Source organism: Rhinopithecus roxellana, chromosome 6 (genome assembly GCF_007565055.1).
Source record: "Rhinopithecus roxellana isolate Shanxi Qingling chromosome 6, ASM756505v1, whole genome shotgun sequence".
Classification (NCBI taxonomy): Eukaryota; Metazoa; Chordata; class Mammalia; order Primates; family Cercopithecidae; genus Rhinopithecus; species Rhinopithecus roxellana.
Genome location: NC_044554.1, coordinates 98,580,374 through 98,641,321, shown reverse-complemented (window position 1 = coordinate 98,641,321; position 60,948 = coordinate 98,580,374). Strand labels below are relative to the sequence as shown.

The 60,948-nt window shown below is 48.2% G+C and overlaps 2 protein-coding genes across 2 annotated transcripts; one reads left to right on the top strand and one right to left on the bottom strand.

Moving 5' to 3' along the window:
* The first annotated feature begins 3,746 nt into the window (after window positions 1-3,746).
* On the top strand, window positions 3,747-35,980 carry YWHAG (tyrosine 3-monooxygenase/tryptophan 5-monooxygenase activation protein gamma). The gene is made up of 2 exons (XM_010387432.2): window positions 3,747-4,147; window positions 32,523-35,980. Exons 1-2 carry the CDS (start codon window positions 4,061-4,063, stop codon window positions 33,177-33,179), a joined length of 744 nt encoding a protein of 247 aa, XP_010385734.1. The 5' UTR covers window positions 3,747-4,060; the 3' UTR covers window positions 33,180-35,980.
* Window positions 35,981-57,403: 21,423 nt separating this feature from the next.
* Window positions 57,404-59,156, bottom strand: HSPB1 (heat shock protein family B (small) member 1). Its single transcript, XM_010387433.2, has 3 exons — window positions 58,595-59,156; window positions 57,830-57,893; window positions 57,404-57,718 (listed from the first exon to the last, which is right to left on the bottom strand). Exons 1-3 carry the CDS (start codon window positions 58,956-58,958, stop codon window positions 57,529-57,531), a joined length of 618 nt encoding a protein of 205 aa, XP_010385735.1. The 5' UTR covers window positions 58,959-59,156; the 3' UTR covers window positions 57,404-57,528.
* Window positions 59,157-60,948: the final 1,792 nt, after the last annotated feature.

Below are 60,948 nucleotides of genomic sequence, written 5' to 3'. Positions count from 1 at the left end.
CCCCGACGGAAACTCTTTCATTCCAGATTCTCATCCACACTTCATGTTTCCTATTTTATTTTTCACTTCTTATTGATTTTTTTGTTGTTATTTAGTTTTTATTTCATAGTCACAATCTTACCTCTGCAATTCAACCAGACGTGGAAGGGAATAAGAAAAACATGGGACCCAGGCTGGGCACGGTGGCTCAAGCCTGTAATCCCAGCACTTTGGGAGGCCGAGACGGGCGGATCAGGAGATCAAGACCATCCTGGCTAACACGATGAAACCCCGTCTCTACTAAAAAATACAAAAAAAAAAAAAACTAGCCGGGTGAGGTGGCAGGCCCCTGTAGTCCCAGCTACTCGGGAGGCCAAGGCAGGAGAATGGCGTAAACCCGGGAGGCAGAGCTTGCAGGAGCCGAGATCCGGCCACTGCACTCCAGCCTGGGCAACAGAGCGAGACTCCATTTCAAAACAAACAAACAAACAAACAAATAAACAAACAAACAAACATGGGACCCAAATGGAACTGTAGCAAGACCACAAAGACGATAGGATACTGGGAGCAAATGGGGTGGATAGGTGCTCTCCTGAGCTACTGAAGAAATGGTCTGGTGGTTAAGATAAAACACAAGCCGGGCGCGGTGGCGCCAAGCCTGTAAATCCCAGCCTTTGGGAGCCGAGACGGGCGGATCACGAGGATCAGGAGATCGGAGACCATCCTGGCTAAACACGGTGAAACCCCGTCTCTAAACTAAAAAATTACAAAAAACTAAGCCGGGCGAGGTGGCGGATTGCCTGTAGTCCAGCTACTCGGGAGGCTGAGGCAGAGAATGGCGTAAAACCGGGAGGCGGAAGCTTGCAGTGAGCTGAGATCCGCCACTGCAACTCCAGCCCGGGAGACAGAGCGAGAACTCCTTCTCAAAAAAAAAAAAAAAAAAAAAAAAAAGATAAAACACAAGTCAAATTTATTAGAGTTGTTCATAGTCAGCAATGGTGATTTTTTTTTTTTTTTTTTTTTAGGTGGAGTTTCGCTCTTGTCGCCCAGGCTGGAGTGCAATGGTGCAATCTCAGCTCACTGCAACCTCTGCCTCCCAAGTTCCAGTGATTCTCCTGCGTCAGCCTCCGGAGCAGCTGGGACTACAGGCACCTGCCACCACGCCCAGCTAATTTTTGTATTTTTAGTAGAGACGGAATTTCACCATGTTGGCCAGGCTGGTCTCAAACTCCGGACCTCAAGTGATCTGCCTGCCTCGGCCTCCCAAAGTGCTAGGATTACAGGAGTGAGCCACCGCACCCGGCCATAGCAATAGTGATCTTCTTGCTGGTCTTGCCATTCCTGGACCCAAAGCGCTCCATGGCCTCCACAATATTCATACTTGCTTTCACCTCGCCAAAGACCACCATGCTTACCATCTAACCACTCAGTCTTGACAGTGCAGATGAAAAACTGGCAAGTGTTTGTGTTGGGTCCAGCATCTGCCATGGGCAGGATGCCAGAATCTGTATGCTTCAGGATGAGGTTCTCATCATCAAATTTCTCCCCATAGATGGACTTGCCACCAGTGCCATTATGGTGTGTGAAGTCACCACCCTGACACATAATCCCTGGAATAATTCTGTGTAAGTAGGAACCCTTGCCGGGCGCGGTGGCTCACGCCTGTAAACCCAGCACTTTGGGAGGCTGAGGTGGGCGGATCATGAGGTCAGGAGTTCGACACCAGCCTGAGTAATATGGTGAAACACCATCTCTACTAAAAACACAAAAATTAGACGGGCGTGGTGGCGCGTGCCTGTAATCCCAGGTACTCAAGAGGCTGAGGCAGGAGAATCGCTTGAACCCGGGAGGCAGAGATTGCAGTGAGCAGAGATTGCTCCACTACACTCCAGCCTGGGCTACAGAGCGAGACTTCGTCTCAAAAAAAAAAAAAAAAAAAAGAGAGAGTAGCAACCCATAATCAAATCCTTTCTCTCCAGTGCTCAGAAAACGAAAGTTTTCTGCTGTCTTTAGAACCTTGTCTGCTAACAGCTCTGATATGTTAACATGGCTTTACGGTTTAGAGAGGTCACTTCTTGGCTTCTTGGTTTCCAGGCCCCTAACCTTGAAGGAGACGCAGCTCCTGGCGGCAGCAGTGTCTGCAAAGCTCACTTTTTTTTTTTTTTTTTTATGGATTTTCGCTCTTGTTGCCCAGGCTGGAGTGCAATGGCACCATCTCAGCTCACTGCAACCCCTGCCCCCAGGTTCAAGCGTTCTCCTGCCTCAGCCTCCCCAGCAGCTGGGATTACAGGTGCTCAGCTAATTTTTGTATTTTTAGTAGAGATGGGGTTTCACCACATTAGCCAGGCTGGTCTCGAACTCCTGACCTCAGATGATCCACCCGCTTCGGCCTCACAAAGTGTTGGGATTACAGGTGTGAGTCACCAGGACGGGTCAAAGTTTACTTCCTTTTTTTTTTTTTTGAGATGGAGTCTCGCTCTGTCACCCATGCTGGAGTGCAGTGGCGCGATCTCAGCTCACTGCAACCTCAAAGCTCACTTCTTATTGACTTCTAGCATACTGTACATGTCTTGCCTATTTTCTTGGGCAGGGATTTTTTTCTGTTTTGTTCACTACTGTACCTTGTGGCTTAGAATAGGGCTTGGAACACAGTAGTGTCTCATAGATAATTGTTGAATACATAAAGTAAATAAAATGTGCAGTCAAAACTATGGGGCCTGCAGGCATGGTGGCTCATGTCTGTAATCCCAGCACTTTGGGAGGCCGAGGCGTGAGGATCGCTCAAGCCCAGGAGTTCAAGACTAGCATGGGCAACAAAGCTAGACCCTCGTCTCTACAAAAAACAAAACAAAGCAAAAAAACCTATGCTATCTTTAAGCTACGTGGAATAATATGAACAAGAATATATCAGCGTGACCTCAGTAGGTATGTATGCCTAGGAGGGGAGAGAAGGGCTGGACAACCAAGCCCTAGACACAGCCCATTAAGGCGTGGAGTAGGCTCCTGGTAGCTGAACTGAATCTTTAGCACTCCACCCTGGAGAGAAAGAAGGGGTTCTCCAGGGTCAGCCAGCAGACAGCTGCATCCTTTCTGGAAACCAACCAGGGTGGCCAGCCGGTATTTGTCGTTCGTCCTTGTTTTCACCTAGTCAGGCCCAAGAGCCTCAAGGTGGGGTGGGGGGTTAGTGGAAGCTCGTAGGGGGAGGAGGTGACAGTCCCCAGAGTCTGGCCCCTTAATTCAGCCATCCCGCGGGCAGGCACCACACTGAGAGTCTGGATCTACAATGGACGCGCCTCCTGTCCTTCCCCCACTACGACCTGCTACGTGATCTCGGAAACAGGGTCTAGGACTGAGGCCCCTGCCCCCTCCTCTCGTAATTTCCCGGAGAATATGGGGCGGGGCGGTGAATCAGCACTCGCAGGGACTGATGCAGCCCTGATCCCCGCCAGGGGTCCCCAGCGGCCTCGGGATTCGAACCACCCCCAGTCCTCCTGCGCCTGCGCACTACCTCCGCTGGGAGTTGTAGTCTTGCCCGCCCCTTTGTCCTCGGTCTTCTCAACGCCTCAGCCCACGGCAGGTTACACTACAACTCCCAGGGGCCCATGCGTCGGAGGCCTGGCGGGGCGGGGGGCTGAAGGGAGAGGAATAAGGGGGCGTCTGGAGAAGCTGGGGTGAGGGAACTGGGGAGTGAAGTGAATAAAGGGGAGAGTGGGGGCGCAGTGGGAAAGGACGGGGTGCCCGGAAGACGCGCGGTGAGTCGAGTTGGGGAGCCGGGAGTTCTAGCCGCGGCCGGGCGGGGCCTGGGCGGGGCTTGCGGACGGGCGGGCGGGGCCTGCCTGCGTCATGCTGCGTGGGCGGGGCCGCACAGGGTTGTCCGTCCGTGGCACGCACAGCAGCCGCAGCCGCCTCGCTCCCGGTCCCGCGGTCGCAGCTCCAGCCGCCTCTTCCGCGCAGCCGCCGCCTCAGCCGCTTGTTCCGTGGGTCGGTCCTCTCCGGCACTTGGGCTCCAATCGCGCCCTCCAAGCCCTTCAGGCCGCCCCAGTGTCCTCCTCCTTCTCCGGCCAGACCCAGCCCCGCGAAGATGGTGGACCGCGAGCAACTGGTGCAGAAAGCCCGGCTGGCCGAGCAGGCGGAGCGCTACGACGACATGGCCGCGGCCATGAAGAACGTGAGTGTCTCCTCCCCTCCCCCGCCGCTCCCTGCCCCTCCGAAGACGCGGTCCTTGGCGTGGAAGGCCCGGGGCTTCGTCGCCCTGTCGCGATGGCGGGGTGACCGCCCCGTCTCGCTCACTGAGGGGGTCTGGGGAGGGTCCCCAGAGCCGACAGGAACACGGGCTGTGACGCGGCCTCTCCTCGGCGTCCCCAGGGCCCAGCGGCGCGGCCTCTCTGGCCCGGCGCGGGCGCAGGGCGGGGCGGGGTCCCGCGGGGTGGACTTGGGAGCGGGGTCTTAGGTCCCAGCGGCTCTAGGGGTACAGGGGATACGAGCTGGGAGCCGTGCGCATCCTTTGTGCCCCACTTCCCCCCCTCCTCCCAGCCTGGGCGTGGGGGCGGGGGACCGCATGGATGCGGTTCCTCTTTCTCTCCCTGGTGTCTGGGCGGCGCCTTTCCCATTCACTCAGCAGGTCTCCCGGTTTTCCACCTCCCCAGCCCCCCCAAAATCTTCCCCACTGTCTGTCCCGACAGATCACTGAGAATCTTCCCAGAAACATTGTATAGGGTCTCTTGAAAACCTGAGCTCCGTGGCGCAAAATCGAAACCACCTTGCTCACGTTTTTCTTAACAAAAGGCTCTTCTTTCTCCATTCCCCCAAAGCAAGTCCTCCGGCTTTTAGGAAGGGGGAATGTTTGTCTCGCTAGCGTTTTCATTGATCGTTTTCAACATGTCCTCTCTATTTTATTCCCTAATGTTTTTGTATTGAAAAGGGTAGGTATTGCCTGTAAAATAAAAGGTGGTGAATGTAGCTGACTGGTTCGATCCGTGTGACATATGCCGTTTCTTTTTTGAATACAGGCACGCGTCTGTGAAATTCCTATAAGTTGGGGGAAAAAATATTCTGTCTGATCTGATAGTGCAAACAAAGCGGTGGTGAGAGGCAGTATCAAGTCATTCCAGAAGATTCTGCATTTGTCATATTGCAGAGAGCCTAGACTGGGTGGAGGCTGGGAGGAGTTATTTTAAAGGGGAAAAAGTCTTTTTAAAAATTTTTGGTCGTTAGATGCATCTGAGGCTTTTTTTTTTTTTTTTTTTTTTAAAGCGAGTACATCTTCATGCTGATGAAAAGAGAATACTGATCTCCAGTTGTCGCATTTTGTCTGGGTTGCAGATTCCTCCCTGTATTGCACCATTTTGTCAGTGACACCACATTTATCTAATGGGCTGTCAATCAGTTTGATATTAGAGGAGGGGGAAGTATTGAACATTATGAAATGAAAGGTAGAAAATTAATGGTTTCGGGCCCCCACTATCTTAATATTTAATTTCCTGCCTTATGTAACAAAGGTTTTCAAATGCATCTGCATTGTGAAGTGGATGCTGGAGTGTACCTTGCATGTTACATCTTTTAAATGAAGCATTATTGATATTACAGATCAATTCTTGAATAACTTTACTGGTTCTCAAAAGAGGACAATGCTGATACCTTTACATTTAAACCAGGTATTTTAACAAAGAAAGGTTTTTGCCTTATTAAAGAAGAGAACCGGTTCTGAAATTCGGAATACTGCTGTGGCCACAGTCGCTGTCTTACAAGGTTTTAATGCTCAAATGATGTAAGTTGCACTTCTAATGGGTATCAGTATTGGAAATATCTTCAGTTCGTGTTATTTAATTTAGACTCTTCTAATTTTTCCGTATTTCTAGTTCCACAGGAAAGCGAGTGACCTCGCACCTATATCTATAGCAACCAAGTGATGTCACACACAATGACACAGAGGCTGCAATGCACCTAAGGGCTGGTAGGGAGTGTGCAAATGGCATTTATCCAAGGTAATGCAGAAATTAGCCGATAAGCCAGGTGGAATCAAGCACTTCATATTCCACCAGATAAGAATTAGTCCAAAAAATAAGGATTTCATTTACCCTTAAACATGCAAATCCGTGACCTCTAGCTAGGCCTTGTTCACCCTATTGCTAGCTTTCTCACAAAAGTTTATAAGATGCTTTTTTTATATTTTTAAACATTCATCTCACTTATTTAAAATACTGGGCAATGATGGAATAAAAGTAGAAATTTTAAACGATAATATATTTTATGGAATAAAAGTAGAAATTTTAAACAAGAATATAGTTTATGATAATAGTGCAGAGATGAGATGTATACTTGTGTTTATTTCAGATAGTTAATTTGGCAGGTTTTAATAAAAACCTTAAAAAAATGATGACTTTCTACTGAGTCATTTTCAGTTACTGTTAGGGAATGAGAACCAGTTCCAAAACCTTTTAAATCGAGATTTGGGAAGTTTGTTTTTTACTAGGTTTGTGCTTCTGCACCTTCACAGTATAGAGGAAAGAACAGTTTGTAAAATAAAAACCTTTTTTCAACTCTGTTTCCTGTGACTTTAAGGAAATAGGCTCTGTCCCTCATTTTCCTCATCTGTAAAATGGGACAGTACTTGAAAAAGTTGTGCGGATTCAATAAGAAATGTAGTAGGTGTTCCCAAATGGCAACTACCTAAGAAATTTTCTTCCTGTTTATAAAAGTCATCATGGAGAATTTGGAAACTGCAGAGAAAGAACCCAGTCTTACCACTCAAGTGAGCTCTCTTTTAAGGCCGAAATCATCCTGTTGATGGATTAAAATTTATTTGAGTTTAATGAAATTATCCTGGTGCTAACACTATTGGAATCTGTGCAGAATGATAGTTCTATGTGGGCAACCAGGACAGAAATACTGTATTATCCAGTATTTTGAAAAGAAGGAAAGAGAAATGTTAGGTCTTTTAAGACACATGTTTAGTCTTGTATTGAAGGAGGGTGAATACCTAATGTATCCTATGTATTAGACAATACTGTCTTGTCCTTTGACTTTTAATAGTCTCTTGAGAAGTTAATATTTTAAGTAGGCTACTGGTACTTGCCTCGGGGGGAGAAAAGGTTCAGGGCTACTAATTTTGTTGAAGTTACTGGGTTAAGCAGTTTACTTCAATGAGGGGTGGTGGGGGCAAAGGTGGCAAAAGGCTATCGTAATTTTTCTAAATCTTCCTAGTGGGATCAGTAGACTTTCAAATTCTTACTATCTTAAATATTCCATTCCCTAGCCACCCCCCTGCCCAGCTTTTCCAGATCAATAGCCATTATCACTAATGGTACCTCTGTAGACTCTTCAGAGGTGGAGTTCTGCCAACCATTATTCTGAGTCATGTGGCTTGAATTGTTCTCTTCTTGAGGGTGGAAAGAATACAGATCATACAGCTTGCTATTCATGTGTTAGCCTTCATAGTAACTGAAGCAGATATTAAGTGCTTTTTCTGATTATTTTGGAAATCTCCTACGTGTCTTTTGAATTCTACTGAGATTCAACATGGTGCTAAATGTTCATCCTCATTGCAGTCCTGGATTAACTGCAGACCTTGGGTAGGAGTTCATCTCTTGTATTCAGGGAAGCCTTATAAATAAGCCTTATAAATAAATAAGCCACTGTCTAAATTATTGAAAAGAGTGGAGAGAACGTTGTGTTTTTATTGAGGTAGAAGTTGCATAACATAACTTTAACACAGTCACATCACATTTCAAATGTGCAGTTGAGTGGCATTGGGTACATTCAGTGTTTTGCAGCCATCACCTATGTTCAAGAAAGGAGAAAGTGGTTACTTTTAAAAAGTGATGCCGGTCTGGCCTACAGCTGGCTGGAATTCAGCATGCCATTACCGATTCAGGAATGTGTCGATAATGGAGTGCCCACAACAGCTCACAGCCGGCGATAATTGTCTATCCCTTTGTCTTCGTTTACAAGCCTCTGAACTGAAAAAAGGGAATTAGCTTTAGTTAAGTTTGTACTGTATTCCCACTTAAAAAGTTATGGAACTTGAACACCGTATAATGTTCACCCAAATAAATAAGAACAATTTACTTGAAATCTGAGCAAATCATTACCTCTTTGGGGATTATGGAAATTTTGCTGGTGTTCTTGTGACTGGTTTTCAGCCCCAAGGCTGGCTTTATTATCAGTGATTTGCCGCCTGTGTGGTGGTGGTTTCCTAATGAGCAGGATGCAGGACTGAGACTGGGGAGCTCCTGCAGCTTGAGGCTGTCAGCTGATGGGACACCAGCCCAAGACATTCAGTACACTGTGACTGTCAGCAGCTGGATGGGAAAAGTACCGTTACTTTTCCCTTCTTTGCCCACTGCCAAGATCACCGGTCCTAACCTTTTTTTTTTTTTTTCTTTTTTTGAGAGAGTCTTGCTGTCACCCATGCTGGAGTGCAGTGGGCAGTGGTGTGATATCTGGGCTTACTGGAACCTCCACCTCCCGAGTTCAAGTGATTCTCCTGCCTCAGCCTCCCAAGTAGCTGGGATTACAGGCACACATCAGTCACCACGGCCAGTTAATTGTTGTATTTTTAGTAGTGACAGGGTTTCATCATGTTGTCCAGGCTGGGCTCGAACTCCTGACCTCAGGTGATCTGCCCACCTCGGCCTCCCAAAGTGCTGGGATTACAGGCATGAGTCACCGTGCCCAGCCTCAAGGACCACTTTCTGTGTTCAGTAGTCAAAGGGAAATAATCACTTTTAAATGATATAAAACATTATCTTCTCTTTGCCTTCTTTTTAGAGCTATTTAGGGTTTTACCAGATATTCCAGTCTATAATTATGTGTGCGTTTGATTGCTTGGTTTTGTTTGTTTTTTTGAGACAAGGTCTCAATCTGTCACCCAGGCTGGAGCATGGCTCACTGCAGCCTCCACCTCACAGGCTAAGGTGATCCTCCAGCCCCAGCCACACAAGTAGTTGGGACTACAGGTGCGTGCCACCACACCCGACTAATTTTTTGTATTTTTTTTGTAGAGACGGGGTGTTGCCATGTTGTCCAGGCTGGTCTTGAGCTCCTGGACTCAAGCAGTCTGCCCATCTTGGCCTCCCAAAGTGCTGGGATTACAAGTGTGAGCCACCACACCCAGCCCAGTCTATAATTATAAAGCAGCTAAATGTTGCCTTTCTACAAAGACTACCAAATACCAGCTGCCTTCTGGCCTCTCCTCTCAGAATCATTTTTCTGTATCTTCCCCAAATTCCATTTTAGGTGTCAGCTATCATATTGCTTAACTACCAAACCATGTTATTTTACTTAAAATTGTCATTTGTAGAAACCTTGAAAATTTTGATATTTTGCTAAATGAATTTATGAATTTGAGTGGTAGAAATTTAGTTACACGGAAACTGATTTAAAAAATTCCCTGGGTCGGGCACGGTGGCTCACGCCTGTAATCCCAGAACTTTTGGGAGGCCGAGGCGGGCTGATCATGAGGTCAGGAGTTCGAAACCAGCCTGACCAACATGGTGAAACTTTTCTCTACTAAAAATACAAAAAATTGGCTGGGCATGGTGGCGCTCACCTGTAATCCCAGCCACTTGGGAGGCTGAGGCTGGAGAATTACTTGAACCTGGGGGGCGGAGGTTGCAGGGAGTTGAGATTGCACCATTGCACTCCAGCCTGGGTGACAGAGCAAGACTCCATCTCGGGAAAAAAAAAAAAATTCCCAAAAGAAAGCTTTAATTTTAAGGTAAATAGTTATAAATAATTGGTTTGCTACCATGATTTTGTAGAAAAAATAAAAATTGCAAATCTTAAAAGACCATGTGAGTGAATCTTTTCTTTCTGTTTAAAGAACTGGTGAAGTCTTAGTTAAATTGCTGCCAGCATTTCACTTGTTAAGCGTGTGTCCTACAGAAATAGATTTTTCTTTACCTGAGTTGAATACTACTACTATGTGCTGCATGGCATTAAGTTTTGGTTGTGGGCCAGATGCAGTGGCTCACACCTGTAATACCAGCACTTTGGGAGGTCAAGGTGGGTTGATCTCTTGAGGTCAAGACCAGCCTGGTCAACATGGTGAAACCCTATCTCTTCTAAAAATACAAAAATTAGCTGGGCATGGTGGTGTGTGCCTGTAATCCCAGCTACTCGGGAGGCTGAGATAGGAGAATCACTTGAACCCAGGAGGCAGAGGTTGCAGTGAGCCGAGATCACACCACTGCACTCCAGCCTGGGTGACAGTGCGAGACTCCATCTCCAAAAAAAAAAAAAAGTTTTGGTTGTGAATAGGAAAGAGAGTGTTCTTACATATATAGCAATTTAACTAAGACTTTAAGATTTTTTTAACGTAACATTAAAACAATAAAATTATTCCAAATAAACTGTTGGGCTTCTTTTTTTTTTTTTTTTTTTTTTTTTCTAGACGGAGTCTTGCTCTGCTGCCCAGGCTGGAGTGCAGTGGCCGGCTCTCAGCTCACTGCAAGCTCCGCCTCCTGGGTTCACGCCATTCTCCTGTCTCAGCCTCCCGAGTAGCTGGGACCACAGGCGCCCGCCTCGTCGCCCGGCTAGTTTTTTGTATTTTTTAGTAGAGACGGGGTTTTCACCGTATTAGCCAGGATGGTCTCGATCTCCTGACCTCATGATCCGCCCGTCTCGGCCTCCCAAAGTGCTGGGATTACAGGCTTGAGCCACCGCGCCCGGCCGGGCTTCTTAACCTTTGGAAAGGTACCTGTGTTTGGAGAGATAAAGCCCATCTTAGTGAGTGGGACCCAGGTACCCAGCTTTCCTCTGAGCAGGGGTGTCCGAGCTGGGAGTATGACAGTGACAACAGTAGCCAGCTGAACATGTAATGACAGTAGCTGAAGAGGAGTCACTGATCCACCCCCAACCTGCCGCAAGCTGAGTATGAAGAGCAGCTGCCGTGGGCAGGGAAGTGAGGAATGGCTAAGCGAGTGAGGGGGGAAGGCTTTAAAAAGCCAGGTTTCTTTTGAAGCCATAGAGATGACTTACATTTCTTGAGCTGTCTGAAATAAATTTCTCATGACTCTTAAGCTATCATGTTTTAAAAACCCAGATCTGGGAAACAAAATGCCTCTGGGGCTGGTTCTTTAATAATGTAGAAATCAGCTTGAATTTTTGACTTTCTCTGTACAGACTCCTTTTGTAGCAATCTGACATGAAGCAGTGAGCATGTCTTTGCAGTGGAGGTGCAGCATAGTTAGTAGCCATGCAGGTAACCCCATACTCATTGGCACTATGTTTTAATGTGAAGACCTGGCTGGCCTGGGTAGGCTATAGAGCAGTGGTCCCCAACCTTGTTGGCACCAGGTACTCGTTTCATGGAAGACAGTTTTTCCATGGACTGGTTGGGGGCGAGGGGTAGGGGGATGGTTTGGGGATGAATCAAGCACATTGCATTTATTGTGCACTTTATTATTGCTACTTTGTGGTATGTAATGAAATAATTACAGAACTCACCAGTAATGTAGAATCAGTGGGAGCCCTGAGCTTGTTCTACAATTAGATGGTCCCATCTAGGGGTGATGGAAGACAGTGACAGATCATCAGGCATCAGATTCTCATAAGGAGTGCGGCCTACGTCCCTCACGTGTGCGGTTCACAGTAGGGTTGGCACTCCTTTGAGAATCTAATGCCACTGCTGATCTGACAGGAGGCAGAGCTCAGGTAATTCGAGCAGTGGGGAGTGACAGACTTCCTGCTCTGCAGCCAGGTTCCTGACAGGCCACAGACCCGTTGGGGACCCCTGCTATAGAGAATAGATGTTATTATTTTCAAACCTTTACATTGGGTCTTATATCTGTGTACTAGAGGTTAAGACTGGACATTATTTTTCCTACTAGGTTGAAAAAAATGACCCTACCCGGAAAGGCAAGAAGAATGAACAGGAGAGGAGGATATGAGCGACAAAAAAGGGCCTTCCAAGGCGAGGAAAGCTAGTGGGGACAAGGGAGTAGGGAAGGAATATTCTAGAGTATCTTGGATTTTGGAATGCCATGCCTGTTTAAAGGAGTCTGTAGTCTTTGGAAGGCTGTCAACAATGGGATTGACTACTGAAGACAAAAATGTTGGTGGCCTTTAGGATGCTAGAAATTTTGGGGGAAAATGACAAGAATCACCATAATGATTCACATGCAGGGATATTTCCATCGTGTCTTTTTCTGCAGTTTATATTCTTTTGCACCTTGCCTTTTTCACTTGACATCATTTCAATGATACTCTGTCGTTATTTTCAGTAGCTGAATAATCCTGTGGATATATCATAATTTGATTTTGTTTTACTTGGTATTTAGGCTGTTTCCAAATTTACGTTTGTAAATAATATTGATGAGGGTATAGATGGTCCCTGATTTCAGATGGTTTAACTTGATGATCTGATCTTTTCTTTTCTTTTTTCTTTTCTTTTTTTTTCTGTTTTTGAGACAGTCTCGCTCTTTTGCTCAGGCTGGAGTGCAGTGGCGCAATCTCAGCTTACTACCACCCTGCCTCCTGAGTTCCAGCGATTCTCGTGCCTCAGCTTCCCAAGTAGCTCAGATTACAGGCACGTACCACCATGCCCGGCTAATTTTTGTATTTTTAGTATAAATGGGGTTTCTCCATGTTGGCCAGGCTGTCTCCAACTCCTGGCCTCAGGTGATCTGCCCGCCTTGGCCTCCCAGAGTGCTGGGGTTACAGGCATGAGCCACGGTGCCTGTCCTTAACCTGACGATTTTTCGACTTTACGATGGTGCAGAAGCAGTAGGCATTCAGTAAGCTCTTCCACTTAGGAGGGTCACGTCCCGGTAAACGAGTTGTACGTCAAGGAGCATCTGGTATCTTTCAGGCACAATTCGTACATTAAGACAGACCCAAGAGGGGAATTGCTGGAAAACCAGCTAAGAATAATGTTTAAGGTCCTCACTAGTACAGGGTATTCTTTCTTGAAAGTTTTGAAAAATTTGTTTGAATAGGTATTATGTGCACATGTTTCAGAATTCAAAAGGCACCCGTCGCCCTTTGTCCTCTAGGAAGGAAAATGAGGTTGAAGCAGGGGTAGGCTCAAGTGCTGGCTTATTTGAGGCAGGGCGCATCTCCCTTATGCTTCTTTGGAGTGATTGCCTTTTTTTCCCCTTTGACTAATGGAAACTTTCAGACATACAAAATAAAGACAAATAGTACAGTAACCCCCGTACACCCAGCTTTACCATTTTTCAGCATATTGGTCTTTTATCTGTATTACATTTTCTTACTCTTTCTGGCCTCCTCAGGGATTGTTTTACCAGTATGGAAGATGGCTTTTTGGAGACAGTCTCTCTCTGTTGCCCAGGCTAGAGTGCAATGGTGCAATCTCAGCTCACTGCAACCTCCCCCTCCTGGGTTCAAGCAATTCTTCTACCTCAGCCTCCCGAGTAGCTGGGATTACAGGTGCTCACCCCCACGCCTGGCTAATTTTTGCCTTTTTAATAGAGACTGGGTTTCACCATGTTAGCCAGGCTGATCTCGAACTCCTGACCTCAAGTGATCTGCCTGCAGGTGTGCTTTTGTTTTTCATCGTTTGCTGGCCCTATAGAAAAAGGCTTCAGGTTTTTGGAAGTTGATCTATTTATTGAAGAAGGAAAAACAATATGGCAAAACTTCAAACAAAGCTATCGTTAACAGATTAAATTTTTAAAACTTAGGTAGAATATATTTCTACTGACATTATTTGGTACTGTGGCATGTAGATTCTCAAAAACACTTGCTGAGTGAATTACAACTACCTCTTATTTTCATTTTATGGTACCTGTTGCATTTTGATCTTGGTTTTCTCTGTTTATCATCTGACTGTGTGTGTGTGTATGTGTATGTGTGTATGAATAAATGGTGACCAAAACACTTTAGCAAGTGTTGATATCTGCTGTAAAAATATAGTACCATTATTTGCTGAGCTGTTGCAGTTCTGAAATGTTGATGAGTTAAGCTAAGCATCTGGACCACAATGGAAAACTTAGGGTACTTTTTGGCATGAATTTTTTTTACATCTATTCTCTAAATTTCTGCATTGACTAAAATCTTTTTGGGAAGACAAAAGATTTTTTAAATTACACACTGTTAGATGAAATATTGTAATATAGTTTGATATTTACTGTCACTTTGGGAAGCATTTTTATATACTTTTCCCAATTAATTTAACAACAGTTTTATAAAGTGATAGTCTTCTCATTTTAAAGGTGGAAATGTTTAATTTGCCTTAATTTTTTTCAAAGTCTAAGGCTCTTGGTTTGTAATCCCAGCACTTTGGGAGGCTGGGTGGCTCACGCCTGTAATCCCAGCACTCTGGGAGGTGGAGGTGGGCTGGTCACCTGAGGTCAGGAGTTTGAGACCAGCCTGGCCAACATGGTGAAGCCCTGTCTCTACTATAAATACAAAAATTAGCGGGCATGGTGGCATGCGCCTATAGTCCCAGCTGCTCAGAGGCTGAGGCATGAGAATCACTAGAACCAGGGAGACAGAGGCTGCAGTGAGCTGAGATTGTGCCACGGCACTCTAGCCTGGGCAACAGATTCTGTCTCCAAAAAAACAAAGTCTAAAGCTCTTATTTTAAGTTGTTTTTTTTTTTTTTTCTAGAAAAGGGGTCATGGGTAAAGTGGATACCAGCTGTTGTTTCAATTGATCTCTTTTAATTAATTTTAGCTTATGTTCCATTGCTTGCAGATGCATGGAAAATCCTTTTAAACTACTGCATATTTAATAATTTTTCCATTGGTTAACCTTGAGGTGGTGGCGTGTCGTCTAGGTTTGAATACAGAAGAACACTTTTCCTCTAGGACAGTTGCAAGATGTATTACTCAATACAAGTGTAACCCTGTTTCTTTCAGAAAACATCATTTGATCCCACGATTGCAGTGTGTTTTTTAAATGTCATTTAACAAAGGAGAGCTTGAGATTTTTAACATGAGGTAAGTGCTGTAGTTTTGCTGTTGGAGTCTTCGAGATATTGCCAGGAGGCATGAGGGTACCACTCAGAACTTAATGGAAGCGGATACCTCACTCATAAGAAATAGATCTCGGAGGAAGAGAAAACCTTTTGTATAGCAAATAAAAACCAGTATAATACGGTTTTATGTGGAATTTGCAAACTGGAGTTTGGAACATGTTTTGAGGATTTGGGTGAAGATCAAAGGAAGAAAAGAGATGCTAGTTTTTTATATTGTGTATAAGATATTTTTGTAGACATTTGAGTGTTTTTTTGTTTCTTTGTTTTTTGAGACAGATTTTCCCTCTTATTGCCAAGACTGGAGTGCAATGGCGCGATCTCAACTCACTGCAACCTCCGCCTCCCGGGTTCAAGCGATTCTCCTGCTTCAACCTCCCAAGTAGCACACGCCACCGTGCCCAGCTAATTTTTTTGTATTTTTGGTAGAGACAGGGTTTCTCCATGTTGGTCAAGCTGGTGTTGAACTCCTGACCTCAGGTGATCCACCTGCCTTGGCCTCCCAAAGTGCTAGGATTACAGGCATGAGCCACCGTGCCCGGCAGACATTTGAGTATTTGAATGTAAGCATTTGAATGTTTTGAAGACATTTTAGGCAGTTGGAAGAAATAAATGCACTGATCTCAAATCCTAGGAAAGATACAGGTTGTGATGGGATTCCTGTTGAACATCTGTGGGGATCTTGATTCTGCAAAATCAATTGAAGTAAGCCCAGAATGCTGTGCAACTGGAGACAGACACTGAGTTCACACTGGTCGTCAAGGAGGGTTTCCTAGAGGAAGTGATGCCTGCGCAGTGTCTTTGTGGGGCTTGAAGGAGGGGGAGAGGTTGGAGGAAGGAATAGCCAGGCAGAGGGCATGGGATGCTTAGTTTCAGTATGGAAAAGGAGAATCGGTGGCGTGATTTGTTTAGTTCCTGTTGGTGGCATTCAGGGAATGCCGTGGTGGTGTGCTTTTGAGGGAGTAGCAGGAAATGAGTTGAAACAGGCTAGCAGGAACCAGTTCATGAAGGGCCTTCTGGAGTTTGTTTCTTCTTAAGCCATGGTGAGTCTCTTCAGGCTGAAGAGGACCATAATCTACTTTTTGGTGTGGAGAGATCCCAGGCAGCAGTGTGGAAACTGAGTAGGACAGTGAGGCAGAGCGAGGGAAGGCTGAGGAGTAGATTGTCGGGTCTAGTCTTCAGGGACCTGGACAAGAATGGCGAGGGCAGATTGGAGAGGGAGAAATGGGTGGCCGGAGATAGAAGAAGAAAGAGGAGGCCGGGCGCGGTGGCTCAAGCCTGTAATCCCAGCACTTTGGGAGGCCGAGACGGGCGGATCACGAGGTCAGGAGATCGAGATCATCCTGGCTAACACGGTGAAACCCCGTCTCTACTAAAAATACAAAAAACTAGCCGGGCGAGGTGGCGGGCGTCTGTAGTCCCAGCTACTCCGGAGGCTGAGGCAGGAGAATGGCGTAAACCCGGGAGGCAGAGCTTGCAGTGAGCTGAGATCCTGCCACTGCACACCAGCCTGGGCGACAGAGCGAGACTCCGTCTCAAAAAAAAAAAGGAAAGAGGAGAAAATGGTGGAAAAGATGAATTCACGTGTTATGCTGAATTTGAGGAAACACTTAAGTGGAGGCAAATTAACTTGGCTACAGGTCAGTTTGGCGCTTATAACAGCGCCTGGCACAGTGTAAGCAAAGAAACATTTAGGATCCACTAATAACCAGGCTGGCCTAACCCTTGCAGAATATAATATCCTCTTCCCTGGTAGAACTGATGTTCGAGAGGGAGCCTTCTTTGTATCCATGTGTGTTGGAACCATGCAGAACAAAGGTCACCCAGAGAAAAATGTGACATGCAGTGATTGGCACTTAAATAGTGACTGAAACGAGGAAGGAAAGACCAGGAAAGAAGGCTGACAAGGGGCGGAGAGGAGAGCCTCAGGGTTAGATGCCTCTGTGAATTCAGACTTAAGATGAAGGCCAAGAGCACTGCATGCGTGGGGTCACGGGATGGGAAGACAGTGACCACTGTGTAGGGCTGTGGGTTGAGGAGGAAGTGAAACATGGAAGAAATGGTAACAATTGCAGACTTAATTCCAGAACCTTGATTTTGAAAGAACCAGGAAGAGGTGGGATTGAAATGCATCATTTATTGTTTATTTTATTTATTTATTATTTATTTTTTTGAGGTGGAGTCTCACTTGGTAGCCCAGGCTGGAGTGCAGTGGCGCGATCTCGGCTTCCTGAAACCTCCACCTCCCGGGTCCTGGGTTCAGGCAATTCTGCTGCCTCAGCCTCCCGAGTAGCTGGGATTACAGACTCGCGCCACCATACCCAGCTAATTTTTGTATTTTTAGTAGAAGCGGGTTTCACCATGTTGGCCAGGCTGGTCTTGAAGACCTCATGATCTGGCTGCCTCAGCCTCCTAAAGTGCTGGGATTACAGGCATGAGCCACTGCTCCCCGTCTCATTTATTTATTTTAAACCTTAACTTTTGCTGTATGTTAATGGGAAAGAGTAGGAGAGGGAGAATAGAAGAATGTAATAGAATGTAATAGAATAGTGGGATTCCATGGAGGGGGAAGAAACATCTTTTGTTGGCACTTAACGGAGGAGGTAGTGATAGGTGCAGCTACCTTTGGAAGAAAGGCCTTAGGATGGACCTAACTAATGGTCACATTCCTCTATGAAGAAGAGGTGGCAGTAACCTAGGATTGCCAGGTTTATAGTGACTTCAACCTCTAGTTCTCTCTCTGTGTCCTCCTCCCTCACGTAAATCTTGGTTGTGAGAGTGGGAGGGGCAGGGGGTTGGATTGATGTGGGTATTTTAGGGATGGTGTAGCAGAAGGACAAGACATGATATGCCTGCAGAAAGAATGGAGTTGCTGGGTCTCCATGAACCTTGCAGGGAGTGAATAAAGCCTGAAGGGAAGGTGCTGAGAGAGAAAGGACAGAATTCAAGAGTAAGTCTTTTTTTTTTTTTTTTGAGACGGAGTCTCGCTCTGTCGCCCAGGCTGGAGTGCAGTGGCCGGATCTCGGCTCACTGCAAGCTCTGCCTCCCGGGTTCATGCCATTCTCCTGCCTCAGCCTCCAGTGTAGCTGGGGCTACAGGCGCCCGCCACCGCACCCAGCTAATTTTTTGTATTTTTAGTAGAGACGGTGTTTCACCGTGTTAGCCAGGATGCTCCTGATCTCCTGACCTTGTGATCCTTCCATCTTGGCCTCCCAAAGTGCTGGGATTACAGGCGTGAGCCACCACGCCCAGCCAAGAGTAAGTCTTATAGGTAAGAATGGGGACTGGGAAGTTAACAAGAGTTTGACTTTAAAAGTGAATGATTCGGCCGGGCGCGGTGGCTCAAGCCTGTAATCCCAGCACTTTGGGAGGCCGAGACGGGCGGATCACGAGGTCAGGAGATCGAGACCATCCTGGCTAACATGGTGAAACCCCGTCTCTACTAAAAAAATACAAAAAACTAGCCGGGCGAGGTGGCGGGCGCCTGTAGTCCCAGCTACTCGGGAGGCTGAGGCGGGAGAATGGCGTAAACCCGGGAGGCAGAGCTTGCAGTGAGCTGAGATCCGGCCACTGCACTCCAGCCTGGGCGACAAAGCGAGACTCTGTCTCAAAAAAAAAAAAAAAAAAAAAAAAAAGTGAATGATTCTGCTTAAGATCAAGAGTAATAAGTTGTCTCAATTGACTAGTTCAACAAACGTTTATAATTCATTTTTGAGAATAGCCTTGGGATGATAATGGAAGTGGAACCAGCGGTCTGGACACAGATAAATAACCCTATTTAAAGTGAGCATGACATTGATTCCCGGAGAAATTGTAGAAGCAAAGATCAGACCTGAAAGAGATTATCACGTAGGAGTCAATATGGGTGTGTTTAAGAACCTTTTTAACTAATTTTGATCGAACTAATTTTGGAATAGGGTTTTTGACTGCCAGCCATGGGAGTGCTGGAACATAGTATATCTGGATTTTTTCAAGGCATTTGATGAGGTGTCTTCCTGATATGGAGTTAGGTGAGCTGCAGAGGCTTGTCATGTGCCCTGATTGTTAATAAGTGTTTTAACAAGCCTAATTCTGAGGCGGGCTGATCACCTGAGCTCAGGAGTTCAAGACCAGCCTGGCCAAGGTTTAGTAGAAACCCTGTCTCTACTAAAAATACAAAAATTAGCTAGGCGTGGTGGCATGCACCTGTGGTCCCAGATACTCGGGAGGCTGAGGTGGGAGGATCTCTTGGACCCAGGAGGTGGAGGCTGCAGTGAGCTGAGATTACACCATTGCATTCCAGCCTAGGCAACAGAGCGAGACTCTGACTCAAAAAAAAAAAGCCTAATTGTTTGCTTAAAGTCCTGTACCTTGCTCCCCAGATTCATTTGTTCCATTCCACTTGGTGCAGGTGTTGCTTAACAGTAACACCTGCAGAGAACAGCAGATCTCAGGACTCTGACTGCCATCTCAATAGGAATTGAGTATGATTTGCTTTTCATAAGTCAGTTTAGTTTGGAGCTTTGAAATACCATATTAGTTTTTGCTTGTCTTACAGTACCCCAAACAAGTATTTGTTGATTCTCACAAATCTGTGGGTTTGCTGAGTAGCTGGTCTAGGCCAGCTGCACTGAGACTGGGTGAACTGCAGTGGCCTCACCCACAGTCTCTCACCTCCAGGTTAACCCAGGCTTCTTCACGTGGTGGTGGAAGATCCCAGCAGCGAGTCCCAACGCACAGGCACTTGCTTATCTCATACAGCCTTGATTATCTCATACTTGCTCAGGCTCCATTAGTCAAAACCAAGTCACATGACCAAGTTCAGATTGTGGAGGTAGAGAGATATCCAATCTCTTGATGGGAGTAGCTGGATTCATATTGGAAAGGAAGTGGGTGGAAGGAATGACAGAGTCAGGAGGTGTTACTAGGACCCTTTTTGAAAACAATCTCTGCTGGGTACGTCATGTGTAGATTGATGTCATTCAGCACACATTCAGAAGTGACTGTTGAGTTAAGGTCCCACCATGATTTATGGGTGATGCTGATTCACATGGCCGAGCCTAGATTCTAGGGGTGGAGTATGAGCGTTATATTAATGTGAAGAAGCAGAGAGAGGTGTGATGGGAAGAGTCTGAGTCTGGTGGCCGGGGTATTGAAAACTCACAGGAGGGTTCTTCTGCTTCCACAGTATGCGCATTTGGAGCAGATGATCCTTTGCTGATATGGAGGCCATCCTGTGCATTATAGGGTGTTCAGCAGCATCCCTGGCCTCTACCCAGTAGATACCTTAATAAAGCTGATTGTTAAAAATGGCTACAATATGCCATAGTTTACAACAACTTTTACACGTAAAAAAAAATTAATTTTTTTTTTCTCTTGAGACAGTCTTGCTCTGTCACCCAGGCTGGGGTGCAATGGTGCAGTCTCGGCTCACTGCAACCTCTGCCTCCTGGGTTCAAGCGATTCTCCTATCTCAGCCTCTTGAGTAGCTGGGATTACAGGCGCCCACCACCATGCCCGGCTAATTTTTGTATTTTTAGTGGAGACGGGGCTTCATCATGTTGGCTAGGCTAGTCTTGAATTACTGACCTCAGGTGATCCTCCCGCCTCGGCCTCCCAAAGTGTTGTGATTACAGGCGTGTGCCACTGCGCCCGGCTGGTTAATTTTTTTAATAGTTTAATTTTTTGTTGGGAAAGTCCTCTCCCCTCCCCCCCTGACTTCCAAATCAGATCTATGATAAAACTAGTAATTAATTAGAAATAGTCGCTAATTTGTTTGATGAGTTCAGAAAGTAGCCCAGCGGAGGTTTGAAGCCTGATATACTAAATAGCAGACTGAGGGTTATTGATAAGCGGGAGCGCATTTAGGGGAAGATCGGGGCAGGGAGGCAGGTGTGGCCTGGCTGTGGAAACAGGTTAGAGAAGACTCTAGGATACGAGAACCAACCTCGCCAGTTTCAAAAATAGATTCTGGCCCTCACGAGAGAACAATCTTAAGGCCAGCAAATGGCAGTTGTAGGGAAATAAGCAGCCTTGATATGAAGAATTCAAGTACTTATTAACCTCTGAAGGTGGAATTCAACCAAGTTCTCACAGAAGTGTGCAACAGAGGGTCGGAGACCATCCTTCGCCCAGCGGGGTTTGTAAGAGGGAAAGGAGTGCAGAGTGGACTATCTGTATTTCAGAGCACGTTGTCTTAGTGCTTCTTCTTTGATTTTTTCCTCCATATTGGTGGGACCGAATGCTTCGTAATGACAGATACCCATGGCAGGACATGTAAATTTCCTGCCCTTTTTCTTCTTTCCTTTATGATAGCTGTACACAAACTTAAAATAAGCCCTTTCGTTCCCCTTTTTGGAGAGGATATTAAGAAATATAACCTGCATTATACTACTAGGAGGACACAAGAGGAGGATTAAATGTAAGAGCCAGAGGTCTGTGCTCCATTCCAGTGAGTTTTCTCTGTGTAAGTCCACATATTATGAAACGTCAGGTATTTCGAATTTTGTATTTCAAACAAAAGAGCTGATGTTTGATTGCTGGTGTGTGTGACAGTGCTGTATAAATTGTCGTATAGTGCAACAATTTTTCAGTAGCTTTGTTGAGGTACAGTTTACATACCATGCAATCCACCCATTTAAAGTGTGCAATTTAATGGTTTTCAGTATGTTCAGTCTTGGATAACCATCACCACATTTTAGAATGTGCCATCAACCCAAAAAGAAACCCCATATTGGCAGTCATTCCCCATCACCTCCCCTCCCAACCCAGCCCTAAGTAACCACTAATCTGCTTTCTGTTTCTATGGATTTGCCTATTCTGGACGTATTATGTAACTGGATCATACAGTATGCAGTCTTTTGTGACTGGCTGCTTCCATTTAGCAAAATGTTTTCAAGATCATCAGTGAAGCATGTTATCAGTGCATCATTTGTGTGTCTAAATAATATTTCATTATATAGATCACACTACATTTTGTTCAGCCATTCCTCATTTGATGGACATTTGCATTGTTTCCACCTTTTGGCTGTTAGGACTAATGTTGCTGTGAACATTACAAGATTTCTTTTTTTTTTTGAGACAAGAGTCTTGCTCTGTCACCCAGGCTGGAGTGCAGTGGTGCCACCTTGGCTCACTATAGCCTCTGCCTTCTGGGTTCAAGTGATTCTCGTGTCTCGGCCTCCTGAGTAGCTGGGATTACAGATGCGAGCCACCACGCCTGGCTGATTTTTGTATTTTTAGTAGAGATGGGTTTCACCATGTTGCCCAGGCTGGTCTCAAACTCCTGACCTCAAGTGATCTGCCAACTTCAGCCTCCTAAAGCGCTGGGATTACAGGCATGAGCCAACGCTCCCAGCCCCTGTACAAGATTTTGTATGGGCCAGGTGCAATAGCTCCCCCTGCACTTTGGGAGTCTGGGGGACAGGAGGATCACTTAAGCCCAGGAGTTTGAGACCAGCTGCAGCAGCATGGTGAGACCCCAATCTCTACAGAAACTTAAAAAAATTAGCCAGCCGTGGATGGCACATGTCTGTAGTCCCAGCTACTCGGGAAGCTAGACTGAGACAGAAGGACTGCTTGAGCCCGAGGCTGCAGTGAGCCGTGATCATACTACTGCACTCCAGCCTGGTTGACAAGAGTGAGACCCTGTCTCAAAAACAAAGAATTTTTTATGGACGTATGTTTTTATTTCTCTTGTGTTTATCTGTGAGTGGAATTGCTGAGTCATAATGCTGCTAAGGAAGCATTTTGAGAAACTGCTACAATTCTTAACCTAGAGAAATAAATATGCATGGTTCCCATCTGAATCGGCAAGGGAGAGATTATTATAAAAACCCTCCCTCCTTGGTTAAGAACTATTCGTATAGTGGAAAGCATGCAGGATTTGGATTCAGTGTATTTGAGTTCTGTTCTTCAGCTCTGAGCCTTAATTGTCTTTAAATTAGGAATAATGATACTTAATCATAAATGATTGTCTCGAGGGCGAGGAGTTAATAGTTTTGTTGAAAAATCCATTTCTGATCACAGAAGTTTATTAGAAAAATATAGACTAGATGGATACTTTCTTAACATGATAGAGAAAAACACAATTAAACCAAGAGCTGACATTTAAGAATGAAATCACTGGAAATAGTTCCATTGAATTCAAAACAAAACAAAAAAATGCTCTTAAGCATTATTGATATTGGCCTTGTCCAGGTAGTATATGATTCAAGTATAGGAAATTCTAACTATGGGAAAGGACAGGTGATATTTGGAAACCATAGGTTATGTTTGTAGAGAATAAACTGGAAAAATAATAGAATTGATTGTTAGTAAAACAGGGCTGATCCATACAGTTGCCCCTTGCACAATGTGTGAGTTAGGGGCACAGTCAAATCCCATGTGTAACTTTTTTGTTTTTTTGTTTGTGTGTGTTTTGTTTTGTTTTCTGAGACAGAGCCTCACTGTGTCGCCCAGGCTGGATGGAGTGTGATGGCGTGATCTCGGCTCACTGCAACCTCCACCTCCCAGGTTCAAGCAATTATCCTGTCTCAGCCTCCCGAGTAGCTGGCGTTACAGATGTATGCCACCACGCCTGGCTAATTTTTTGTATTTTAGTAGTGACGGGGTTTCACCATGTTGCCCAGTCTGGTCTCAAACTCCTGAGCTCAGGCAATTCACCCGCCTTGGACTCCCAAAGTGCTGGGATTACAGGCGTGAGTCACCGCACTTGGCAGAAAATATTATTAAGAAAAGCGTAAGAGAAACTATATTTACTCTTCCTTAAGCGGAAGTCGGTCGTTGTAAAGGTCTTCATCCGCATGGTCTTCATGTTGAATAGGCTGAGCAGGAGGACAAAGAGGATTGGGCTTGCTGTCTCAGGAGTGACAGAGGTAGAGGAAAATTCACATGTAAGTGGATTTGTGCAGTTCAAACCTGTGTTGTCCAAGGGTCAACAGTATAGTATATATTCTGTATACTATTTTTAACCATATAAAGATATCCTTTGTTCTTCATTGTATCTTTATCATTTTTATACATTATTATTATTACTTCTATATATATTTTTTGAGATGGAATCTTGCTCTGTTGCCCAGGCTAGAGTGCAGTGGCACAATCTTGGCTCACTGCAACCTCCGCCTCCTGGGTTCAAGTGACTCCTGTCTCAGCCTCCTGAGTAGCTAGGATTACAGGCACGCGCCACCACGCCCAGCTAATTTTTGTATTTTTAGTAGAGATGAGGTTTCACCGTCTTGGCCAGTCTAGTCTCAAACTCCTGACCTCAGGTGATCCGCCCACCTCAGCCTCCCAAAGTGCTGGGATTACAGGCGTGAGCCACAGCACCCGGCCTGTTACCATTATTTTTATACAACTAAGTTAAAACATACAGAAAGCAAAGAAGTGTGGGTTTGAGTTTATTGTATACATCCATAAACTGTTTATATAAAATTACTGGCATTGGGCTTTTCTGAAAACTTGGCTTTCAAGGTTGTCTTTAAGCTGCAATTGTAGGTATGAATAACGGTAACTAGTGGAGAGTGTTCGTTGGAATAGGTACTACTAGTCGTCGGTACAAAGTCCAACCTAATCACCCTTGACTGTTTCCCAGCCAGTCTTGCGTTCAGACCCTTCTAGAAATGCAGTGTGAGTGCACAGATGATTTTTAGTGCCATCTAGATTTCTGTCCTGTGCACATGACCACTGGATACGTGCCTGTTACCCACACTGTCACCTTCACTAGGAAGCCTTGGCAGTGTGATCGGAGAAAAATTCACTGAATGAGGTTGAGCATTTTTCCTGTTTTCCTTTTCTCTGTTCCTTTTGCCCATTTTTGTGTTACTGGTTGATCTTAGAAATTCTTTGGAGGTTTTTATGTGTTAGAGAAATCAGCCCGTTCTCCGTGGTATTGCAGTAGTTACGTCATCAGAGACTCTTAGCATAGAAAAAGAGCACAACATTTGAAGCCCAAGGGCTGGAGTTTTTTCTGCTCTGTGGAGTGTTAGTGACGTGACTCTGGGGAAAAGTCATGTTATTTCTCTGAGTCCCACCTGTAAAGTGAGTGTAATACCCACCTTGTAGAGTGGGACTTGGCACTGTTGGCCAAACCCAGTCTGTCACCCAGCTCTCCTCTCATCGGTGAGACTTTGGCTTGGCCTTGGATAGAAGTTTCACGACTCTGAGGCTGTTGCTCTTCCTCGAATGAATGTTTCCCTTCTGCACAGTTTTTAGCCAGGGTGATTGCTGCTGAAAAAACCAACTAAAGTTGTTACTTCCTAATTAAAATTTTCTCCAAGTATTCCATGCAGTTTGCTACGTTAAGAATACCTCTGACTGATACTCCAATGTGAATAAGTTGTATTTTCTCCATGTAGACTGAGTACCTTGAGTACATCCCACTAACGTTTTGTGTCTTCACGTTGTGGTACAATGTGATGTATATACTAGATGGTGCATGGATACTTGATGAATTAATTATTTGATAAGTAGTGGCCATTAAGCATATTTTACTTAGTCACCGGACTATAGAACATGTTGTATCAAGTTTTCTGGAATGAATGTGTGTTGAAAGTCCCCAAGACTGCTTCCAGGCTTGGTGATTTGCTGGGACTCAGCAAATACTTGTACTCATGGCTGTGGTTTTTTACTGTGAAGTATGCAAAACTCAGTCGGCAAAAGGAGGTTGGTCACAGTGGCTCATGCCAGTAATCCCAGCACTTTGGGAGGCTGAGGCGGGCAGATCACTTGAGCTCAGGAGTTCAAGACCAGCCTGGCCAAACATGGTGAAACCCTGTCTCTACTAAAAGTAGAAAGTTTAGCTGGGTATGGTGGTAGGCACCTGTAGACCCAGTTACTCAGGAGGCTGAGGCAGGAGAATCACTTGAACTTGGGAGGCAGAGGCTGCAGTGAGCCGAGATCGCACCACTGCACTCCAGCGTGGGTGACAGAACGAGACTCCATCTCAAAAACAAAATTAGCAAAGGGAAGAGGTTCATGAGACGAAAATCAGAGGAAGCCAGGCACAAACTTTCAAGAGTCCTCTCCCAGGGAAATCACACGGGATATGCGTCATTATTCCAAACTGTGACAATATGTGACAATATGTGAGAAATGCTGCCTACCAGGGGTCTTGTTAGAGACCAGCTGGGGGCTGGTTACCTAAGTACCCTCTGTCTACCTAGCACATGTCCAAATCCAGATTCCCAGAAGGAAAACAGGTTTAACATAAACCAGATTGTTTGTACCAACAGTTTGGCGACAGTGAGCTATCTTTATCAGGGAATGGTGGGAACCCTCCCTAAATCCGTGTTCTCAGATGCCAGCCAGAGACCAGCCTTGTAAGCAGACCTTTCGAAAGACAGCAGACTCAAGCCTGTTATGTTAGCTCTTCTGCGCAGAATAGAGTTCACATTTGAGGCGTGTTATTCAGATACGTAAGGTTATTTTCACAAGTGTTCAGTCGATTATTTAGTAAATATAGGTTGTCTTTCGAATACACGATGAGTTGTGATGAAGGAGAACCGTGTCCCATCCATTTGCAGTGGTTTATTCCACTGTCTGCATATTGTATCCTTAATACGGACATCAGCGCACATCCTGCACTTGGTCATCTCATTCTTTCTGTTTCTATTTAGCACTCACTGCATTTTTCTTTTTCATGGCCCCTTGGCCCTTTCAGGTGACAATATTCTCAAATTCTAGGAGGACAGAAAATGTAAGATGGAGCGAAGTCTCATACCTAGCACCTGCTAGGTTAAAAAAAAAAAAGCTGGGCATGGTGTCTCACGCCTGTGATCCCAGCACTTAGAAGGCCAAGGCGGGTGGATCACCTGAGGTCAGGAGTTCGAGACCAGCCCGGCCAACGTGGTGAAACCCTGTCTCTACTAAAAACACAAAAATTTAGCGGGGTGTGGTGGTGGGTGCCTGTAATCCCAGCTACTTGGGAGACTGAGACACAAGAATCACTTGAACCCGGGAGTCGAGGGTGCAATGAGCCGAGATCGCGCCATCACGCTCCAGCCTGGGTGACAGAGCGAAACTCTGTCTTCGGGGGAAAAAAACAGACTTTCTTAGAGCAGTTTTGGGTTCACAGCAAAAATGAGTGGAGTTCCCATGTACCCCCTGCCCCCACACAAGCGCAGCCTTTCTCCCTCAGCAGCCCCCACCAGAGGGGTACACTTAAACTAATTAATGAATGTATCATCATTATCACCTAAGGTCCACAGTTTACAGTAAAGCTCACTCTTGGTGTTCTACATTCTGTGGATTTGGACAAGTGTATAGAGGCGTGTAGCCACCGTCTGAGTATCACACAGTGTAGTTTCATTGCCCTGAAAGCCCTGTGTGCTCTGCCTGTTCATCTCTCCTGGGTTAGTTTTTGGATGTGAACTTCAGTTCTTTGTAGGGATTTTCAGTTTTATTAAATCAAAGTGTTGGGTGAGGTGCCTGTAGTTCCAGTTTGAGGCAGGAGGATTGATTGCTTGAGCCCCCAGGAGTTATTTAAGAAGATTAAAAATGCAGAATTGTATTCATAACTTTTGGTGGGGGGGACAGATCGCTCTTGCCCAGGCTGGAGTGAAGTGACTCCATCTTGGCTCACTGTAACCTCCACCTCTCAGGTTCAAGTGATTCCCCTGCCTCAGCCTCCCAAGTAGCTGGGATTACAGGCATGCACACCACACCTGGTTCATTTTTGTATTTTTAGTAGAGATGAGGTTTCGCCATGTTGGCCAGGCTGGTCTCAAGCTACTGACCTCAAGTGATCCACCCACCTCGGCCTCCCAAAGTGCTGGGATTACAGAGGTGAGCGGCTGTGCCTGGTCCCTACCATTACAATGTAAGGTTCTTGTTAGATAAGGAAATTGTGAATGACCTGGTGCTCCATGACTTAAGGTCAGAAAGTCATCTGAGCAGCTTTCCAAGAATTTCAAGAGTTGCTAATCTTAGGTAGAAAAGGTTTCTCTCCTCATCAACTCTTAGGGGAAAATAGTTGACACTAATTAATATCTGATTCCTTAGCAGCTGGGATTTGGGGAGTTCTACTTTTTAAACTGTTGGTGAGAATAACATAGATTTTTCTAACCATTTTACCTACAGCTATCTTTAACATCTTTTAAGTCACCAAAATAAATTTGAACTTGAGCTTGTAGTAGTAGAGAAGGCAGAAATTTTAATTTTGTTTTTAAGCAGAACATACAACTCTGGGGAATAAAAACTGAAACCTACATTTTCCAACAGCCATGACAGTAAATTTTGAGGACCATGTTTACAAGTGTCCCATTCGTAGAAACAGTTTATTAACCAGGGCGTGGTGGGAGGCTGAGGTGGGAGGATCACCTGAGCCCAAGAAGTTGAGGCTGCAATGAGCTGTGATCACACCATTTGTCTCCAGCCTCGGCAGCAGAGTGAGACCCTATTTCTTTCTTTTTTAATTTTTTTTAATTTTTTATTTTTTAAAAAAGAAGAAAGTTAGGCAGGATGGCTCACGTTTATAATCCCAGAACTTTGGGAGGCCAAGGCTGGAGGATCACTTGTGCTCAGGAGTTCGAGACCAGCCTGGACAACATATGGTGACCCTGGCCCCTGCAAAAAAAATTAAAAATTAGCTGGCGTGGTGGTAGATACCTGTAGTCCCAGCTTCTCTGGAGGCTGAGGGACAGGAGTTTGTGGCATGGCTGCAGTGAGCCATGATTACACCACTGTACTCCAGCCAGGGCAGCACAGTGAGACCCTGTCTCTGTTTAAACAACAACAACAAATTTAATGACTGTTTTGAAAAATGTTACCTCCCTTCCCAAATGATACGGATCCTGTATCGTCCCACATTGAATAGTTATTCTGTCATTCTGTATTGATTAAATCTTTTTAGACACTATTAAAATAACTTCTGTTATTTTAAGAGGTTATCTTTTGACCTTTAAAACTAGTATGGTGTGGATCTCTTAATTTAAAAATAACAGATTAATTTTCATGCAAGTAATTTTGATCTAAAGGATAAAGGATTTTTTAAAATTCTAGTTTAAGGTGTTCAGAACAGCCTTTCTTTAGACTTTTTAGAGCCGAAGGGTTTCCCCTCTAACTTAGTTTTTCACTGGCAGAGAACATCTGGGTGTGTTCCAAATGTGGTTGAGCTACTGCATCCAAAGGTGATACTGGCATTTCGTAATCTTGTTCCAATTTGTCTGGGGACAGCTAGACAGACTTTACATAAGTACAGATTGCCACTCTGGGCTCTGCAGGGAGACTTCATTTGCGGCAGGAGGAGCCCCCCCCCAGGACTGGTGAGGTAATTTGAGCTTTAAATAGCTCCTGGCCCTTGAAATAAGGACAGCATGATTTAGGGGAAAGGCCAGAACTTGATCTCTGTGGCCTTCGGCACGCTGGCCTCCCCTTGCACTGGAGGCAGTCATGAGGCCTGCGCTGCGGGACAGTTTGTCTTCAGCGTCCGCACACTCAGGAAAGTATGCCAGAGACCGAGGCTTAGCTCCTTCCAAAGCCAAGTCTGGGCAGTTTTTTTTTCAGGCTATATAGAACTAGGGTTTATGGAAAGGAAGGGATGTGAGGCAGCTAAGGCAATTTCCGCTTAAAATAGAGAAGAGGATGAAACAGAGAAGAGACACTCGATAACAGGAAGATGAGCTGGGAGATCGTTAAGAAATGTAGACATCTCCTGTAGTGAGAACTAAAAGGAAAATTATTCAGGGTATTCTTAAAAGTAGTTCCTCACATTTCTGTAGCATTTTACTTTTTCAAGAAGAGTTTGCTGGGCACAGTGGCTGTCACCCGTAATCCCAGCACTCTGAGCGGCCAAGGTGGGAGGATCACTTGAACTAAGGGTTTCGAGACCAGCCTGGGCAACATAGTGAGACCTTGTATCTACTAAAAATTTTAAAATGGCTGGATGCAGTGGCTCACACCTGTAATCCTAACACTTTGGGGGGCTAAGGTGGGTGGATAACTTGAGGCCAGGAGTTTAAGAGCAACCTGGCCAACAAGCAGGACCTTGTCTCTACGGAAAAACACAAAAATTAGGCATGGTGGCACACTCCTGTAATCCCAGCTACTCGAGAGGCTGAGGCAGGAGAATTGCTTGAATTCCGGGAGAGGTTGCAGTGAGCCAAGATCGTGCCATTGCACTCCGGCCTGGGTGACAGAATGAGACCAGGTCTTTTTGAAACTCTGTCTCCAAAAAAAAAAAATCAGCCATGCATGGTGGCGCATGGCGCACACCTGTAGTCCCAGCTACTCTGGAGATTGAGGTGGGAGGGTTGCTTGAGCCCAGTAGTTTGAGGCTGCAGTGAGCTGTGATCATGCCTCTGCACTTCAGCCTGAGAAACAGAGTAAGACCATGTCTCGAAAAGAAAAAGAAAAAAGAAAGACTTTCTTATTTATCTGATATACCTGTATATTACCTTATGAAAGAGGACAGAAATCCCCATTTTGCAGATAAGAAAACCAAAACCCAGAGAAATGAAGTGGCTTGTCCCCATGATTGCTTAGCAAATGATGAAAGTGGGAAAAGCCCAATCTTCCAGTTATTTGTGGACACATCAGAATTCAGCATGAGTGACAGCGGGCTGCTGGATGACAGATAGTCAGTGCAGAATGAGACACGAGGTGCCTATGTTTATTCATGCAGGAGTGTTTGCAGAAGGCCAGGGCACAGGAGGTGGTGGAGCAAAGCATCTCTTTCCTGGTTCCTTCTGCTCTGAACTCAAGTAGTGCCAACCCCCTATGCTTCCCCTCTTTTGAGTCTGGTTCACCGAGGGCACGGCTGGCAGGAGTAACGTTGTTCTCCAGCATTAAACAGAGCATCAGTAATGTCTAGGAAAAGGTTGACTTTAAAACACTACTGATCAGTTGGAGAATATTTGAGCATACAGCACTGGCTGATGAGTTCATTCAGAAGATGAACCGCCTGCCATAAACTAATAAGATGATTTGGTTTATGTTTTGATTTAATTATCTCTGAGTAGATGCTGCTTGGAGTAGTGATTGTAACCAGTTTTGCCAAGCATACCCCCCGTTTTTAATTTTTAAAAAAAGTTTTTTGAGATGGGGCCTTGTTATGTTGGCCAGGCTGGTCTTGAACTCCTGGCCTCAAGCAGTCCTCCCCACCTGGTGTCTCAAAGCACTGGGATTACAGGGATGTGCCAATATACTGAACATAATGATTCAAACATAGAAAAAAAGTCTGGTAGTTCAGTTCCTCCATGCCGCAGGAGTTTAGTACAGGGATGTCCAGTCTTTTGGTTTCCCTGGGCCACATTCCCTTGGGCCACACATAAAATACACTAACACTAATGAGAGTTGATGAGCTTAAAAAAAAAAATTTGCAAAAAGAAAATCACAATGTTTTAAGAAAGTTTACAAATTTGTGTTGGGCTGCACTCAAAGCCATCCTGGGCTGCATACAGCCCGTGGGCTGCAGGTTGGATAAGCTTGGTTTAGTAGATCTTTTTGGATTCTAGCTCCCTACCTGTTATCTCTGTATGTCATATAATGTTATGCAGATGCTGTGGTTGATCTACACAGGGGACAGGGAGTAACCTACTTTTCTTCTCTCCTCTCTTCACCCCATCCCCAGCCAGTTGGCATATGCCGGTAGTTCCAGCTCCTGGGTAGGCAGAGGTGGGAGAATCATCTGAGCCTAGGGAAGTTGAGGCTGCAGTGAGCTGTGATCCCGTCGCTGCACTCCAGGTTGGGCGATAGAATGAGACCCTGTCTCAAATACAATAATAATAGTAATAATGATAATGTATTTCATATGATTGACAAATAATGTAATAGTGTATGACTCTGATACTATAGAAACCAGGTAAATAAATTTAGTATTATTGGCTGAATTTTTTTATTATAATCAGTGATTTGTAGTCATAAAAATACACAACATTGGTTGGAGATGCCACTTTAGTTTTCTGAAGGTGATTAATCTTGGGGGTGGTGAGGGCGGGAGCCTTGAGAAATGGCCATCTTGGGAGAAGCATTGATTCCTGTTGCCCAGCTCAGCTCAGAGGCGCTGTGCTTGCCTCATTCTTTTGTATTGCTGGTTGTAAAATTGTATTCAGTCAGACACTCCCACTGCCACAAATACATGTTCCCTGGGTTGCTAAAATATCACAGCGATCAGACTCAATCCCAGGCCCCTTATTTGGACTCATTGAGGTTTAGAATTCACGTGCGTATGATCAGAAAGGCCTCCATGTTTCTCAGAAGTCAGCTTGAAGTTGACTCAGTATTTTCTCATCCAGAAGGGATGGGACTGAAGTTTACTAGACAGGGCAGGATTAGGAGGAATTTGTCAGTCTGTTTTCCTAAAAAACCGCGGAGTTAGACCATCTGTACTCACAGTCTCTCATCTAAGGCCTAGACTTGACAATGTTTTGTAGAACACACGTGATAAGCCTGCGTCCTTTTCTGGGGAGGAAGCCAGGGTTCAGACACCATTGATCCGTTGATCCAGCCGCACTTTTCCCTGCCTTTTGTGTGCTCCACCTGCAGCCCCCTTCCCCCAGCCCACGCAACGTAATTTCCTTCTGTTCATCATGTTACTCAACAAAGCTCTGTTCTAGTGTCTCAAAGATACAGTTAACCTAGTGGACACCTTCTGTACCATAACAACTCTGTTCTTTCCTCCTGACAGGTGACAGAGCTGAATGAGCCACTGTCGAATGAGGAACGAAACCTTCTCTCTGTGGCCTACAAGAACGTTGTGGGGGCACGCCGCTCTTCCTGGAGGGTCATCAGTAGCATTGAGCAGAAGACATCTGCAGACGGCAACGAGAAGAAGATAGAGATGGTCCGTGCGTACCGGGAGAAGATAGAGAAGGAGTTGGAGGCGGTGTGCCAGGATGTGCTGAGCCTGCTGGATAACTACCTGATCAAGAATTGCAGCGAGACCCAGTACGAGAGCAAAGTGTTCTACCTGAAGATGAAAGGGGACTACTACCGCTACCTGGCCGAAGTGGCCACTGGAGAGAAACGGGCGACGGTGGTGGAATCCTCTGAGAAGGCCTACAGCGAAGCCCACGAGATCAGCAAAGAGCACATGCAACCCACCCACCCCATCCGATTAGGCCTGGCTCTTAACTACTCCGTCTTCTACTATGAGATCCAGAACGCCCCGGAGCAAGCGTGCCACTTGGCCAAGACCGCGTTCGACGATGCCATCGCCGAGCTCGACACCCTCAACGAGGACTCCTACAAGGACTCCACGCTCATCATGCAGCTCCTCCGCGATAACCTCACGCTCTGGACGAGCGACCAGCAGGACGACGACGGCGGCGAAGGCAACAATTAAGGCCCCAGGGGGACTGGCAGCGCACGCGGATGCTACTACTGCAGTCTTTATTTTTTTCCCATGAGTTGGGGGTCGGGTGGGGGAGGGAAAGGGAGGGATGACCTTCCCAGGGAGAAACCCACGACCTGTCCTGTCTTTGATCGCCTCTTTGACATTTTTGCCAAAATACCACTAGTGGAAAGTCAGGCTAGCTGTGCTGGTATTGGAATAGCAGCCTCACACTGGCGTCTGGACTGTTCTGTAGATTCATGCAAGTGGAGCTGTCTGTCTCTAATTTAACTTATTGCTAGGTAATAGGGTTTTCAGATGAAAAGAAAACTTAAAGAGGAATGGCCCTCATTCAGTAAGTTCTGTGGTTCCAGTAAGGATTTTTATGTACATACGCTCTCGTGTCTCGTTTTGGGTACTTTCTATCTCATCTGTCTTGGCTCTGCATGTTTTCCAGGGTGTAGCCTACAGACATGGAACAGTGTAAATCCCAGACTGACAGACTCAGAACCTGAGGTCTCATTCGTCCTTATGGTTTAGGCCTTGCCAGTTTTCCGAAGTCTCTGATTAGTTGACAGTATTAACACTAAATTGCAGTTTACAGTATTTCTACATTACAGCCATATGTAACACCAAGCCATCAATTGTGTACTTTTCCTTTGCTAGTTGTTTGGGCTTTAACATCCTTATTCAGCCTTATCCAGGTTGGTTTTGCTGTTGATTGGTCTCCTAGGCTAGATGAGGAGAATGAAAGTGACTTCAGGTTTTGGTTCATAGGTGCTCGGCAGGTGGCTGTGGGATTTTTTTTTTTTGGTCCTTCTTTCCTCTTAACGTAAATTCACCACCAAAATTATTAATCCTCTTGAGAGAAACGTGAAATGCCACAAAAATAGAGAAAATTCAGGTCTGTATGTCATGGATCGTGTTGGTATTTTCAGAGAACATCCCGCTTCCGAAGCTGCCGCAGCTCCCTCAGGGATCACACTGCCGTCGCCCACTCTGCACTGGGGCGTTTCCCACTGCGCCTTGTGCGGGCGGACGCAGCTGGGTGGAGAAGCTATGGGGTCGGAGAGGCGTTTGGAGAAGGTCTGTGGTGCAGTGTGTGAAAATTCAGGTGCTAGAAGCCTACAGGTAGAAAAACCCAAAAGGAAGAGCTCTATATCCTTAACCATTCTGTCCAATTTCGGGAGCCTTGTCAGTGTTTCGGGTTTTCCTCCCCGAAGACACTCCCCGAGTAATTGTAGGAAGATAAAAAACTGTTACCCGATAACAAACACTGAACTCCTGTTTGACCAGAACTTTTTCCTCTCGAGATAGTTTTTCTTTTTAATGAAAAAAGCATAGACATTGGAGATTGGCTTGTCTTGCGCAGCCAGTGCACATTTGGAATTGACGGAAACAACATTGCTATTTCCACCCATTTGTTTTCGGCAGCCTTAAGGCCCTCCATTCTCATTTCGGGTGAATCTGTCTATCTGTGAACGTGGCCCGCTTGTGCATTCTTTTTTTTTTTTTTTTTTTTAAGTAAAGTCAGTAACGAGGAACTCCCGAGATGTGTGATGACACCACACTTGTTTTCTTTGTTTATTTTGTTTAGGCAAGAAAAGGTGTGAGTAATTGAGGAAAAACTGACAGATGCTTTTGCTAATACCAAAATTGAGCTTACAGTTAGGAACTGAGTATGTGTAACAGGATATAGGTGACAGTGAAGATAGAAGAACCATGATGACCACAGACTCAATGTGCTCTGTAACATTGCACAGTTTACCCAGCATGACTTTCCTTAGAAGGCCCCCTCCTCACGCTAGAGCAAAAGTCCCAGTTAACTGAAGCCTACCAGAAGAAGTAGTAGAAGAAGCTTTGCTGCTTTTGTGCCTCTTACAGGCGCCTAAAGTCATTGCCATGGGAGGAAAACAGAGGTGGGGGGGCGGGGTAGGTGGGGCTTTCCCTAATTTATCTTCATGTCCAGTGAGCAGTGTTGCGTTTTTCCTTGTAGCATTTGGAAATGATTTACTGGAATTACAAAACCTATTTTTCCTTTAAATTTCAGCTTTGGCTCTGGCTGCTTTTTAGAATAATGCAAGATAAAAATCACACCTGAGGGCTAAAAACGGAGAGGGAATGGGAGACTTGATATTTAAGCAGCTTTGAATGGTTTTTCTTTTCTTTATTTTTAAAGAAATGCACTTGCCTATGATACTGTCTCTCCAGTGAAATGATTACTCCTCCATTACTCTATTGATACAATATTGTGCATGCTAGTGTTGTATTTCTATACAGTAGCTTGAAATTGATTAACTTATACTGTAGGTGTTATGTATTCCTATGACAAAAAAATTAAGTCTTCAAATTTTTTAAAGGTTTTTTTTTTCTTTTTTTTTTAATTTAATTTTTCCTTTTGGGGGTAAAGTTTGCTCTACCAAATAGTGATTGTAACAAATTGATCTGTTTTGGATGTTGCTATAGTGACATGCAGTTATATATTTTGTTTTTAAAAAGGGGGGGAGCAAAAGAAACACCAGTGTTAGCTTAATCTTAATGTCTGGTGTTTGTCATGGTGAAATTATAACTATTACAGTGTCGGAGAACAACGAAAATGTTCTCTGAATGAGCCTTTGTGCTTTTTGTCATGTTATGCGGTGAACTATTTTTAAGGTCTAATCGGTGATTATTTTTCCAGCTCCGTGTTTCTCTAGGGAATTATTTCACACACGGACCATCTTTAGCAGTTTCCTCAGTGATGGAATATCATGAATGTGAGTCATTATGTAGCTGTCGTACCTTGAGCAAATAAACTTACAGATCTGATGCCAGTGTTCCTTAGCTTCATTGTGTCAGTTCGGCTGTCCTTTGCTTTTGAAGGTTGGATCCGATGTTGGTGTTCTCTTCCCTCCCCAGCCCAACGAATGAAGTTGGGTTGGCAGGAAAAAGGGGAAAGACAGTATATACTGGAAAGCGCCTCCAACCAGGAATCAGATTTGGGTTTGGGGACTTAAAAAACCATGGCACCAGGCAGGGTGCAGTGGTTCACGCCTGTAATCTCAGCACTGTGGGAGGCCGAGGCAGGGCGGATCACCGGAGGTCAGGAGTTTGAGGCCAGTCTGGCCAACATGGTGAAACCCCGTCTCTACTAAAAATACACAGATTAGCTGGGCGTGGTGGTGAGTGCCTGTAATCCCAGCTACTTGGGAGGCTGAAGCAGGAGAATCGCTTGAGCCCAAGAAGTGGAAGTTGCAGTGAGCCAAGATTGCACCACTGCCTTCCAGCCTAGCGACAGAGCGAGACTCTGTCTCAAAAAAAAAAAAAAAAAAAAAAAATCACACCTTTTAGGGTGGGAGCAGTGGCTCACACCTGTAATCCAGCACTTTGGGAGGCCGAGGGGGGAGGATCACTTGAGGCCAGGAGTTTTGGAGACCAGCCTGGACAACATATTGATACCCTATCTCTGTTAAAAAAACAAAACAAAACCAATCCATTGCACCTTTTGGGCCTCCATTTTCCTCACATTAAATGAGCCTGTTCAACTGGATCTCTGAGGGCCTTTCTGGGGTACCACTGGGGAGAAATACAGACCTGAGTTTGATGGCACCCCCCAGCCCTGCCTTTTTTAAAAATAACAAAACAAAAAACAGACGGGGTCTGGCCATATTGCCTAGGTTGGGCTCAAACTCCTGGTCTCAGGTGATCCTCCCAGAATTATGGCCCCTTTTGATTCCTGGGCAAATTATTCAGACTTCTTACCCTGGGTGGGTGTGGGTGTGGGTGTGGTTGTAGGTTTAAATAACTGGATCATAGCTTTTAATTATTTTTTTTAGGTGTGACAGAATCTCGCTGTCATCCAGGCTGGAGTGCAGTGGCACAATCTCAGCTCACTCCACCAGGTTCAAGCTATCCTTGTGTCTCAGCCCTCTGAGTAGCTGGGATTACAGGACCCCGCCACCATGCCCGGCTAATTTTTGTATTTTTAGTAGAGACCAGGTTTCACCATGTTGGCCAGGCTGGTCTCAAACTCCTGACCTCAAGTGATCCGCCTGCCTTGGCCTCCCAAAGTACTGAGATTAAAGGTGTGAGCCACTGCACCCGGCCAAGCTTAATTTTCTGAGAGACATCAATTCACATTTCAGGAATGATAACACACTGTGAATAGGCTTTTGGCATATACTCAATGTATTCACTTGTGTTGGCTCATTTGTCACCCAGAACTACCCTGGGTGCCACTGCAAGTGTATGGCTGTGAAATTAGGAGTGACAGCTATACCTGAGGTCCCGTGGGTAACTCACTGATAACCCACATCTGCCTGCCGGAGTTTGGTCTGCTCACACCAGCCTGCTTTCACACCGCTAGGAGACGATAAGAAACTAGGCCGAGCGGCAGCAACCAACTCTTCAGCACACATTGACCAAGCACTTTTATTTTACTTATTTTATTTTTATTTTTTATTTATTTATTTTGAGATGGAGTTGCACTCTTGTTGCCCAGGCTGGAGTGCAGTGGCGCCGTCTCGGCTCACTGCAGCCTCCACCTCCCGGGTTCAAGCAATTCTGCCTTAGGTGTCCAGTCTGTTGTGATAAGTGTTTTCTTAAGACAGGGTCTGGCTGGGTCTCGCTCTGTCTCACAGGCTAGAGGGCAGCAGTTCTATCATAGCTCACTGCAGCCTCAAACTCTTGGGCTCACGTGATCCTGCCTCAGCCTCCCGAGTAGCTGGGAGCGCTACCATACTGGGCCATGTATTTTTGAGATAGAGTCTTGCTCTATTGCCCAGGCTGGAGTCCAGTGGCGTGATCTCGGCTCACTGCAACCTCCACCTTCCAGGTTCAAGTGATTCTCCTGGCTCAGCCTCCTGAATAGCTGGGATTACAGGCGTATGCCGCTATGCCCGACTAATTTTTTTGTATTTTAGTAGAGACGGGGTTTCACCCTGTTAGCCAGGATGGTCTCGAACTCCTGAACTCAGGCAGTCCACCTGCCTCGGCCTCCCAAAGTGTTGGGATTACAGGCATGAGCCACCGTGTCCAGCTGGGCCATTTTATTTTTTAGAGACAAGGTCTTACTATGTTGTCCAGGCTGATCTCAAACTCCTGGCCTCCAGTGATCTGCCTCAGCCTCCCAGAGCACTAGGAGTACAGATATGACAGATATGAGCCACTGCACCTGGCCTGTTGTGATACGTTGTTTCACTTGAAGTATTTGAAAAAAATACAGTATCACACAAATGAGTGGTTGGAAAGGGGTGAACCTAAACAGTTGAAGTTGAATGGCAGAAGCAGAGTAAGGTTAAGAAAGTTCTCATTAGGTGGGTGCGATGGCTCACGCCTGTGAACTTTGGGAGGCTGAGGTGGGCGGACTGCTTGAGCCCAGGAGTTCAAGACCAGCCTGGGCAACATAGTACCTAGTGAGACCCCTGTCTTTACAAAAATTAAGTGGGCATGGTGGTGTGCCCCTGTAGTTTCAGCTACTCAGGAGGCTGAGGTGGAAGGATTGCTTGAGCCCAGGAGGTTGAGGCTGTAGTGAGCTGTGATCACGCCACTGAATTCCAGCAGATACAAAAAACAAAAAAGACCTCATACTACATGAATTAAATCAGTCTGTAGATCAGGCACCAGTGGTAAAGGTCTTCTTTGCCTCTTTTTCAGTGCATTCTAGAATTTTAAAAATAACTGATACTAGGCCGAGCGTGGTGGTTCATACCTGTAATCCCAGCATTTTGGGAGGCCGAGGCAGGCGGATCACCTGAGGCCAGTAGTTCGAGACCAGCCTGGCTAACATGGTGAAACCCTGTCTCTACTAAAAATTCAAAACTTAGCCGGGCATGGTGGCACGCGTCTTTTTTTTTTTTTTTTTTTTTTTGAGACGGAGTCTCGCTCTGTCGCCCGGGCTGGAGTGCAGTGGCCGGATCTCAGCTCACTGCAAGCTCCGCCTCCCGGGTTTACGCCATTCTCCTGCCTCAGCCTCCCGAGTAGCTGGGACTACAGGTGCCTGCCACCACGCCCGGCTAGTTTTTTTTTGTATTTTTTAGTAGAGACGGGGTTTCACCGTGTTAGTCGGGATGGTCTCGATCTCCTGACCTCGTGATCTGCCCGTCTCGGCCCCCCAAAGTGCTGGGATTACAGGCTTGAGCCACCGCGCCCGGCCGCACACGTCTTTTATCCCAGCTACTTGGGAGGCTGAGGCAGGAGAATCACTTGAACCCGGAGATAGATTGTAGTGAACCGAGATCCTGCCACTGCACTCCAGCCCTGGGCAACAGAGCAAGACTCCATCTCAAAAACAAACAAAAACTGATACTTTGTCTGAAAGGTGATTAAAAATAACAGTGTGAAACATCAGAGGTCTCCATTCCAAGAACTTCAGGTCAGGGGTAGAGTGGAGAGGCCATACATGAGGTAATTCAGTGGGACCTTATAGTACAGCAAAGCAGGAAAGCAGTTTTCCTCCACTCTATTTATGTGTGTTGACCACATGCATTGGCCTCCGCTCTGGTCAGCTGAAACTGCATGTTGATTCACTGGGTGATTTGAGTGACTAAGAATGGCACCTCCCTCCTGGGTGCACAGTTCCCAAAGCCAGCTTGGAGAAACAATCTTCTGAGTGCTAGCTGGGTAATCCTGTTCTAGGAGTTGACAATAAGGGGTCACCAGCCTAATCAGAACATTAACATGTGGCATACCAGCTTGCTAATGAGCCCACTGGTCTGCATTTTCCAACTCTGATGTGGATAAATGCGGTTGAATCGGAATGGCCACAAACTCGACTTCTCATTAACCACACAGAGCTGTGGTCAGTGAGGAGTTAGGGCGAGAGTGGCTGGACCACACTGGCAAGACAATGAGTCAAGACATCCCAGGTTATGTAAGGCACTCACGTGGCACTCTGTTATCCAGAGTATTGGAGAGGAAAGGCTGTAGGAATTACTTTGAGGAACACTATGACTCGAGCTGTTTTTTTTTTTTTTTTTTCTTTTTTCTTTTTTTGGAGAGACAGAATCTCGCTCTTGCACAGGCTGGAGTGCAGTGGCATGATCACAACTCACTGCAGCTTCTACCTCCTGGGCTCAAATGATCCTCCTATGTCAGCCTTCTGAGTTGCTGGGACTATAGGTGTGCACCACCACCACGCACACCTGGCTAATTTTTTGATTTTTTTGTAGAGTTGTAGCCTTGTTATACTGCCCAGGCTGGTCTTGAACTCCTGGCCTCAAGCAATCCTCCCATCTCAGCCTCCCAAAGTGCTGGGGTTACAGACATGGGCCACTGCACCCAGCTGGTTTTTATTTTTTGAACTGGCAGTGCACACACGTTACAAAATACAAGTGTGAGGCGGCCGTATGCAGTCCACGAAGCTTGACATGTTTACTCTGGCCAGTAGTTAGCAGACCCCTGGTTTATCAGAAACTCTGCCAGCATGCCCATTACCCGATCACCCATTCATTGCCATTCTTAGAGGTAACTACTGCCTTCCATTCTTCTAAAATGGTTGAGCTTGAAATAGGATTTTTGCTGCCTTTGAACACTGATGTGACTCTGGCCTTGTGATTTTAAATATGGATAGTTGAAATGTGGTGATCCCAAAACAGACATCTTGAATTAGAATATTTAATTCCATGTAAAGGGTAAGTAGGTGGTATTGAGGCGCTCGAATCCCAAACACAAAAATTGAAAAGAACGTTACAGTGATGGGCTACAGACCCACTCCTTGATATAGCAGGTACATTCCTCTGTGTGTCGTGGAACCTTGAAAGTAAGTCGCTGTTGGCATTTTACTCCCAACGTTCATATTTCTCCTTACAAAGAGGACATTCTCGGCCAGGCGCAGTGGCTCACACCTGTAATCCCAGCACTTTGGGAGGGAGGTGGGTGGATCACCTGAGGTCAGGAGTTCGAGACCAGCCTGGTCAACATGGCGAAACCCTGTCTCTACTAAAAATACAAAAAAAAATAACTGGGTGTGGTGGCTCGTGCCTGTAGTCCCAGCTACCTGGGAGGCTGAGACACGAGAATCACTTAAACCCAGGAGGCAGAGGTTGCAGTGAGCTGATATCGCGCCACTGCACTCCAACCTGGGTGACAGAGTGAGACCCTGTCTCAAAAAAAAAAAGGACATTCTCTAATATAACCACCATACTGTTATCACCCAATTAATAATTTCCTAATAACCCATATGCAAATTTCTCTAAATTGTCCTCAGAATGCATTTGATAGCTTTTTCTAATCCCCCTCCTGCACCAGCTAGACTCCCATTAAAATTCATTAATTGCATTTCAATATTAGGTTTCTTTGCCCTTTTTTTTTTTTTTTTAAGAGACAGGGTGTCGGTTGCCCTGGTTGGAGTGCAGTCGACAGTCATAGCTCACTGCAGCCTCCAACTCATAGACGCAAACAGTCCTCCCAACTCAGTCTCCGGAGTAGCTGGGACCACAGGCCTGCACCACCACTTCCGGCTAAATTTTTCTTTTTTTTTTCAACATGGCCTTCCAATAAACCTATTTTTATTTTTTTGTAAAGATGGGTATGCTGCCTAGATTGTTCCTGAATTCCTGGCCTCAAGCAATCCTCTCACCTTGGCCTCCTGAAGTGTTAGAATTAATGGGCATGAGCCACTGCGCCTGCGCCTGATACTGGCTTCTTTGAGACCAGGCTAATGGCCAGTCTTAAGGGCCCACGTTCTGAGTTTGTCACTTGTTTGTGCCTATGTCATTGAGCTTGTTTCCTGTCCTTGTTGGGGTACTTTTTTTTTGTCTTGTGTAAGAACTTTGCTTTCTCCTCCATTTAACCTTCTCACTGGTTCACTTTGTGCTCTTAAGCAGCTACCAGCAGCAGAGCCTGTTACCTAAGTGGACAAGGCCAAAGCCACTGCTCTGAAAGGCCAGAGGGACTGGCCACTACCCATGGGGACCATCTTGTTTTCTGACTGGAGTCTTCTGGGCTCGGGGATTTGCCTCCTCAATCCTCTCCTGCCTCCCCTGGATGGGAAAAGTACAGCATTAGGTGCTTTAATAAGCACTGGCTTTGACTTACATCCTCACTTGGCCCACTGGGTCCCAGCTGTTCTGCCCCTATGCCTGGGGGAGGTGGGGAGACAGCACAGCCTACCTTATTCACTAGAGTTAACTCAGGAACCAGAAGCATGCCTGAGACGCTTCATACTGGAGCTACAATAGGGGAATCACAGTCTTGGTGTTAAATTAGTTCTTCCCATGGCCCGGCGCGGTGGCTCAAGCCTGTAATCCCAGCACTGTGGGAGGCCGAGATGGGTGGATCACGAGGTCAGGAGATCGAGACCATCCTGGTCTACACGGTGAAACCCCGTCTCTACTAAAAAATACAAAAAACTAGCCAGGCGACGAGGCGGGCGCCTGTAGTCCCAGCTACTCGGGAGGCTGAGGCAGGAGAATGGCGTAAACCCGGGAGGCGGAGCTTGCAGTGAGCCGAGATCGCGCCACTGCACTCCAGCCTGGGCGACAGAGCTAGACTCCGTCTCAAAAAAAAAAAAAAAAAAAAAATTAGTTCTTCCCACTGTGATGGCTAAATTACCCTACCACTCATTGGCTCTTAGGAGCTGACAAGATACATAAAAGTCTTTTTTTTTTTTTTTTTTTGAATCTCACACTGCCGCCCGGAGATCGAGTGCAATGGCACCATACTGGCTCACCGCAACCTCTGCCTCCCAGGTTCACGCGATTCTCCTGCCTCAGCCTCCCAAGTAGATTACAGGCACACACCACCATGCCTGGCTAATTTTTTTGTATTTTTAGTAGAGACGGGATTTCACTATTTTGGCCAGGCTGGTCTTGAACTCCTGACCTCGTGATCTGCCCGCCTTGGCCTCCCGAAGAGCTGGGATTACCAGGCATAAGCCACCGCACCTGGCCACATGAAAGCCTCTTTTTACTCTCTTAACCTGAAGCCAGATTTTACAGATGACGTTTCATTAGTTGTCAGTTTTTTTGTTGTTCTGAGATAGGATCTCACTCTGTTGACTCATGCAGTGAGTCATAGCTCACTGCAGCCTCCACCTCCTAGACTCAAAGCAATCCTGCCGCAGCGTCCCAATTGGCTGGGCTGTCTGGCCTGGCTAATTAAAAAAAAATTTTTTTTTGTAGAGACTGGGTCTTACTATACTATGTTGCCCAGGCTGGTCTTGAACGCCTGGGCTTAAGCGATCCTCCTGCCTCGGTCTCCCAAAGTGTTGGGATTACAGGTGTGAGCCACCACGCCCAGCTGGGTTGTCTATTCTTTAAAGCCAGATAGCAAACTTATTTTTTTTTTTTTTTTTTTTTTTTTTTTGAGACGGAGTCTTGCTCTGCTGCCCAGGCTGGAGTGCAGTGGCCGGCTCTCAGCTCACTGCAAGCTCCGCCTCCCGGGTTCACGCCATTCTCCTGTCTCAGCCTCCCGAGTAGCTGGGACTACAGGCGCCCGCCTCGTCGCCCGGCTAGTTTTTTGTATTTTTTAGTAGAGACGGGGTTTCACCGTATTAGCCAGGATGGTCTCGATCTCCTGACCTCATGATCCGCCCGTCTCGGCCTCCCAAAGTGCTGGGATTACAGGCTTGAGCCACCGCGCCCGGCCTAGCAAACTTATTTTTTATTCCATTAGGTTTATCAAAGCAGACTGCCTTCCAAGAGACGGTATTTTTTGGTGTTATAGTTGACAAGGGGTTTTGCCTGCTAAGTTTGCCAAGTAAATCCTCGGACAAGGAATGTGGGTAGTGGGCAGACCGAGAGTGAAAAATATTCTCTTGCCCTAAATCAGGAGACTACATTAGAAGCAGACAAGATAGACTCAGGAAATAAAGGCTAAAAGGTATAAAGGACAGGGCAGCTTGTAGCTGACTGCAAGCATTTTGGGGTGAGTCTTTTTTTCACCTAATCTCCCTAAATACCGTCCAAATCTCCAAGGTCAAACAAATGCCACCTCCCGCTGCTGGGGCGGGGGCAAAATGAGTTATAATCATTGCTCCCCGTGGTATGTTAGCACTTTGATTTCTTTCGCCTAGTGGTGACAGCCAAAATGAAACTCAGTAAGTACAAAACACAGCAAAACAGGGCCCATCCCTCAGGGCCTCAACCACACACCAGCCACACAGCTGGTCTGGCCGCCCCTGCCCCATTCCTTGAGCTACAAAATGCTGCAGTGATGCTGGTTTGCAAGGCCCCGGAGTTAGGTGATGGGGATTCAGCATTCCTCCTGGCACAGGTCTGGGCCCCCTCCCTACCCCCACCTGGGGTCTCCTGCAGTAGGTCCCTTGCCGACCCCTCCCGGCTCTGAAGCTGGCTTTCCCGGGGATCGCCTCTTCCAGACCCCGGACTGCAACAGCGCCCTCGAGCCCAGCCACCCAAGGCTCCAATCCACCTGGGAGCTCCATCCTCGGCCCTATCTCTGAGCACCTCCCCTCCCCAAACGCCCAGAACCCCTGCCAAGGAAGCCTTTTGCTGCCTGCCGTCTCCCCAAGGGGCCTGCTTTGCACTGGCGAGCCGTTCGGCCCTGGCCCCGGCACGCACTGGCTCGCCTCTGTCCCCCGGGTTCCTCGACGTAACACCAGAGACCAGGCAGAGGCCAGGGAACGCGGACTACACGGAAGCCCGGATGTGGGCCGGGCGGGGCAACTGCTTTGTTTGTAGCCCCGCCCCGGGGGCGACCGCCTTCCCCTCGGGCATGGTAAGAGCCAATCACAGGCCAGCGTGTCCCCGCTCCGCCAATGGTCGGCCTGTTGCTAGGGCGTGGATCTCTGCCCCGGATCGGCCCGCTCAGCGTCCCCAGGGCCTCATTTGTTGCAGACCCGGCATTCCATCCACTGGGGAGCTTTATCTCCCAATTTCACCCGCTCGTCTCTCCTACGTCTTCCGCCTGCACCTTTGTTACGTGCTTGGGAGGACGGAGCCTTGGGCTCGTGGTGGGCCCTTGGTCCCACGCCTGCCCTTCTTTTCCCCATCTGAACAGTGACGTTATCGCTCGTGTCCCGGCCCGTACTGGTTTGCTACCCTTTCTTACCTACACATCTCTCCTGGAAACAGCCCTGGGAGGTCTGCGTTATTCCCAGATTGCAGAAGAGGAAACTCCTGACCCCCGATGCACACAACAGCGGGGTGGTTTCTGGTGGTGACCTGGGTCTGACGGGTTCCATCACCTTACACGCGGGAGCCATGGTGCAACAGTGAGGGAGGGAGCAGATCTGGTGTCCTGGGGACACTTAGGCCAAGCTCTGCCTCTTTTTGGTATCCCAGGCCCTCCACAGCTATGTCCCACCCTGCCTGTCCAACCTCGGCTGCCCGCATGCCCCAGGTGTTACAGCCTCATCAGCCTCCTGTGTGCCCTCCAAGGTCCTCTGCTCAAATGCCCTTCCCTCCCACCATGTCCTGATGGTGATAACTTTGAATCGAACAGCGGCGGCCAGCCAGGGCCAGGGCTCTCCGCCATCATCAGTCCTGAAAGATACCAGAAATTGAATAAAAACACCCAGTCTTCCCCTTCCCGTCTCCTGACATAGAGTTGTATAATCTCAGGCGTAGAGGGAGATGTGTTGCGCAAGTCACTATCAAGGCTGGATTTAGGAATTAAAAATCAGCTTCAGTGTGGCTGCTGACTGTTTAGAAAGGCGGGATTTCTGTCACTCAGCAATGTCTATTTTATTTTTCTTTCTTTTTTAGAGATCAGGTGTCACTCTGTTGCCCAGGCTGTACCGGAGTGCAGCAGTGCAATCATAGCTCACTGGAGCCTTCAACTCCTGGGCTCCGAGTAGCTGAGACTATAGGTGTGCACCACCACACCCAACTGACTTTCTTTTTTCTTTTTTTTTTTTTGTAGAAACAGAGTCTCACTGTGTTGCCCAGACTGGTCTCAAATACCCGACCTCAAGCCTCAGTCTCCCAAAGTGTTGGGATTACAGGTGAAAACCACTGTGCCCAACCCAATGTCTCATTTTCTGAATAAAGGGCTGTTGGGGAATGAAAGCTTAAGAGCTCAGGATTTGGATTCTCATCCCATCATGTCCTAGTTAAGTGACATAACTTCCCAAGGTATTTAGCCTTTTAGAGTGCCAGTTTCCACATCTGTAAAATGGGAATAATACAACCTACCTCGGCCGGGCGCGGTGGCTCAAGCCTGTAATCCCAGCACTTTGGGAGGCCGAGACGGGCGGATCACAAGGTCAGGAGATCGAGACCATCCTGGCTAACCCGGTGAAACCCCGTCTCTACTAAAAAATATAAAAAACTAGCCGGGCGAGGTGGCGGGCACTTGTAGTCCCAGCTACTCGGGAGGCTGAGGCAGGAGAATGGCGTAAACCCGGGAGGCGGAGCTTGCAGTGAGCTGAGATCCGGCCACTGCACTCCAGCTTGGGCGACAGAGCGAGACTCCGTCTCAAAAAAAAAAAAAAAAAAAAAAAAAAAAAAAAAAAAAATACAACCTACCTCAAAAATGTCTAGCCATGACTGAGTGCTTACTATCTGCTCTGGGCAGCATTCTAAAGACTTCACAGTGGCCAGGTGCAGAAACTTAAGCCTGTAATCCCAGCACTTTGGGAGGCTGAGGCAGGAGGATCGCTGGAAGCCAGGAGTTCCAGACCAGCCTGGGCAACATAATGAGACCTTGTCCCTACCAAAAATTACAAAATTAGCCAGGCATATGGACAAATGCCTGTAGTCCTGGCTACTTGGGAGGTTGAGGCAGGAGGATAGCCGGAGTCCAGGAATTCAAGGCTGCAGTGAGCCGTAATGATGTCACTGCACTCCAGCCTGTTCAACTGAGCAAGATCCTGTCTCAAAAAAAAAAAAAAAAAAAAAAAGACAAGCATGGTGGCTCATGCCTGTAATCCCAGCACTTTGGGAGGCTGAGGTGGGCGGATCACCTGAGGTCAGGAGTTCGAGACCAGTCTGACCAACATGAAGAAACCCCGTCTCTACTAAAAATACATTAGCTGGGTGTGGTGGCAGGTACCTGTAGTCCCAGCGACTCGGGAGGCTGAGGCAGGAGAACTGCTTGAACCCAGGTGGCAGAGGTTGTGGTGAGCCAAGATCATGCCATTGCATTCCAGCCTGGGCAACAAGAGTGAAACTCTTTCAAAAAAAATTAATAATAATAAGAATACTTCTTAGGTATTAATTCATGTAGTCGTATCATTTGCAGATGAAGAAACTGAGACTTACCAACATGCCCAAGGTCCCACAGCTAAAAAGTCAGTGGCCAAGTGGACAGTGTGACATGAGTTCCTGCAAGCATAACTGCGAGTGATCTCGTGCTGCCTCTCAGTAGAGTGGGGTTGCTATGAGGATTTAATAAGCTAACAAGTGATTGGCAGCTAGCAGGTGCCTCCTAATACGCGCAGTTCTGATTAGGATCAGAATGGAAACAGTGGTCAACCCTCCTGCAGCAGAGGGTGCGACAGGGCAGGGCAGGCTCCCAGGGCCCAGGTCCTGGCTGCCAGACCCTTCCGAGGCAGAGAGAGTGGGCTGGGTCCTCCAGGAGGGAAATTCAAGGAGGCTTGAAGGCCCTTGGAAACAGAGGCCCAGGGCAGAGAAGAACCAGGCTAAAGGCATGCTGGGTGTGGGGGTGGGGCGAGGGCAGTGGAGGAGGTGTCAGTTTTTCAAGACTGGGCCTTTTTCTTTTTATTGTTGTTTAGAGAGGGTCTCGCTTTGTCTCCCAGGGTGGAGTGCAATGGCACGATCTCGACTCACTGCAACCTCCACCTCCCGGGTTCAAGCAATTCTCCTGCCTCAGCTTCCCGAGTAGCTGGGACTACAGATACCCACCACCACACCCGGCTAATTTTTGTATTTTTAGTAGAGACGGGGTTTCACCATGTTGGCCAGGCTGGTCCCACACTCCTAGGCTCAAGCGATCCTCTCGCCTCAGCCACCCAAAGTGCTGGGATTACGGGTGTGAGCCACCGCGCCTGGCCAGGACCAAGTCAATTGCCCCTGCTTGCGCTCTACAGGGCTCAGAACCTGTGGAGAGATTCCTGAAGGTTCTGGACTGGGCAGTGTCGGTGCCTGAGGAATTCATTCTCTCTGGGAGGGCACCAGGGGGCGGTCGCTTACTGTCCTATCTGGGCCTGGGAATGGGGCGATGTGGGTGCGCAGCCCCAGGGCGTCCTCTAGGGGGCAGTCTCGGGCCTGTCTGGGCAGAGTTCTATCCTCCGTGTGGGAATGAGGCTTCCTGCCTGACCTTGACTTGAGCCCTGGTGGGGATTGATTTATCTTCCTCCCACCCAGAGCCCACCGCCCCTGCTGAGGGGATCGGTCTGTGGGGCTGCTCCCAGGGTTCAAGGCTTTCAGGCTGGGCAGACCTGGAGAAGAGGGGTCTTTGGGGCCACGGGAGGAATTGCAAAGGGATAGTTTGGGCCTCAAGGCTCAGAGACAGGTGGGGTGGGATTCAGAGAGGGAAGGGGCCTTAAAGAAGGGAGAGGAGCCTGGGGAAGTGAGGAAGTGCAGTCGTGGGTTGGGGGCTCAGAGAAGACGGGAGAACGCCAACAAATGGGGATTTCAGGCCAGGTGAGGCAGCTCACATCTGTAATCCCAACACTGTGGGAGGCAGAGGGAGGAGGATCACTTGATTCCAGGAGTTCGAGACCTTCCAGGGCAACATAATGAGATCCCCATCTCTACAAAAATTTAGAAACTTACCAGGTATAGTGGCACACACCTGTTGTCCCAGCTACTTGGATGGCTGGACAGGAGGATTGCTTGAGCCCAGGAGTTGGAGGTTGCAGTGAGCTATGATCTCACCAGTGTACTCCAGCCTGGAGACAGAGTGAGACCCAGTCTCTAAAAAGAAAACAAAAAGAAAAGAAGAGGCCAAGCACGGTGGCTCATGCCTATAATCCCAACACTTCGGGAGGCCAAGACAGGCAGGTCACCTGAAGTCAGGAGTTCGAGACCAGCCTGGCCAACATGGTGAAACCCCGTCTCTACTAGAAATACAAAAATTAGCTGGGTGTGGTGGTGCACACCTGTAATCCCAGCTACTCTGGAGGCTGAGGCACAAGAATCACTTGAACCCGTCAGGTGGAGGCTGCAGTGAGCCGAGATGGTACCACTGCACTCCAGCCTGGGCAACAGAGCGAGACTCTGTCTCAAAAAAAAAAAAAAAAAAAGAAAAGAAAAAGGAAGGAAGGAAGGAAGGAATTCCTGTGCGAGGAGGGACTTAGTGGTGTTGGGAGGGGTGCAGTCAGGTAGTGGAGCTGAATCAGGGAGGGACAGAATCAGTGGGGCAGATGGGGACTCACAAAGGGTCCAGTGAGGGCATGAGGGCCGAGAGAGGGTAGGTGAACCCAAGAAAGGGAGTGACCTCTTGTCTTTTTTTTTTTTTTTTTTTTTGAGATGGAGTTTTGCTCTTGTTGCCCAGGCTGGAGTGCGATGGCACCATCTCAGCTCACCACATGAGCTCAGCACCATTCTCCTGCCTCAGCCTCCCAAGTAGCTGGGAATACAGGCGCCTGTCAACCTGGCTGATTTTGTATTTTTCGTAGGGATGGGGTTTCTCCACGTTGGTCATGACTGGTCTCGAACTCCTGACCTCTTGATCTGCCCGCCTCGGCCTCCCAAAGTGCTGGGATTACAGGCATGAGCCACCGCGCCTGGCCAACCTCTTTTTTTTTTTTTTTTTTTTTTTTTGAGACAGAGTCTTGCTCTGTCACCCAGGCTGGAGTGCAGTGGCTCAATCTTGGCTCACTGCGACCTCCACCTCCTGGGCTCAAGCGATTCTCATGCCTCAGCCTCCTGAGTAGCTGGGACTACTGTGCCCACCACCATGCCTGGCTAAGTTTTTTGTATTTTGGTAGAGATGGGGTTTCACCATGTTGCCTAGGGTGGTCTTGAACTGCTGAGCTCAGGCGATCCGCCCGCCTCGGCCTCCCAAACTGCTAGATTACAGGTGTGAGCCACTGTGCCCGGTGGGAGTGACCTCTTTGTCATCCATCCACCTGATTAAGTTTTCAACCTCCTTATCCTGTGGTCCCGCCAGCCTGAAGACATAGATGCTCCCAGCCATTCCTAAGAGGACTTTGAGGAGCCCATCATATGGAGAGCAGAACGATGTAGGGAAAAAAGGGGTACTCAGTGCCTGCCCTGGGGTCAGGGGCCAGACTGAAGGCCTTTCTCACCCAGGCCCTTGTTGGTCATGCACAGAAATATCTGCATATCCTCGAGTCCCCCTGGAACTTTGGTCTTCCTACAATTGTTAGGGGACCTGGGTAGCTTCCAATATTCATGACTCCCCCTTGATCTTCACCCTGCATGGGACTGACGACACCAATTGACAATCAGAGGTCCCCCAGAAGTGAAGTCTCAGAATGGAAACCGAGCCCAGGGCCAGGCTACACCCCAGCCCATGTCTCCGCCGGGGTGCACCGGGCCCAAACCAAGGTCTGGTCCCAGCCCAGGGCTTTTTCCGTTCCTTTTTTGTTTTTGTTTTTGGTTTTTTTTTTTTTGAGACGGAATCTTGCCCTGTCGCCCAGGCTGGAGTACAATGGCGCTATCTCGGCTCACGGCAATCTCTGCCTCCCAGATTCAAGAAATTCTCCTGCCTTAGCCTCCTGAGTACCTGTGATTACGAGTGTCCACCACCATGCCTGGCTAAGTTTTTTGTATTTTCAAGTAGAGTTGAGGTTTCACCATGTTGGTCAGGCTGATCTCGAACTCCTGACCTCAGGTGATCTGCCTGTCTCGGCCTCCCAAAGTGCTGGGATTAAAAGTGTGAGCCACCTCACCTGGCTGGCTTTTTCCTAAACACAGAGCTATTGTTGCCTTCTTGATCAATTCTTTATTTTTTTTAGAGACAAGGTCTTGCTCTGTCACCCAGGCTGGACTGCAGTGGCATGTCCATAGCTCACTGTAACCTCAAATTCCTGGGCTTAAGAGATTCTCCCGCCTCAGCCTCCCAAGTAGCTCTGACTGCAGGCACCACCATGCCCAGATAATTTTTTATTTTTAGTAGAGCCAGGGTCTCGCTATGTTGCCCAGGCTGAGTGCAGTGGTATGATCATAGCTCACAGCAGCCTCAACCTCCTGCCTCAGCTTCCTGAGTAGCTGGGACTATAAGCACATGCCACCACGCCCAGAAATTTTTTTTTCTTTGAGACGGAGTTTCACTCTTGTTGCCCAGGCTGGATTGCAATGACACGATCTTGGTTCACTGCAACCTCTACTTCCCAGGTTCAAGAGATTCTCCTCCCTCAGTCTCCTGAGTAGCTAGGACTACAGGTACCTGCCACCATGTCTCGCTAATTTTTGTATTTTTAATACAGACAGGGTTTCACCATGTTGGTCAGGCTGTTCTCGAACTCCTGACCTCAGGTGAACCATCTGCCTCAGCCTCCCAAAGTGCTGGGATTATAGGTGTGAGCCACTGCGCCCAGTCCTAGCTAATTTTTAAAAACGTTTTTGGTAAAGATGGGAACTCACCATGTTGCTTAGGTTGGTCTGGAACTCCTGGCCTCAAGCAATCTTCCCGATTCAGCCTCCCAAAGCGCTGGGATTACAGGCATGAGCCACTGTGCCTGGCCTTGATTCATTATTTAATCCCAATCCCTTCTGGCAGGCTCTGCCCCCTTGTTCAGTCCTGGGGCAGTGGGCGGGGAGGGGGAAGACTTCCTTCTGCCAGAGTCTGCTGCTAATACCATTACTGTCATCCTAGGCTGGGCAGCTGCTGTACCCAGCTGAGAAGAAGAGCAGGAGGGGCTGTTTTGCTCTAGGAACCCCGGCCAGAGGGAGTCTGTTTTTCCCAGGGTCCCCAGCCGTGCTTTTTTCTCCCTGGGTTGAGAGTAGGGAGCCCTGGCTGGACACTTGCTTTTTGTTTGCAGACCAGCCAGGGAGGCTCTCCCACCCTCGTGCTCCTGCCCGAGGCCATCCCGCGAGTCTGTTATTGATCCAGAGCCGTCCCTTCTCAGCCAAGCCAGGGATTCCCGGCATTTGTCATACTGCCAACTCTCCCAGCACCAACTGGCTGTTGGCAGAGTTATCTCTTGTAAGCAGCCCATGAAAATATGGCTCACCCTTGAGAGGCACAGTTAGATGGGCACTGCGAGGTCCAAAGTCACCTGGCGAGTTGGAAAGCGAAAGAGAACCAGAGGTCTCGACCAGGAGGAGCGTGCCAGGAATGGAATGATCACTGCTCATGCATGGGTCTCCATCCCTGGGCTCCTCAGCACTGGCACCCAGGGCATCGGTTGATGGGTAGAACAGTGCACCCTTTGGGGTGGAGTGCATGCACCCTGCTCATCCTCCACCCAGACCTGCTGGGTGACCCTGGCCAAATGCAGTCCTGGTTGGGCCTCAAGTTCCCCTCTGTAAGCTGAGGGGTTGGGCCAGCCAGTTTCTGGGAAAGGTACCTGCCCAAACGAATTAGTTCACTGAGGCATGGAGGGAACGCCTTTTCTTTTTCTTTCTTTTTTGAGATGGAGTCTTGCTCTGTTGCCCAGGCTGGAGTGCAATGGCATAATCTCGGCTCACTGCAACCTCTCCCTCCCAGGTTCAAGCGATTCTTCTGCCTCAGCCTCCCGAGTACCTGCGACTACAGGCATGTGCCACCACGCCTGGCCATATTGGCCAGGCTGGTCTCAAACTCCTGATCTCATGATCCACCTGCCTTGGCCTCCCAAAGTGCTGGAATTACAGGCGTGAGCCACCGCACCCAGCGGGGAACACCTTTTCTTTTCTCTTTAAAAAATTTTGTTTGTTTGAGACAAGGTCTTGCTCTGTCGCCCAGGCTGGAGTGCAGTAGTGTGATCGTAACTCACTGCAGCCTTGAACTCTTGGGCTCAGGTGATCCTCCTGCAGGTGCACACCCCCACATCTGGCTTTTTTTTTTTTTTTTTGGCAGAGATGGGGTCTCACTATGTTGCCCAGGCTGCTCTCTAACTCCTGGTGTCAAGCAAATCTCCCGCCTTGGCCTCCCCAAGTGCTCGGATTACAGGTGTGAGCCCGTGCGCCCAGCCTGCAGTGCCTTTCTCTAATTTGCACTAGACATTTACAGATCAGGGACAGTTTTTGTTTGTTTGTTTTTTCTGAGAGAAAGTCTTGCTCTGTCACCCAGGCTGGAGTGTAGTGGTCTGATCTCAGCTCACTGCGACCTCTGAGTAGCTGGGATTACAGGCGCACGTCACCACACCCAGCTAATTTTTGTATTTTTAGTAGAGACGGGGTTTTGCCATGTTGGCCAGGCTGGTCTCGAACTCCTGACCTCAGGTGATCCTCCCCCTTCAGCCTCCCAAAGTGTTGGGATTCCAGGGGTGAGCCACTATGCCCAGCCAGATCAGGCACACTTACAGTTGTGATGCTGTTCCCCACCTACCTCCCATTGCCTTGATATGCCCTCCATGCTCCAGGGGAACTACACTCAGAGGTCTCCCCATATTCCCTGGGGGCAACTTCCCTGGGAGGGCAGTATGAGATTAGCTCCCATATCAGGGATTCTGAGCTTTGAGGGCCAGTGTCAGACTGGCTGAGACCAGCCCAGCCTCACCCACATCCCTCTGCTATTCTGCTTCTTCCCTCCCCTCCCTCCCCTGCCAACCCCTGACCTCTGGTACTGTCACAACCCCCCAGGTCCTGGTATGTGCATGTGGGAAGGGTGGGGAGGTATATGGGGGGGCCACCTGATCCCTGCCCTGCCCTGCCATGGGCTCTGCCAGGGTGGCATAGGGCTTGGGTAGTCTGGGGCTCTGTCCCTGGGCTGGAGCTCCAGTTCCCCCAACCCTCCTGTCCCTCCTTCTCTCGGTGGCTCTCCCCTATCACTAAGAGGCTCTTTGGACCCAGCTCTGGGGTCTCCTGTTACCTTTCTGTGGGCAGCTTTTGCTTCTCTCTCCACCCTTTCAATGGAGCAGTTGAAAGCTGCACCTGCCAAACCCTGAGTTGATTCTATAGCCGGAGTGATGATGGCGCTTGGAAATAATTCACTCCTGGGCAGCCGGGGGCTGCCTGATCTTACAGACTGTGAGGTCAGCAAGCCCCAGACAACACCCCTCCTGGGGTGGAGGGGCAGTTCCAGGCCTCTACAGGCCTGTCCTGCCTTTTTGTTTGTTTGTTTGAGATCTTATCTCACTCTGTTGCCCAGGCTGGATTGCAGTGGTGCAATCTCAGCTCACTGCAACCTCCGCCTCCCGGGTTCAGGCAATTCTGTCTCAGAATTTGAGACTACCCTGGCCAACATGGAGAAAGCCTGACTCTACTAAAAATACAAAAATTAGCCAGGCGTGGTGACAGGTGCCTGTAATCCCAGCTGTTCAGGAGGCTGAGGCATGAGAATCGCTTGAACCCAGGAGGCAGAGGTTGCAGGAAGCTGAGATTGCACCACTGCACTCCAGCCTGGTGACAGAGCGAGACTCCATCTCAAAAAAAAAAAAAAAAAAAAAAAAAAGAAAAGAAAGAAAGAAAAGGCAGGACAGGCCTGGAGAGGCCCGGAATTGCCCCTCCACGCCAGAAGCAGCACAAAGACTCCACAAATCTCCTGACACCCAGCAGAGACCCCCAGATCTGGGCCAGCCTGCGCTGTCCTACCAGCCAGAGCCCACTATGCACAGAGGTGCTGCCCCAGGCTCACATCATCTGAGCTGAGCCCTGGAGCGAGGGCTGGGACCTGCTCTGACTCCCCACCCTGCTCCAGATGTGGGTCTCTGGACAGGGAACCCACGAGGGAGTAGACGTAAAGAGGCTGGGCCGGGCGCAGGGGCTCACTCCTGTAATCCCAGTACTTTGAGAGGCCCACGCAGGAGGATGGCTTGAGTTCAGGAGTTTGAGACCAGCCTGGGCAACATAGCGAGACTCCATGTCTATCAAAAAAGAAAAAAAAAAAAAAAGTAGCCAGGCTTGTGGTGTGCTCCTGGAGATGCCTTGAGCCCAGGAGTTCCAGGCTGCAACACTTTGGCGTGGTGCATGAAGATCTCACTACTGCACGCCAGCCCGTGTGAAGGTGGGAGACTGTCTCTAAAAAAGAAGCTGGGGCCAGACACAGTGGCTCATGCCTGTAATCCCAGCACTTTGGGAGGCTGAGGCGGGCAGATCACCTGAGGTTGGGAGTTTGAGACCAGCCTGACCAACATAGAAAAACCCTGTCTCTACTAAAAATACAAAAATTAGCTGGGTATGGTGCTGCACGCCTATAATCCCAGCTACTCGGGAGGCTGAGGCAGGAGAATCACTTGAACCCAGGAGGCAGAGGTTGCAGTGAGCCAAGATCACACCATTGTGCTCCAGCCTGGGCAACAAGAGCAAAACTCAGTTTCAAAAAAAAAGCAGCAGCAAGGTGGTGTGGGGTGATATTGGGGGTGGTGTGGATATGCTCCAGGCCCTCACCTGCAGGGTACCACCCTTCTTAGGGAACCTGGGAAAGTCAGGCTGTGGGCTGAGAAAACAACATGGGAGTCTTTTTTTTTGAGACAGAGTCTCGCTCTGTCGCCCAGGCTGGAGTGCAGTGGCGGCGCAATCTCGGCTCATGGCAAGCTCCGCCTCGAACATGGGAGTATCTTGCTACAGCCTCAGACTCTGGGTCCCTCAAAAATTTGAGGACCTTGGGACTGAGCTCCAAAGCTCCCATCTGCTTTTTTTGTTTTCAGAGTTTTGCTCTTGTCCCCCGAGCTGGAGGGCGGTGGCATGATCTCCGCTCACTGCCTCTGCCTCCCGGGTTCAAGCAATTTCCCTGCCTCAGCCTCCTGAGTAGCTGGGATTACAGGCACCCACCACCACACCGGGCTAATTTTTATACTTAAGAGATGGGGTTTCACCATGTTGGCCAGGCTGTCTCAAACTCCTGGCCTCAAGTAATCCACCCGCCTCGGCCTCCCAAAGTGCTGGGATTATAGGTGTGAGCCACCGCGCCCGGTCCCCTATCTGCTTTCTATCTCCACGACTTCCCCTGGGCCTCGTTAGAGGGTGGTAGCTAGGGCAAGGGCAGGCAAGGGAGAGGGAGACCGGGCCCTTGGAAGCCTGACTACACCTGGAGGGAGGCCAACTGGAAATAAATACAGGCAACAAGAACTGCTGGCCCAGCCAGCAGCACAGGTCTGAGCCCATGGGTTGGCCAGGGCACTGCCCAGTCTCCCCACCCCAAGACTCTGCGGGCTCCGTTCTCACCCCAGTTCTGCTTGCCAGTTCTCTTGTGACTGCCAACAGGGATGCCCTGGCCTCAGGGGGTGTGGCGGTGAGAGACAGATATATCTAAGCTTGTCAGGTCCACTGCGGTGCCCTTGGGGTGTGCTGAAGTAGATGCCAAGCTTTTGACATAGTAATCCTCTCATCAGCTCTGTGGGGAAGTTCAATTACCTCTGTGCCCCTTCACCTGGGACCCAGCCTAGGTGCTCCTGGGAACTCAAGCCTCAGGTGCTTCTCCTAGTTCCTCCTCCTTCCCAACCTTACAGCTTTAATTGCAATCGTAACCTTGCAATCATGACCTCTTTTTTTTTTTAAAGACAGGGTCTCACTCTTTCTCTCTGAGCTTTTGATTGTTTTCTTTCTTTCTTTCTTTCTTTTTTTTTTTTTTTTTTTGAGACAGAGTCTCGCTCTGTCGCCCAGGCTGGAGTGCAGTGGTGGGATCTCAGCTCACTGCAAACTCTGCCTCCCGGGTTTACGCCGTTCTCCTGCCTCAGCCTCCTGAGTAGCTGGGACTACAGGCGCCCGCCACCTCGCCCAGCTAGTGTTTTGTATTTTTTTTTTTTAATAGAGACGGGGGTTTCACCGTGTTCGCCAGGATGGTCTCGATCTCCTGACCTCGTGATCCGCCCGTCTCGGCCTCCCAAAGTGCTGGGATTACAGGGTTGAGCCACCGCGCCCGGCCTGTTTTGTTTTCTTGAAACAGGATCTTGCTCTGTTGTCCAAGCTGGAGTGCAATGGCATGATCTTAGCTCACTGCACCCCTCAACTCCTGGGCTCAAGCGATCCTCCTGCCTCAGCCTCCTGAGTAGCTGGGACTACAGGCATGCAGTACCACTCTAGCTAATTTTTATTTTTATTTTTTAGAGACAGAGTCTCACTACATTGTCCAGGCTGGTCTAGAATTCTTGGCTTCAAGCACTTCTCCTGCCTCAACCCCCCAAAGGGCTGGGATCCCAGGTATGAGCCACTGCGTCCGGCCCTATGACCTCTCTTTATGAATGTGAGTCGGCCCGTGTCCAGCAACCTACATCAGTGTACCAGCATGGCCCAGCACGGGGCTGGGCACACAGTACACCCTGAGTAAAAGTGACTTGTGGAAGCCAGCAAATGGCAGGTGCCTGAGGCTTCCTTCCACAAATACCTAGGTCTGAGCCAGTGACAGGTGGGTTACTTGGAACTTTATTTGAGAAAAACAAGATAAACGTATCAAAAGAACACACAGGTTGAGGGTGGGGGGGGCACAGCCAGTGGCGGCAGCAGGGGTGGGCATCCGGGCTAAGGCTTTACTTGGCGGCAGTCTCGTCGGATTTTGCAGCTTCTGGGCCCCCAAGCTGGGCCCGCGACTCGAAGGTAACCGGGATGGTGATCTCGTTGGACTGTGTGGCTAGCTTGGGCATGGGGGCTTCCACGGTCAGTGTACCCTCAGGGGACAGGGAGGAGGAGACCTGGGTGGGGTCCACACCGGGGGGCAGCCTGGACGTGCAGAGAGGGAAGGCAAGCGTTACATTACACACCGGGTGGGTCCCTGTGCCCTCCTCCCTGACCCCCGCCACCCCGCCACCCCGATCTGGCGCCGGTACTCACGTGTATTTCCGCGTGAAGCACCGGGAGATGTAGCCATGCTCGTCCTGCCGCTCCTCGTGCTTGCCTTTTGGGGGAAGAGGGAAATCAGACTATGGGGGAGGGGACCGCCTCTCGGCCCCGCCAGGCCAGAGGCCCCACCTCCTGCTTGGAAGCAGCCAGGACTGCAGGCCGGCAGGGATTAACGGACCGGGTTGGGGGTGGGGGCGTGCCCGCCTGTCCGGGCTCTCAGAAACTTCCGGAAAGTTCCTCGATTCAGAGTTTTGGGAGGAATGGAACAGGGCGCCGAGCTGGGGAGTGAGCAGTGCGCAGGCGCACTTGGAGCCGCACGCACGCCCTCTCCGCGGCTAGAAACAGGGACCGCGCCAGGGAACCCGCTTATCTGGGGATGGGGCTGTGGGTGGGGAGGGGGCTCTGTGGAAAGGTGCATTTCCTCTCTTCATTGATGATCTTTTTAAAAAATTTTTTGGTTGCTTTTTAATTTTTTTGTAGTGTTGGGGGGCGTCTCGCCCTAGTCTTGAACTCCTGGCCTCAAGCCATCCTCCCGTCTCGGCCTTCCAAAGCGCTGGGATTACAGAGCACAAAGCGCCCTTAGAAGCCACCCGCACTCCCAATTCCTGAGCAGGGGAATCAGGGATCCTGTTTTTCCCGGTGCTGAGCTAACATTTAACTCCCCAGGCCCCCAGGACTCCCGTTTCAACCGCACCCCCCCGGTCCTGCCCGCCCCGCTAGCCTCCTCCCTTCCCCTGCAGGACCAGGGGGACTCACCCGTGATCTCCACCACGCCATCCTTGGTCTTAACCGTTAGCTCGTCCGGGGCGAAGTGGTTGACATCCAGGGACACGCGCCAGCGGTCCGCCGTGTGCCGGATCTCCGAGACCCCGCTGCTGAGTTGCCGGCTGAGTGCGCGGCTGTAGGCGGGCGCGGCCACCGCGGGGCTCTCGATCGCGGCGGGGGGCAGGGGGCGCACGTAGCCTGGCCAGCTGCTGCCGCCGAACCACTGCGACCACTCCTCGGGCAGCCGGGGCAGCCCGAAGGCCTGGTCGAAGAGGCGGCTGTGCGGGTACCAGTCGCGGAAGGGGTCCCAGCTGGGGCCCCGCAGGAGCGAGAAGGGGACGCGGCGCTCGGTCATGCTGGCTGACTCTGCTCTGGACGTCTGCTCGGAGAAGTGCGGGGCGCTGGGCCCGGCTGCGCTTTTATGCGCTTCCAGTCGGGTATTTTTAGCAGGCGGTGTTTGAGGTCTCTATTAATGGCAATGACCCGCTTGAGGGCCGCCCCACCCCATGCACTCCTCCCCTAGCGTTCAGGGGCCGTGGGCGGGGCGAAGAGGGTTCTGCCCTCATCTGGAACCTTCTCTTGTTAAGGAAAACAAATGAGTTCGAGAGCTGGACGCTGGAGCCCTGCCACGGCAGGGCACTCGCCGGCCCTGGTACTTAAGAGCTGCGGACTGTGACCCGTGGCCAGGGCCGTCCTTTTGTTAAGGAGGACAGAGCCAGACAGGTTGGGTTGGGGCATACAACTGAGAAGTGGCAGAGGCAGGATTGGAATCACAAGCGTGTGAGATGGAATGTGATATAAAGCAGGCTGGTGCTTGAGCCCAGGAGTTCGAGACTGCAGTGCGCTATGATCTTACCACTGCACTCCAGCCTAGGCAACAGAGCAAGAAGCTATCTGTTAAAAAATTTTTAAAAAGGGGCTAGATGCGTGGCTCATGCCTGTAATCTCAGCACTTTGGGAGGCCAAGGCAGAAGGGTCCCCTGAGGCCAGGAGTTTGAGACTATTCTGGGCAACATAGTGAAACCCTACCTCTACCAAATTTTTTTTTTTTAATTAGCTGGGCATGGTGGTACACGCCTGTGGCCCCAGCTACTCTGGAGGCTGAGGGAGGAGGCTCCTTTGAACGCCGGTGAGTAGAGGCTTTGGTGAATCTGGATTGCACCACTGCAGTTCAGCATGGGCTACAGAGCAAAACCCTGTCTCAAAATAAGTAAATGAATAAATACAAATACAAAGATAAAGCAGTCTGGGCTGGGTGTGGTGGCTCACCCCGTAATCCCAGCACTTTGGGAGGCTGAGGTGGGAGGATCACCAGAGGTCAGGAGTTTGAGACCAGCCTGGCCAACATGGTGAAACCCCATCTCTACTAAAATTACAAAAATTAGCTGGGTGTGGTGGCGGGCGCCTGTAATCGCAGCTGCTGGGGAGGCTGAGGTGGGAGAATTGCTTGAACCCAGAAGGCAGAGGTTAACAAATTAGCCAGGTATGGTGGCATGGACCCGTAGTCCCAAATACTCAGGAGACTGAGGTGGACGAATCACTTGAGCTGAGGAGGTCGAGGCTGCAGTAGGCCTGATTGTGCCACTGCACTCCAGTCTGCGTGACAGAACAAGACCCTGTCTCCAAACAAACACAAACAATTATATTACCGTGTTTTTACTGTATGTCTTCTATGTTTAATTAATTAATTTATTTATTTAGAGATGGAGTCTCCCTCTTTCGCCCAGGCTGGTAGTGCAATGGCCCGATCTAGGCTCACTCTAACGTCCACCTCCCGGGTTCAAGTGATTCTTCTGCCTCAGCTTCCCAAGTAGCTGGGACTACAGGCAAGTGCCATGACACTGGCTAATTTTTGTATTTTTAGTAGAGATGGGGTTTCACCATGTTGGCCAGGCTGTTCTTGAACTCCTGACCGCAAGTAATCCACCCGCCTGGGCCTCCCAAAGTGCTAGGATTACAGGTGTGAGCCACCGCGCCTGGCCATCTTCTATCTTTAGAAACACTAATACTTACCATCATGTTGCAGCTGCCTCCAATATTTGGTGCAGTCATACGCTGTAGAGGTTTGTAACCTAGGAGCAGTAGGCTAGACCATATGACTTAGGTGTGTAGTAGGCTAGACCATCTAGATTTGTGTAAGTCCACTCTGAGATGTTCCCACAATGATGAAATTGCCTAACAAGGCATTTGTTGGATGTATCTCTGTTGTTAAGTGACTCATGACTGTAATGGGTTGGCCTGAGGATTCGGTGACCTAATGCAGGTGATGACTTTGGCCCAGAGCCTGGTACATCGTAATTATTAGTTGTTACCTGCCTGGGATTGAAGAGAGGGAAGAGGAAGGA

Coding starts and splice junctions, on each gene's coding strand:
- YWHAG (XM_010387432.2), top strand. CDS start 4,061: ATGGTGGACCGCGAGCAACTGGTGCAGAAAGCCCGGCTGGCCGAGCAG. Junction 4,148..32,522: donor TGGCCGCGGCCATGAAGAAC/GTGAGTGTCTCC, acceptor TCCTCCTGACAG/GTGACAGAGCTGAATGAGCC.
- HSPB1 (XM_010387433.2), bottom strand. CDS start 58,958: ATGACCGAGCGCCGCGTCCCCTTCTCGCTCCTGCGGGGCCCCAGCTGG. Junction 57,894..58,594: donor TGGCGTGGTGGAGATCACGG/GTGAGTCCCCCT, acceptor TTCCCCCAAAAG/GCAAGCACGAGGAGCGGCAG. Junction 57,719..57,829: donor TGCTTCACGCGGAAATACAC/GTGAGTACCGGC, acceptor CTGCACGTCCAG/GCTGCCCCCCGGTGTGGACC.